The following is a 72,089-nucleotide window of genomic DNA, read 5'->3' as shown; positions in this document are numbered from 1 at the left end:
GGGAGGGTCTGGGTGGGTGTCTGTCCGCGGTGGTGGCTCTGGCGTGGGACGTGGACTCCACTCCACCACAGTCCTTCTCCGCCTCTCTACCGACCTCCGTGGCCTCTTTAACGCGCCGACCCTCGCCGCCGACCTTGGACTGAGGACCCAAGCCACGGGTCCCGAATAGACGGGAGATTCCAGTAGCACCGGACGGACGGGAGATTCCGGCAGCACCGGACGGACAGGAGATTCCGTCAGCACCGGACGAACGGGAGATTCCGGCAGCACCGGACAGGCGGGAGACTCCGGCAGCTCCAGAGTGAAGGGCGATTCTGGCAGCTCCTGGCTGACTGACGGCTCCGGCAGCTCCTGGCTGACTGACGGCTCCGGCAGCTCCTGGCTGACTGACGGCTCCGGCAGCTCCTGGCTGACTGACGGCTCCGGCAGCTCCTGGCTGACTGACGGCTCCGGCAGCTCCTGGCTGACTGACGGGTCTGGCAGCTCCTGGCTGACTGATGGCTCTGGCAGCTCAGGACAGACTGGCAGCTCAGGACAGACTAGCGGCTCTGGCAGCTCCGGACAGACTGGCGGCTCTGACAGCTCCGGACAGACGGGAGACTCTGGCAGCTCCGGACAGACGGGAGACTCTGGCAGCCTTTGACAGACGGGAGACTCACTGGCAGCTCCGGACAGACGGGAGACTCTGGCAGCTCCGGACAGACGGGAGACTCTGGCAGCTCAGGACAGACGGGAGACTCTGGCAGCTCAGGACAGACGGGAGACTCTGGCAGCTCAGGACAGACGGGAGACTCTGGCAGCTCAGGACAGACGGGAGACTCTGGCAGCGCTGGGCAGGAGGAAGGCTCTGGCAGCTCTGGACAGGCGGGAGCACCTGTAGGAAGAAAACGGACAGACAGCCTGGTGGGGGGGGGGGGGCTGCCACCGGAGGGCTGGTGCGTGGAGGCAGCACTGGATAGACCGGACCGTGGAGGCGCACTGGAGGTCTCGAGCACCGAGCCTGCCCAACCCTACCTGGCTGAATGCTCCCCGTAGCCAGGCCAGTGTGGCGAGGTGGAATAGCCCGCACTAGGCTGTGCTGTACTGGGGACACCATGCGTAGGGCTGGTGCCATGTACACCGGCCCGAGGAGATGCACTGGAGAGCAGATGCGCTGAGCCGGCTTCATGGCACCTGGCTCGATGCCCACTCTAGCCCAGCCGATACGAGGCGCTGCAATGTACCACACCGGGCTATGCACACGCACCGGGGACACCAATACATTTTTGGGGCTGCCTCTCGGGCTTCCAACCGCGCTGCCGTGCTGCCTCCTCATACCACCGCCTCTCAGCTTTAGCTGCCTCCAGCTCTGCCTTGGGGCGGCGATATTCCCCAGCCTGTGCCCAGGGTCCCTTGCCATCCAAAATCTCCTCACAAGTCCAGGAGTCTTGCGATTTCGGCCACTGCTGCTGCTGCCCGTTACCACGCTGCTTGCTCCTTTCTTGGTGGTGGGTGGTTCTGTAACGGCTGTCTTGGGAAGAAGGTGAGGACCAAAGCGCAGCGTGGTAAGTGTTCATCTTATTTAATGAAAAACTGAACACTGAATAACAAACAACAAAGCAACAACCGAAACAGTTCTGTCTGTTGCAGACACACAAAGATTCAAAATAACCACCCACAAAACACAATCGAAAACAGGCTCCCTAAATATGGTTCTCAATCAGGGACAACAATTGACAGCTGCCTCTGATTGAGAACCATACCAGGCCAAACACAGAAATAGAAAATCATAGAAACTCACATAGACAACCCACCCAACTCACGCCCTGACCATACTAAAACAAAAGACAAAACAAAGGAACTAAGGTCAGAACGTGACACCCCTGAACGTCATCATGATACTCACCTGGTCCTGATTACCTCCCCTATGTCTGTCACTCCCTTTGGTTCTTTCCTCAGTAAGTATTGTTCCTGTGTTTATGCGTTGATGCTACTGTTATGTTGTCTCCTTTCATGTTTGTTGTTTTATTAAACGTTTCACTTGCAACTGGTTGTTGACTCTCAGCGTCTGGAACATCTCCTGGCTTACCACCTGTTCGTCAAAGCTGAGAAGTGCCAATTTCATCAGAGGGCTGTCTCCTTAGGCTACCAAATCAGCCCGCAGGGAGTGAGGATGGGCAAGAAAAAGGTAGATGCGGTCAGGTCATGGCAAGTCCCAACCACCATAAAGGGGTTACATCAGTTTTGGGGGTTTTCCAACATCTACTGCCATTTCATCAGGAATTTCAGCTCCGCCACCGCTCCTCTCAACTCTCTCCTTAAGGATGGTCCCTGTAGGGTGGTGTGGAGCCCAGCAGCCGACGAGGCCTTCTGTCTACTCAAGGTATGTTTCAAATCTGCCCCATTGCTCAAACACCCAGATCCCACGATATCCTTTGTGGTGGAGGTGGATGCTTCAGAGGTGGGCGTGGGGGCAGTTCTGTCTCAAAGACAGGGTTATCCACAGAAATTGTACCCGTGTGCACATTACTCTAAGAAACTGTCCCTGCAGAGAGGAATTACGACGTCGGTAATCGAGAGCTCCTGGTGGTGAAGTTGGCATTAGAGGAGTGGAGACACTGACTGGAGGGTTCCAAGGAACCATTTCTCATCCTCACCAACCATCGGAACCTGGAGTACATACGGACAGCGAGGAGGCTGAATCTGTGCCAAGCTGATTCTACGATTCGGGAGAGGGTCCTGTCCATAATGCTCCTATAATACCATCCTCCCGAGTTGTAGCTGCTGTGGTCTGGGATGTAGATGTGGACATCCGCCAGGCTCTGGAGAGGGAGCCCGCACCCACTAACTGTCCTCCCGAGGACATCAACGTTCCAACGGGGATAAGGGACCGGCTGCTGACCTGGGCACACACAGCTGTTGTCGCTGGACATCCAGGTATTTCTCGCACTACCCAATCCATCTCTGAGAAATAATGGTGGCCCACCTTGGCTCAGGATGTCACTTGTGACGTCAACTTCTGTTCCGAATGTGCCCAAACCAAATCCCCCCAGAACGCTCCATCAGGGAAAATCTTTCTCCTTCCCGTGCCTCAGCTTCCCTAGTCCGATCTATCCCATTGACTTTGTTACTAATCTATGCTCCTCTGACAGTTTCACCACCATTTTGGTGGTTGTGGATAGATTTTCAAAATCCTGTCGTTTACTCCCTCTGTCTGGTCTTCCTACTGCTCTCCAGGTCGCTGAAGCACTATTCCAGCAGGTCTTCTGGCATTATGGCCTTCCAGGCGACATCGTCTCTGACCATGTCCCCCAATTCACATGACGGGTATCGAGAGCCTTTATGGAGAAGCTCGGGATCACGATCAGCCTCACTTCTGGGTACCGGCCTCAGTCCAATAGGCAGGTGGAGAGGATGAACTTGGAGCTGGGGAGGTTCCTGAAGAGTCACTGTCAGAACCGGCAGGGAGAGTGGGCTCGATTCCTTCCATGGGCAGAGTATGCCCAGAACTAGCTACGTCACTCCTCCACTGGGTTGACCCCCTTCCAGTGTGTTATGGATCCCGGGCCAGACCGAAGCTCCTGTGGTTGATGAGTGGTTCAGGTGCGCAGAAAAAGTGTGGAGCGATGCTCACGTGAGACTCCAATGCGCCATCCACAGTCAAAAGGAGCAGGCAGACTGCCACTGTGGTACGACCCCTGTGTTCCACCCTGGGGATCGTGTCTGGCTCTCTAACAGGAACCTCCCACTCCACTGCCCTGCAATAAACCGAGCCCCCAGTTTGTGGGGCTGTTCAAGGTTCTCCGGAGGGTCAACGAGGTAACATATATGGTGACAACATCCCAGGCACTACCGTATCTCACCTTCTTTTCATGTCTCCCTTCTCAGACCGGTGGTTCTTGGTCCCCTAGCTGATGCTGTACCCCACGAAACCCCTCCATCCCCCCCCCCTGGATATCTAGGGGAGTCCGGCCTATTCCGTCAGATCTCTACTGGAATCCCGATGTCGTGTGTGTCGGCTCCAGTATCTGGTGGACTGGGAGGGGTATGGCCCAGAGGAGTGGTGTTGGGTTCCGGTGGAGGACATTTTGGATCCCAATGTCATCCATGATTTCCACCTTTGCCGCCCGGACTGTCCCGCTCCTTGTCATCATTGTTCCTGTGCTTATGCGTAGACGATACTGTTATGTTGTCTCGTTTCATGTTTGTTATTTTTAGTATATGTTTCATCTGCACCTGATTCTCGACTCTCAGCGTCTCCGTTACAATTTGTTTCTCACCTTTTCATGGTCATGGCTAGAAGGGACCCAGCTTTTGTCAAATTAACACAAAATCCTAAGGTTAGGATAGTTAGGTTAAGGTTATGAAAAGAGTTCGATTTTTGTATTTTAGCTAACCCTAACGTTTTACATTAATTTGATAAAAAACTGGAGCCCTTTTAGCCAGGACCCCTTTTTGGGCTAGATTACATGGTTGCTTTTTAGTAGAGTAGGCCTATCCTACCATCATATTAAAATTCTACTACAATTCTACAACAGTCAGATAAAGTGTAGTAGAATTGCAATAAGTGTTTAGCAAAGGCCACATCTCTGATATAGCCTAAAAACCTATGCCACTACTCGCTTATTAATAGCCTAAATGATCACTATCGAATCTACTCATTACATTAATAATAGTAGGCTTACATTAGTCTGCAAATGTCATGCTAGAGACATGCAATCCTTTGTTATAAAGGGGCATTTTTAAGGTGAAAAAATTGCTTCCCCAAAACTTGAAACTCAAACAACACATGCTAATAGCTAGACTACAAGCTATCGAGCTAACGTAGTGGTGTTGTTAACACCTGGTTAGCATACCAGGAAAACTAAACTTGAAGTCGATCAGACTTGACTTAACCATTGATGAAATGATTTTAGCAAACCATGTATTGACAGCTGTCGGGGTTCAGGTCTTGACAGGCAGAAAGGTTTCTTAGCTTTTGTGACATTTCTTGAGTCATGTCATTCGTGTCAAGAAAGGTGTTTCATGATTGTGGGGAATCTGTCAACAACAAAAAAAAACTTGTCTTTCCTGCATTATTAGAGCAGCCAAATTCACCACAGAAAATGACCATGGTGATGAATCAACTATTTTTAGGCACTGTTGTCATGCAGTTTGGGGTAGCCACTCGGCTGTTGTTGTCAGGAGAATTAATGCGGTGGTCTTCCAACATGGCCACCAGGAGGCTTTTTATATCAACTGCAAGCCCTCTATGGACGCGACCCAGTCGTTCTTTCTAAATGTTCCATTACCAATGATGGCTAGCAATGTTCTTATCCCTTGCTTGCTAGCTAGCCAACAGCGCAGCCAGAATAACAGCAAAGTAGCTGCATTTGTGTTTGTTTATGCAGAAATGTGCTTTCTTGCCAGGCCGCTGATCTGAAGAGAGAGCCAACTACACAGGTAAACTTAATTAAGCTGGAATGACATTTTGTGTTTTTCTATTGACATTTCTTTGTATATATCAAAATATATATCAATAAAAATGATGCGGATTCATGATTTTGACTGGCTGAGAAAGGCTGCCAGCCTGTCTGTCTCATTACCATAGGACAGCTGGAGATCGAATTTCAATATTGAAACAATGTTGCAAATGTCACAGAGACAGACAGCAAGGTTATTACAAATCTCCGCTGTTGAAAACCAAATGCTAGTCTAAAGGAAATGCGGCATAATGTCTAGATTGTTTCTACAGTGTAGATCTAGTATATAAATTGCCCGGCTGAGCTGATGAGAAAGTGGATTGCGCATTCAGATGGGAAAGAGTAAAGAGGCATTTCAACGTCATAGATTTAGCCAGTGGCAATTTGTGGAATAGACACCAGCTGGAATGCAGTTTTAATCCATTTTTTTTATATTTATTTATTTATTTAACCAGGCAAGTCAGTTAAGAACAAATTCTTATTTTCAATGATGGCCTAGGAACAGTGGATTAATAGCCTGTTCAGGGGCAGAATGACAGATTTGTACCTTGTCCGCTCAGGGGTTTGAACTTGCAACCTTCCGGTTACTTGTCCAACGCTCTAACCACTAGGCTACCCTGCAGCCTCAATCAGCATCCAGGATTAGACTCAGCCGTTGTATAAATCTCTTTGTTTAATTTCCCCTTCACAACAAGCTGTTTGACAGCAGTGATCCTCCCAGAGCTGGAGGTTGGAAATGTATTACAGACAAAACAATTCCAGAATCTTTGAAGCTTTGGCTAGAACACTGATGACATCTCTGCACTCATCAATTTGGCAATTGCTCCTTGGTGCTTTACGCACATGAAGCATCATTCTTGATTCACTGATATACAGTTATTATGACTGATGTGTAGCCTATAGACTCATCGCTTATAATTGTCTAATTGTTCACCTTGCTTAATCAACCATTTCACTTCATAATACACAGGTTACAACTGTGCTATAACTGCTATTATATGTTTTATGCGTTGCCTCTTGTTGACTCTTCTAGAACTGCACTGTCTCTTCTTGAACTGCACTGTTGGTTAAGGGCTTGTAAGTAAGCATTTCACGGTAGTCTACACTTGTTGTGTTCGGCGCATGTGACAAAGTTGATTTGATTTGTCATTACTTTATGTGAACAATTAAAGCTATATCACTCTTGGTCAGCCGATTGCGTAATGGAGCCTATGAGAATGACCTGTTTGCCAATAACCTAGACCAGACATGAATGGAACATGACGGAAGACGAGCGTGTGTTGTGTAGCCTACCTCCATAGTCATATTGGCTTAGTTGTGATGGTAAGAAGATTTGAATTTAACATTTGGCATTGATCAATGCCTACTTACAACACAAACCAAAACGACGAATGCAAATGTTGTATCCCAAAGTCGGATGCATACCAAATTTGGTTAGGGTTAAAAACCTCAAATCAAGTATGAAGAACTTTACTTCTCTCTGTGATCAAACAAATAAAAGCAAGTTAGGTTGGTGTGTTTTAGCTGGCTATTGCCATTAGGGAAGTACGGTATTGCTGGGAATACGTGAGTCAGCTGCTAGATCTGGATTGGAAAACTGGGGGAAATCCTGAATCCCCCAAATGACGTGTAGCTAATCTGACACCCACTCCTACACCAAGAGCCCTGTGATATGCACAACTGTCAATCTAAAGTACTTTAAGTAGGCTTTGAAGGACACGCTAAAGTACAAGAATAGCCAGAGGGGAGAGAGGTTTCTGTTGTCTTTACTCATGCACAGATAGGCAAGACTCTGGATGCGTTACCATTATACTGTATGACTGGCTTCTGACGTCCTGATGCGGAATACAGCAAATTTGCATACAGCCTCTAACATACAGGATACACACTGACATTTACACAACATGTAAAAACATTAAAAAAGGATTGAGAAGAAAATAATTATATTGTTCGCTTATTATTTAAAGTTGCGGGTTAATTAAATCCAAGCAAGCATTCGGAAGTATTCCAAAATCTGGATAAATCACAGTGGAATATTTTCTTGTGGGAGAAACTTGTTCAATCAATCAAGGTTATTTATTAACCTTTTTTACATCAACAGATGTCACAAAGTGCTATACAGAAACCCAGCCTAAAACTTGCACATGTAAAAGCATGATGGCTAGGAAAAACTCCCTAGAAAGGCAAGAACATAGGAAGAAATCTAGAGAGGAACCAGGCTCTGAGGGGTGGCCAGTCCTCTTCTGGCTGTGCCAGGTGGAGATTTTAAGAGTACATGGATTGTTCTTCAAGATGTTCAAACGTTCATAGATGACCAGCAGGGTCGTATAATAATCACAGTGATTGTAGAAGGTGCAACTGGTCAGTACCTCAGGTATAAATGTCAGTTGGCTTTTCATAGCCAAGCATTCAGAGGTCGAGACAACAGGTGTGGTAGAGAGAGAGTCTAAAATAGCAGGTCTGAGACAAGGTAGCACGTCAGGTGAACAGGTCAGGATTCCCTAGCCGCAGGCAGAACAGGAGCAGCAGCACGACCAGGTGGACTGGGGACAGCCAGGTGTCATCAAGCCAGGTAGTCCTGAGGCATGATCCTAAAGCTCAGGTCCTCCAGGAAGGGATGGAGAGAATTAGGGAGCATACTTAAATTCACACAGGACACCAGATAAGACAGGAGAATTACACCAGATATAACAGACTGACCCTACCCCCCCGGCACATAGACTATTGCAGCATAGATACTGGAGACCGAGACGGGTGGGTCGGAGGACACTGTGGCCCCGTCCCCCGGACAGGGCCAACGAGGCAGGTTATAACCCTACCCACTTTGCCAAAGCACAGCCCCCACACCACTAGAAGGATATCAACCGACCACCAACTTACTACCCTGAGACAAGGCTGAGTATAGCCCACAAATATTTCCTCCACCGCACAAGCCCGAGGGGGCGCAAAACCGAACAGAAAGATCACATCTGTGACTTAACCCACTCAAGTGACGCACCTCTCCTAGGGCCAGCATGAAAGAGCACTAGTAAGCCAGTGACTCAGCCCCCGTAGTAGGGTCAGAGGCAGAGAATCCCAGTGGAGAGAAGGGAGCCAGCCAGGCAGAGACAGCAAGGGCAGTTCATCGCTCCAGTGACTTGCCGTTCACCTTCGCACCCCTGGGTCAGACGACACTCAATCATAGGACCTACTGAAGAGATGTATTCAGAAAAGACTTAGAGGTCCAGACCGAGTCTGCGTCTCACATGGATAGGCAGACTATTCCATAAAAATGGATCTCTGTTGGAGAACGTTCTTCCTCCAGTTTATAAATTCTAGGGACTATAAGGAGGCCTGTGTCTTGTGACCATAATGTACGTGTACAGTAGGTATGTACGGCAGGACCAAATCGGAGATTTAGGTGGTAGTAAGCCCATGTAATGCTTTGTAGGTTAGCAGTAAAACCTTGAAATCAGCCCTAGCCATAACAGGAAGCCAATGTCGAGAGGCTAGCACTGGAGTAATATGATCACATTTTTTGGTTCTAGTCAGAATTCTAGCAGCTGTGTTTAGCACTAACTGAAGATAATTTAGTGCTTTATCTGGGTAGCAGGAGAGTAGAGCATTGCAGTAGTCTAATCTAGAAGTGACAAAAGCATGGATTAGCTTTTCTGCATAATTTTTTTCAGATTTTTGCAATGTTACTAAAATGGAAAGAATATGTCCTTGAAATATTCTTGATTATGTTCATCAAAAGAAAGATCAGGGTCCAGAGTAATGCTGAGGTCATTCATAGTTTTATTTGAGACGACTGAACAACCATCAAGATGAATTGTCAGATCCAACAGCAGATCTCTTTGTTTCTTGGGACCTAGAACTAGCATCTCTGTTTTGTCCGAGTTTAAAAGTAAAACGTTTGCCACCATCCACTTCCTAATGTCTGAAACACAGGCTTCCAGGGTAGGCAGTACTGAGGCTTCACTGTAAATAACTGCCCAGATTAGTGCAGTGTGTTTATTTTGAGCTCAAAGAGCGGAAACAGGGAATTAGGCAATTCTAAAAACTTAATTGACAAGAGGACATTTCTTTTAAGGCAGGATCATTGCCCCAATGCCTTGCAACTGCGTTGTCACGATGCCTCATACTGATGTGACAACAGATAACCTGTTTCTAACATTTCGTAACATATGATTGTTATCTGTGCAACACTTACCTCTGATTTTGTCCTGCGTCACTGGACTATAATGTGGGTTTGAGTTGAAGATTCATACCTTATTTTCTCTAGCCTGGGGACTGCCACGCAAGTTCATGGTTTCTTTCCACTGCTCATACTCATTGGTCTTTGTATTTTATTACAAGAGGACATTGTTTCATATGGCCATAGCGGTTCTGAGTTTTGTCATAAATATTGTAGTGTGAAAATAATCAGACATAGCAGTCTAGGCTGATCAGATCAAAGCCACACTCCATATAATGTACTTCAATACTTTGTGGTATACTGAATCAGTGTGATGCATGTATGAAATTGAAATGGGTATGCCACAGTGTTTCTTCATTGTTATTCTCTATCTATCTTATTATATGATCAATTCCATTTGTTATGCTTTCATGTACCCTAATATAGATACATTACACGGCCAAAAGTATGTGGACACCTACTCCTTAGACATCTCATTTCAAAATCATGGGCATTAATATGGAGTTGGTCCCCCCTTTGCTGCTACAACTGCCTCCACTCTTCTGGGAAGGCTTTCCACTAGATGTTGGAACATTGCTGTGAGAACTTGCATCCATTCAGCCACAAGACCATTAATGAGGTCGGGCACTGATGTTGGGTGCTTATGCCTGGCTCGCAGTCGGCGATCCAATTCATCCCAAATGTGTTTGATGGGGTTGAGGTCAGGGCTCTGTGCAGGCCAGTCAAGTTCTTTCACACCGATCTCGACAAACCATTTGTGTATGGACTTAGCTTTGTGCCTGGGGGCATTGTCATGCTGAAACAGGATAGGGCCTTCCCCAAACTATTGCCACTAAATTGGAAGCAGAGAATAATCTAGAATGTCAATAATGCTGTAGCGATACGATTTCTCTTCACTGGCACCAAGGGGCCTAGCCCGAAAGTTGAAAAACAGCCCCAGACCATTATTCCTCCTCCACCAAACTTTACAGTTGACACTATGCATCCGAGCAGGTAGCATTCTCCTGGCATCCACTAAACCAAGAATCGTCTGTCGGACTGCCAGATGGTGAAGCGTGATGCATCACTCCAGAGAATGCATTTCCACTGCTCCAGAGTCCAATGGCGGTGAGCTTTACACCACTCCAGCCGACGCTTGGCATTGCGCATGGTGATCTTTGGCTTGTGTGCGGCTGCTCGGCCATGGAAACCCATTTCATGAAGCTCCCGACGAACAGTTGTAGTGCTGACATTGCTTCCAGTGGCATTTTGGAACACGGCAGTTTTTATGCGCTTCAGCGGTCCCGTTCTGTGAGCTTGTGTGGCCTACCACGTTGCGGCTGAGCCGTTGTTGCTCCAAGACGTATCTACTTCACAATAACATCACTTACAGTTGACCGTGGCAGCTCTAACAGGGCAGAAATTTGACTAATTGACTTGTTGGAAAGGTGGCATCAAATGACGTTGCCATGTTGAAAGTCACTGAACTCTTCAGTATGGGCCAATCTACTGCCAATGTTTGTCTATGGAGATTCTATAGCTGTGTGCTCAATTTGATACACCTGTCAGCAACGGGTCTATCTGAAATAGCCAAATCCACTCATTTGAAGGGATGTCCACATGTTGGTTGTATATTTGTTTAAGTTAATTTTTTGGTAAAGTTGTCTTAGGTGTCATCAGCAAAGGGTTCAAATTAACATCTATGCTTCATAATGTTTCCACCATAAGTCCACCATAGTTCTGTATACTTCTGTATACTTCTGGTCCCTTTTTGGACACTGTGTTAGCTAACCTCCAGACGAGGTTCAATGCCATACAACTCTCCTTCCGTGGTCTCCAACTACTCTTAAATGCAAGTAAAACTAAATGCATGCTATTCAACCTATCACTGCCCGCACATGCTCGCCCGTCCAGCATCACTACTCTACACGGCTCTGACTTGGAGTACGTGGACAACTACAAATACCTAGGTGTCTGGTTAGACTGTAAACTCTCCTTCCAGACTCACATCGCATCTCCAATCCAAAATGAAATCTATAATTGGCTTCCTGTATCGCAACAAAGCATCCTTCACTCATGCTGCCAAACATACCCTCGTAAAACTGACCATCCTAACGATGCTCGACTTCGGTGATGTCATCTATAAAATAGCCTCCAACACTCAACAAATTGAGTGCAGTCTATCACGGTGCCATCTGTTTTGTCACCAAAGCCCCATACACTACCCACCATTGCGACCTGTATGCTCTCGTTGGATGGCCCTCGCTTCATACTCATCGCCAAACCCACTGGCTACAGGTTATCTACAAGTTTCTGTTAGGTAAAGCCCTGCCTTATCTCAGCTCACTGGTCACCACAACAGCACCCACTCGTAGCACACGCTCCAGCAGGTATATCTCACTGGTCACCCCCAAAGCCAATTCCTCGTTTGGTCGTCTTTCCTTACAGTTCTTTGCTGCCAATGACTGGAACGAACTACAAAAATCACTGAAGCTGGAGACTCATATCTCCCTCACTAGCTTTAAGCACCAGCTGTCAGAGCAGCTCACAGATCACTGCACCTGTACATAGCCCATCTGTAAACAGCCCATTTACCTACCTCATCCCCATATAGTATTTATTTTTCATGCTTCTTTGCACCCCAGTGTCTCTACTTGCACATTCATCTTCTGCACATCTACCATTCCAGTGTTTAATTGCTATATTGTAATTACTTCGCCACCATGGCCTATTTATTGCCTTAACTCCCTTATCTTACCTCATTTGCACTCACTGTATATAGACTTTTTGTTTTCTTTTTTTTGACTGCATTATTGACTGTATATTTTGTTTATTACATGTGTAACTCTGTGTTGTTGTATGTGTCGAATAGCTATGCTTTATCTTGGCCAGGTCACAGTTGCAAATGAGAACTTGTTCTCAACTAGCCTACCTGGTTAAATAAAGGTGAAATAAAAAATAATAGTAAAAGCCAAAAACAAAGAATCACAAAAACTTGGAATTTATTTGAATATGCAACATATAACAAATATGTTCGGCATATATTCAATACATTCATGTTTTCAGATTATTTAGTCAAGAAAAATATAAAATAATTTAGATACATAAATAGATATTTAAATAGATATATGGCAATAATATTTCCAAGAAAACAAATCTGTAAAATCTCCCAAAAATACAACAACTTCATGTTTGAAACAACTTTGTCATTTGGCTAAATTCATCATTGTTCACGGCTGCTTCTTAAGCGTTTCATCATGGTCGATGGTCTAACAAGGCAGGAAGTAGTTGTTTCCTAGCACGCGGAACTGTCTTCTGGTCGTCATGTTGTATTCAAACACGTAGGGGCCACTATAGAGGTAGGTGAAGCCTAAAAACCATATAGGGTAGAGAGGTTAGCGACATGCCACACTGACAAACTATCAATGCTCAAGAAAATCTAAAATATGACTTAAAAGGACTATTCAGGGGACTTTCTTATATAATATTTTGTATATTTACGTCTCCTTGGCTTGTAATGCACAGTTGTGTGCTTAGATGCTGTATCGCACTCACCTCGGACTTGGAAGGCTGCAGTCACTTTGCTTGTCATGCCTGGGAACTGTTCATCCACACGCTTGGGGAAACCTCTGTCCATGCTTTTCATTTCCTCATCGTAACTACGGTAACAGCAATATTAGTGAGATTGTGATACTCTTGACATAAAAATACAGTATAATGGCAACATACAGTACATAGAAAAAGTGACCAAAAATTACATTGCTTGTATTGATATACTAGACTCCACTAACCTGTAGTAGTTGTCGCCAACAAAGAACAAGGTCTTGCGAGAATGTTCATCGTACAGGGCGGCGTCAACTTTCTTCACGGTCCTGGGCAGACCCAAGCTCTTCAGGTTTCTGGGATAGCCAGGGACGATGTCATAGCCATAGAGAGCCCAGACCTGATGATCTGCAGAGACAGAGTATTACTGAGATATGACTCCAATTAAACAGCTTAATGCATTCACACAGTATTCATTACAGGCAAAGAGTGAGGCTAGCACTGATGTGGCTGTAGCTTCCACCGTTGTTGTCTAGACACCATGTGGAGACTACAGCCATACAAGGGCTAATTTGAGGCAATTGGTGACTGCAATACCTTTAAAGAGGAACACTCTGTCAGATAGCTGGCTCTCATAAGCAGCATTGATGTTGTCGGGGAGTTCAGGCCAGAAAGTCTTGATGAGGTTCTGATGTGGTGTGCTGCTCTGAGGGTAAATACGCCAGAAGAACCTAAAGATGAAGGGAGGTCATCAGAACGTTAGAGCTCTGGATCACAGATTAAAAGGCAACCATTTTGTTTCTCTGGGAAACAGTGTCATTCATTGACTGTGTCTGAGCTGTAGGTTACCATAAGTCACTGAACATCTGATCTAGGCTACATGATGTGCTGTACCTGCCCTTGAAGAACATCTTCTCCCCACGCAGAGTGGTGACAGCATCCAGGACCAGGGTGGGGTCACAGGCATCAGGGGTGGAAACAGGTGTAGGGTCGGGCTTATCTGGGTTGGGGTTAACATCTGGGTTTGGGCCTGGAGGACACAGATACTCATTAGTTCCGGTTCCAATATTGGAAAGTCTCATAAAATTAGTTACTTGGAGATTTTTAGCATGAACCTTTTTGTTAGTCAGTCAAAAGAAGTGGAATACAGCAATATAAATGTAAATCAAACAGGTCCGAAAGAGAAAAGATCATTTAATACTGACCGTATATGTACTGGATACCGGTGACATCATCACGAGGCAGAGAGAAGGTGCTGGGATCTGTGTAGCTGTACACTGGGAACATCAGCGCTCCAGGGTCATTGGAGTGGCTGAGACCCAGGGAATGGCCAAACTCATGGGCAGCCACCAAGAACAGGTTGTACCCTATATGATGAAAATATATCATTCTTCTACTCTGTTGTGGACATTTTCATGACATTTACATTTTAGCAGACGCTTTTAACCAGAGCGACTTACAAAAGCTATTAGGATTAAGTGCCTTGTTCAAGGGCACATTGATATATTTTTCACCTAGTCGACTTGGTTATTCAAATCAGCAACCTTTCTGTTACTGACCCAATGCTCTTAACCGCTAGGCTACCTGACACTTCACCCAGGATTGTCCTACATTTGAAACAGGGTAATATAGTAAATTAAGTTATGTTCCACATGTATTGTTGTGATAGAGGTTCTCACCTCTGGTTGAGCTGAAGGTGAAGTACTCGTCATCATCAAAATGAGCATCTCCTCCAATGTCAGTGCCGGGGGAGAAGGCATGGGCCAGGGTGCCTTCAGGGCCATCGAAGGGGTAGAAATCGCCATGATCTACACAGACAGGAGAAATAATAGTATGAGCCATCAGAGATGAGGACAAATGCATACTGTATAAAAAAAATGAATTATTTATGTTAGTTTCTCAAACCGATGCACTTATAGGGGCCCAATGTAATAAGGCAAAGTGACTCTAATAACACTTTCAACTCGTCAAACTGTAGACAGATTACAGTGAGGGGGACAAGCAGTGATATGATACTGATGTCATGTGTTTTTTTTCACGAGTGGTGGTGATGTTGGTTATGTAAGTGGGATGCACCTCTGTTTCAAAGCTTTTTGTCAGGGAATACTGTCATAATGTCTGAATATACCTGCACTGTGCTCTGACAGGAGGAATGTAAAGAGTGGATCCTCCACAGGTACTGTATCTCTCCCTTTCTAACCCTGCTACTCAAACATCCTGAGAGCTTTAAGTGTCCGTCTTTCATGTTTCAGTTTTGAAGACCCACTTCAGCCTCCCTAGCACCTCAGTTATCACCTGATTTACCTCACAAAAGGTGCATTTTAGTAGATGGTGCAGGGCTCCTAATTACATGGAACAAGTTGGGGGGGGGGCCTTTCCACTATTGCTCCTCTGTTGTTGCCATAAGCAAGGGGGAGGCCAATGATATCAGAGTGCACCCACCAGACCAACTGAATTTAGCAATTGTGTAAAAAAAAACACTATTTTGTTTTTTCACCCTTAAGTGTGTGTACTTTACTCATTGGTGTAAAGTACTTAAGTAAAAATACTACTTAAGTTGTTTTTTGGGGTACCTGTACTCTACTTATATTTTATATCTAAGAAAATTTACTTTTTACTCCATACATTTTCCCTGACACCCAAAAGTACTCATTACATTTTGAATGACTAACAGGACAGGACACTCATCAACAGAACATCCCTGGTCATCCCTATTGCCTCTGATCTGGTGGACTCACTAAACAGAGAACATCCCTGGTCATCCCTATTGCCTCTGATCTGGTGGACTCACTAAACAGAGAACATCCCTGGTCATCCCTATTGCCTCTGATCTGGTGGACTCACTAAACACTGCTTCTTTTGTCCGAGTGTTGGAGTGTGCCCCTGGTTATCAGTGAATAAATGGTGCCATCTAGTTTGTTTAAAATAGAGAATTTGAAATTATTTAAACATTTACTTTCAATACTTAAGTATATTTGAGCAATTACATATACTTTTGATACTTAAGTATATTCAAAACCAAATACTTTTAGACTTTTAAAGTAGTATTTTACTGGATGGCTTTCACTTTTACTTAAGTAATTGTCTCTTAAGGTATCTAAACTTTTAATCAAGTATGACAATTGGGTACTTTTTCAACGACTGACTATACTAATTATACTTGGAATTATGTTTTTCAACAAAGAAATTAAAATATGTATATATAAACTCAGCAAAAAATGAAACATCCCTTTTTCAGGGCCCTGTCTTTCAAAGATAATTTGTAAAAATCCAAATAACTTCACAGATCTTCATTGTAAAGGGGTTAAACACATGCTTGTTCAATGAACCATAAACAATTACTGAACATGCACCTGTGGAACTGTCATTAAGACACTAACAGCTTACAGACAGTAGGCAATTATGGTCACAGTTCTGAAAACTTAAGACACTAAAGAGGCCTACTGACTCTGAAAAACACCAAAAGAAAGATGCCTAGGGTCCCTGCACATCTGCGTGAACATGCCTTAGGCATGCTGCAAGGAGGCATGAGGACTGCAGATGTGGCCAGGGCAATAAATTGCAATGTCCGTACTGTGAGACACCTAAGACAGCGCTACAGGGAGACAGGACGGACAGCTGATCGTCCTCGCAGTGGCAGACCACGTATAACAACACCTGAACAGGATCGGTACATCCGAACATCACACCCGTGGGACAGGTACCGGATGTCAACAACAACTGCCCGAGATACACCAGGAACGCACAATCCCTTCATCAGTGCTCAGACTTTCCGCAATAGGCTGAGAGAGGCTGGACTGAGGGCTTGTAGGCCTGTTGCAAAGCAGGTCCTCACCAGACATAACTGGCAACAATGTTGCCTATGGGCACAAACCCACCGTCGCTGGACCAGACAAAAAAAAGTGCTCTCTGGCAAAAGTGCTCTTCACTGACGAGTCACGGTTTTGTTTCCCCAGGGGTGATGGTCGGCTTCGCGATTATCGTCGAAGGAATGAGCATTACACCGAGGCCTGTACTCTGGAGCGGGATCAATTTGGAGGTGGAGGGTCCGTCATGGTCTGGGGCAGTGTGTCATAGCATCATCGGCCTGAGCTTGTTGTCATTGCAGGCAATCTCAATGCTGTGCGTTACAGGGAAGACATCCTCCTCCCTGTGGTACCCTTCCTGCAGGCTCATCCTGACATGACCCTCCAGCATGACAATGCCACCAGCCATACTGCTCGTTCTGTGTGTGATTTCCTGCAAGACAGGAATGTCAGTGTTCTGCCATGGCCAGCAAAGAGCCTGGATCTCAATCCCACTGAGCACATCTGGGACCTGTTGGATCGGAGGGTGAGTGCTAGGGCCATTCCCCCCAGAAATGTCCGGGAACTTGCAGGTGCCTTGGTGGAAGAGTGGGGTAACATCTCACAGCAAGAACTGGCTAATCTGTCACAGACCATGAGGAGGAGATGCACTGCAGTAGTTAATGCAGCAGGTGGCCACACCAGATACTGACTGTTACTTTTGATTTTGACCCCCACTTTGTTCAGGGACACATGAATAGGAAATATAGTAAAGACTTTGACAAGGTTATAAATAATGATTTTTAATTGAAATAATTATTGTGTCCTTCAAACTTTGCTTTCGTCAAAGAATGTTGAGGTAATCTGAAGATATTTCGCCACATGCTTCCTGAAGCACCTCCCACGTGTTGGATTGGCTTGATGGGCTCTGCTTATGTACCATACGGTCAAGCTGTTCCCACAACACCTCAATGGGGTTGAGATCCGGTGACTGTGCTGGCACCTCCATTATAAACAGAATACCAGCTGACTGCTTATTCCCTAAATAGTTATTTCATATTTTGGAGCTGTGCTTTGAGTCATTGTCCTGTTGTAGGAGGATTTTGGCTCCAATTAAGCACTGTCCACAGGGTATGGCATGGCATTGCAAAATGGAGTGATAACCCTCCTTCTTCAAGATCCCTTTTACCCTGTACAATCTCCCCCTTTAACACCACCAAAGCACCTCCATACCATCACATTGTCTCCATCATGCTTGACAGATAGCGTCAAGCACTCCTCCAGCATCTTTTCATGTTTTATGCCTCTCACTAATGTTCTTCTTTGTGATCCGAACACCTCAAACTTAGATTTGTCTGTCAATAACACTTTTTTTCCAATCTTCCTCTGTCCAGTGTCTGTGTTCTTTTGCCCATCATATTATTTTATTTTTATTGGCCCATCTGAGATATGGCTTTTTCTTTGTAACTCTGCCTAGAAGGCCAGCATCCCGGAGTCGCCTCTTCACTGTTGTCGTTGAGACTGGTGTTTTGTGGGTACTATTTAATGAAGCTGCCAGTTGAGGACTTGTGAGGCGAGGCGTCTGTTTCTCAAACTAGACACTAATGTACTTTCTTGGCAATTTCTCGCATGGAATAGCCTTCATTTCTCAGAACAAGAATAGACTGATGAGTTTCAGAAGAAAGTTATTTGTTTCTGGCCATTTTGAGCCTGTAATCGAACCCAGAAATCCTGATGCTCCAGACACTCAAGTAGTCTAAAGAAGGCCAGTTGTATTGCTTCTTTAATCACCACACCAGTTTTCAGCTGTGCTAACATAATTGCAAAAAGGTTTTCTAAAACTTGGATTAGCTAACACAACGTGCCATTGGAACACAGGAGTGATGGTTGCTGATAATTGGCCTCTGTACGCCTATGTAGATATTCCATATATAATCAGCCGTTTCCAGCTACAGTAGTCATTTACAACATTTACAATGTCTACACTGTATTTCTGATCAATTTGATGTTATTTTAATGGACAAAAAAATGTGCTTTTCTTTAAAAAACAAGTACATTTGTTAGTGACCACAAACCTTTGAAAGGTAGTTTGTATATATGGAGTGGATCTTTAAATGTATACATTCTTAGAGTACATGTACAGCATGACATGTTGGTGCATCAGACCTATGGTATTTTACCAATATTATTGTTATAATAGGTTATTAGTAGCTTTGACAAACATTCAGAATCCCATCCAAGTAATTCCAGGTTACACTTTCTAAATATTGAATGAATTCTGTTTCAGTTGGTCACATTAACATTGTGTTAGGTAAGATAAAAGTTTCTTACTTCTGTTGCCGAAGGAGATCATGATGTCAGCGGTGCCGCGGTAGATACGGGTGAACCTCAGGGGGGAGACCTTGGCCCACACCTGTAGTGCTCTCTCTATGGAGTTGTCCACCTCAGCCACAGACATGTCAGGAGTGTAGTTCTCAATTCTGAAAAAGACAATACACCAACAGTCAACATTAGAAAAATATTTCTCAATGTTGATTTTTTGGGGGGGTTTGTTAAGCAAACCCTGACTTTGGCCTATCACTCACAGTGTCTCTGTGTATAATTTGATGTTTGCAAATACAAAACCTTTATGATTGACACATTTACATTTTGTTTTACATTTGAGTCATTTAGCAGATGCTCTAATCGAGATCGACCTACCGTGGTGAGTGCAACAAACAGTTTGGTGTAGTTTAGTGTTTTTCTCAAAGTTTACAGACAACCTAATTGGTATTGCAACTAACTAAATGTTAACATTACAAACCCTATTTTTGCTTAGTATCAATTCACCATGGTCAACTTGTTTTTCTCACTCCTCTCACCTGTAGGTAAGCTGGTTTGTTGGCCACTTAAGGTTATTGAAGGTGGTGAATCGGCCGAGTTGGACGTCAGGTAACCCGCAGCGTGGCTTCTTCATCATCTTTACAGTCTCAGCGTCCAAGGTTCCTGTCACCTTGAGGCCAAAGAACCTCTGCATCTCGCTGACTTTCCTGCTCCGCTGGCTGGGCCCCCGTCTGAACATTGGACCCGTCTCCTCCGTCAGGTTAAAGAACTTCTTCAGGTACGTCTACAGAAAACACGGCAAGCATGATGTTATAATGATAGTACCATTTACTACAGTGTTATGAATATAATATAACACATTCAACCTGACTGAAGCCATATGAAGTTACATGAACACGTCTGTTCCACCATAATCTTTTCAGTTGTAAAACCCATAAAGACCTTCCTTCCAAAATATTTGACAATAATCATACCTCTGCAAGGGCTTCATCTTCTTCAGTAGGTGGCAATATTGGCAAAGAGTAAACCACTATTGCCAGGTTGACTAGTAGTAAGCACAGATTGAAAGTCTTCATGATGCTTCTTCCTTGAGAGCTTCTTGTTTGTGTGGTGTGTGGCCAGGGGATGTCTTATATACGCTTAAAGCATGGGAAGTTGAGCAATGTCTCAGGTGAGTAATCGCTGTCAAAACCCTCTCTATCAAACAAGAGGAAGGAAATCAAGGTGATGACATCACCAAATACATTTTCCACAACAAAGGAATTATGACAAAGACAAAAACCCTGCCTTCATCTACTATATTTACACATTGTCATATTTGTTATTTGTCATTGATTGTTATGGTAATCATTTTATATCCCAATGAAGTGTGTACTTTTTATCACTACATCTAACTGTTCATTATGTACTATAATTTGGAGGAAAAAATACCCTCAAATTGATTCAGACACAAAAATCAAATCAATAGTCAAATCAGCTAAATTATCAGACCTCAGGATAAGACCAAGATGCAGACAAAGTTCAAAATGACAAATGTTAATTTTCGAAACAGGGGGAAGATAAACAGGTCAAGGACAGGTGGAGGTCAGTAATCCAGGGCAGTCCGTAAGGTACAGAACGGCAGGCAGGCTCAGGGTCAGGGCAGGCCGAATGGTCAAAAACCCGGGAGAACTAGAAAACAGGAACTAACAAGAGAGTACGGGAAAAAACGCTGGTAGGCTTGATGAGACAAAATGAACTGACAACAGACAGATAACACAGGTATAAATGCACCGGGATAATGGGGAAGATGGGTGACACCTGGAGGGGGGTGGAGACAAGCACCAAGACAGGTGAAACAGATCAGGGTGTGACAGTAGCAACCTGGTGTCCTACCTGGGTGCATACCTGATTGACCCGGGTGCCAGCGGTGGAACTCAGCGATGATGCCTGGGTCCAGGATGTCCCTAGCGGGGATCCAGCACCTCTCCTTCAGGCCATAACCCTCCCAGTCAACCAGGTACTGTAATCCCCTGCCCCGCGGTCGAACCTTCAGGAGGCGCCTCACCGTGTACGCTAGTTGGCCGTTGATGAGACGGAGGAGAGGGGTGGAACTGGAAACAGGAGACAAAGTGCTGTGAGATATAGGTTTAATCCTAGACACGTGAAAAGTGGAATGTATACAGAGGGTGTGGGGCAGCAGAAGATGAACAGCAGAGAGGCTAAGAATCTTGGAGATGGGGAAAGGGCCCGAGTGGCAGATCCCTAGTGAAAAGCCAGTGGTGGTCTGCCTGTCATCGATACCTGGAAGTGGTCTTGAGAAGAGCCAACCGAGCTCTCTTCCAGGTCCGGCAACTGCAGCGGACGAACATCTGGGCCAGAGGGTATGCCGACCTCTTCCTCCGGGAAGATCGGGGGCAGATATCCCAGGGAACACTCAAACGGCGACAGAGTGACAGAGCAGGGGAGGGTGTTGCGGGCATACTCAACCTACATGAGTTGCTGGCTTCAGGTGGTGGTTTTGGCAGAGACAAGGCAGCGATGAGTTGTCTCCAGGTCCAGATTGGCTCGCTCCGACTGGCCGTTAGACAGGGGTGGAACTCGGAGGACAGGTTGGCCGACGACCCAATGAGCGTGCAGAACGCCTTCCAGAACCGGGATGAGAACTGAGGACCCCGGTCAGAGACCATGTCCACTGGGAGTCCATGGATCTGGAAGATGTGCTGCACCATGAGCTGTCTCTTTGGCAGAGGGTAGCTTGGGGAGAGGAATGAAACAGGAGGCCTTGGAAAACCAGTCCACTACTGTAAGGATGATGGTGTTGCCATCAGATGGGGGAAGTCCAGCCACAAAGTCCAGGGATATGTGTGACCAAGGACGGTGAGGGACAGGAAGTGGTTGAAGGAGAACAGCCAGAGCTTGCCAAGGAGTTTTATTCTGCACACAGATTGTGCAGGCGTCGACGAACGCGGACACACGTCAGGGACCATGGTAGGCCACCAAAAGCATTGTCGTATATAGACCAGGGTCCGACGGGAGCCCGGGTGGCAGATACCGAGGGGAGGACAGCGTCAGGGACAAACATCTGCCCCCCTCCGGGTCTGGCTGGGAACGCTGCATCTCACGGACCTGATTCTCTATTCCCCTGCTGAGTGCCGCCGCCAGACACTAGGTGGGGAGGATGGTCTCGTGGTCCGAGGGAGTAGCTGTGGGGCTATAGCAGCATGAAAGCGCATCCAGCTTGATATTCTTGGAACCCGGGCGGTAGGAAAGGGAGAAGTTAAACTGGGTGAAAAGCATATAAAATGAGTAAAACAGTATGCAAACATTATAAACGTGGCTAATGTTCTGTTTAAAGTGACCAGTGATTCCATGTCTCTCTACATAGGGCAGCAGCCTCTAAGGTGCAGGGTTGAGCAACTGCGTGGTAGCCTGCTAGTGATGGCTATTTAAAAGTCTGATGGCCTTGAGATAGAAGCTGTTTTTCAGTCTCTCGGTCCCAGCTTTGATGCACCTGTGCTGACCTCGCCTTCTGGATGATAGCAGAGTAAACAGGCCATGGCTCGGGTGGTTCAAATAAAAATAAATCAAGTGTAGACCTTACCATGAAATGCTTACTTATAAGCCCTTAATTCTTCTTGAACTGCACTGTTGGTTAAGAAAATATTTACCAAATAGACTAAAGTAAAAATATAAGAAAAAGTAACAATAAGAATAACAATAACGAGGCTATATACAGGGGTACCGAGTCAGTGTGCAGGTTAGTTGAGATAATTTGTACATGTAGGTAGAGGTGACGTGACTATGCATAGATATGTGACATGCTGGTAGAAATTTGGTAAAACTGATTTAGTTTGCCTGCATTAAAAAGTCCCCGGCCTCTAGAAGTGCCACTTCTGGGTGAGCATTTTCTTCTTTGCTTATGGCCTTATAGAGTTGGTTGAGAGTGGTCTTAGTGCCAATTTCGTTCTGTGGTGGTAAATAGACAGCTACGAATAATATAGATAGAACTCTCTTGGTAGATAGTGTGGTCTACAGCTTATCATAAGGTACTCTACTTCAGGCGAGCAATACCTCAAGATTTTTTGCGCACCGGCTGATGTCCTTTATGATCTGTAGGTGTCCTGGAGGGCAGTGTACCCTTGGTGATGCGTTGGGCAGACCTTACCACCCTTTGCAAAGCCCTGTGGTTGCAGGCGGTGCAGTTGCCGTGCCAGGCAGTGATCCTGGCCGACAGGATGCCCTCAATTGTACATCTGTAAATGTTTATGAGGGCCTTATGGGCCAAGCCAAATTTCTTCAGCCTCCTGATGTTGAAGATGTGCTGTTGGACCTTCTTTACCACACTGTCTGTGTGGGTGGACCATTTCAGATTGTCAGTGATGTGTACGACGAGGAACTTGAAGCTTTTCACTCTCCACTTTAGTCTTGTTGATGTGAATACGGGTGTGTTCTCCTTGTTGTCTCCTGAAGTCCACGATCAGCTTCTTCATTTTGTTGATGTTTTTTTCCTGGCAACACTCCACCAGGGACCTTGTCTGCAAACTTTATGATTGAGTTGCAGGCGTGCGTGGCCACGCAGTCATGGAGGAACAGGGAGTACACGAGGGGGCTGAGCACGCACCCTTGTGGGGCCCCTGTGCTGAGGATCGGCATAGTGGAGGTGTTGTTTCCTGCCTTCACCACCTGGGGGCGGCCCGTTAGGAAGTCCTGGACCCAGTTTCACAGGGCGGGGTTTAGACCCAGGGCCCAAAGCTTAATGTTGAGCTTGGAGGGTACTATGGTGTTAAAGGCTCAGCTATAGTCAATGAACAGCATTCTTATATAAATGAGTATTCCTCCTCTAGATGGGACAGGTCAGTGTGCAGTGCAATGGCGATTGCATCATCTGTGGCTCTGTTGGGGCAGTATGTAAATTGAAGTGGGTCCAGGGTGTCAGGTAAGGAGGGTCCTTGGCAGCGGGCAGCATTGGTGGCACTGTGTTATCTTCAAAGCGGGCGAAGAAGGTGTTTAGCTTGTCCGGGAGCAAGACGTCGGTAGCCGGGATATGGCTGGTTTTCACTTTGCAATCCGTGTTTGTCTGTAGACCCTGCCACATACGTTTTGTGTCATTGATTTGTGGCTCCACTTTGTCTCTGTCCTGACGTTTTACCTGTTTGATTGCCTTACAGAGGGAATCATTGTATTTTACCATACTCCCAGTCACCTAGCCATGGTTAAATGCGGTGGTTCGCATTTTCAGTTTTGCGTGAATGCTGCCATCTATCCACGGTTTTTGGTTTTGATAGGTTTTAATAGTCACAGTGGGAACAACATCCCCTATACACTTCCTGATGAACTCAGTCACCGTGTCAGTGTATACGTCAGTGTTATTATCTGAGGCAACCCAGAACATATCCCAGTCCATGTGATCAAAATAATATTGAAGCATGATTTCTGATTGGTCAGACCAGCGTTGAATAGACCTTAGCACGGGTACTTCCTGTTTGAGTTTCTGCCTATAAGAAGAGAGGAGCAAAATGGAGGGAGAACGTGGGAGTGCCCTGTAGCTATTCCGGAAGGGGGAATAATCATGGTCGATAGTTTTTGTAGCACGAGTACTACAGGCATTGTGTTGATAGAACTCCGGTAGCGTTTTCCTCATTAGATTTTTTAAATCTCCAGCTACAATAAACGTGGTTTCCAGATTGCACAAGTCCAGTGTAGTTCCTTTAAGGCCGTTGTGGTATCGGTTTGAGGGGGAATATACACGGCTGTTAGTATAATTAAAGATAATTGTCTTGGGAGGTAATACGGTCGGCATTCTAGGTCGGGTGAACAAAAGGACAGGAAGTCATCACAATCACACCATGTGTCACGTTCTGACCTTTATTTCCTGTGTTTGTATTTAGTTAGTATGGTCAGGGCGTGAGTTGGGTGGGCAGTCTATGTTTGTTTTTCTAGGTTTTGGGTATTTCTTTGTTTTCGGCCTAGTATGGTTCTCAATCAGAGGCAGGTGTCATTAGTTGTCTCTGATTGAGAATCATACTTAGGTAGCCTGGGTTTCACTGTGTGTTTGTGGGTGATTGTTCCTGTCTCTGTGTTTGCACCAGATAGGACTGTTTTGAGTTTTCACATTTCTTGTTTTTTGTAGTCAGTTGTTCATGTGTACCTTAACGTATTAAAAAGAACCATGGACACTTACCACGACGCATATTGGTCCTCAGATCCGTTTCGCCTCTCCTCTTCGGAGGAGGAGGAGGAAATTCATAACAGAATCACCCACCACAACAGGACCAAGCGGCGTGGTCAACAGCAGCTGCAGCAAAAGCAGCAGCAGGAGAAGGAACAGCAACAGCGAGGTCAGGATTTCGGGACATGGGAGCAGAATCTGGACTACACAACTTGGGAGGAAATAGACAGGTGGGCGGTCGACCCAGGGAGAGTGCCGGAGCCCGCCTGGGATTCGATGGAGCAGTGCGCGGAAGGTTACAGGAGAATGAGGTTGGCGAAGCAAGCACGGCGGCGCGGACGGAAGCCCGAGATTCAGCCCCAAATATTTATTGGGGGGGGCACAGGGGGAGTGTGGCAGAGTCAGGAGTCAGACCTGAGCCAACTCCCCCCGCTTATCGTGAGGAGCCAAGGAGGAGCTCAGAACCAGAGCTGGTGTTGGAGGTGAGCGAAGCAGAGACTGTGAAGGAGTTAATGGGGAGATTGGAGGAGAGAGATATGAGGGAGTTGCTGTGTTGGTGCATGAGACACGGAATTCGCCCGACGGAGCGTGTCGAGGATTTGATGACACCTGGGTCAGCTCTCCATACTCGTCCTGAGGTGCGTGCTAGTCGGCTGGTGAAGATGGTGCCAGCCTCACGCACCAGGCCTCCTGTGCACCTCCCTAGCCTTGCATGTCCTGTGCCAGCTCAGTGCTACAGTGCGCCTAGCAGTGCTAACCGTGGCGGGCGTGGTACTGGTCAGGCACCGTGCTATGCGGTGGAACGCACGGTGTCCGCAGTACGCGTGCTTAACCCAGTACGCTACATCTCAGCTCCTCACATCTGCCGGGCTAGACTGAAGATCCAGCCAGGGCGGTTGTTGCCAGCCCTGCTCTCAAGATCTCCAGTACGCCTTCACAGTCCGGTCTATCCGTCACCACCTCCACACACCAGCCCTCCGGTGGCAGCTCCCCGCACCAGGCTTCCTGTGCGTGTCCTCGGCCTAGTACCACCAGTGCCAGCACCACGCATCAGGCCTACAGAGCCTTCCTGCTCTCCAGCGCTGCCGGAGTCTCCCGCCTGTCCGGCGCTGCTGCCGAAGTCTCCCGCCTGTCCGGCGCTGCTGCCGGAGTCTCCCGCCTGTCTGGCGCTGCTGCCGGAGTCTGAGGCGCCAGAGCCCCTCAGCCCAGAGGCGCCAGAGCCCCTCAGCCCAGAGGCGCCAGAGCCCCTCAGCCCAGAGGCGCCAGAGCTTCCGCCCCTCTGTCCCGAGCAGCTGCACCTCTGTCCCGAGCAGCTGCACCTCTGTCCCGAGCTGCCCCTCTGTCCAGTGGAGTCATTGAGAGGGGTTGCCATGGTTAGAGAGCCAATGTGGCGGACTAAGACAATGGTGAAGTGGGGTCCGCGTTCCGCGCCAGAGCCACCGCGGATAGACGCCCACCCAGACCCTCCCCTATGGGTCAAGGTTTTGCGGCCGGAGTCCGCACCTTTGGGGGTACTGTCACGTTCTGACCTTTATTTCCTGTGTTTGTATTTAGTTAGTATGGTCAGGGCGTGAGTTGGGTGGGCAGTCTATGTTTGTTTTTCTAGGTTTTTGGTATTTCTTTGTTTTCGGCCTAGTATGGTTCTCAATCAGAGGCAGGTGTCATTAGTTGTCTCTGATTGAGAATCATACTTAGGTAGCCTGGGTTTCACTGTGTGTTTGTGGGTGATTGTTCCTGTCTCTGTGTTTGCACCAGATAGGACTGTTTTGAGTTTTCACATTTCTTGTTTTTTGTAGTCAGTTGTTCATGTGTACCTTAACGTATTAAAAAGAACCATGGACACTTACCACGACGCATATTGGTCCTCAGATCCGTTTCGCCTCTCCTCTTCGGAGGAGGAGGAGGAGGAAATTCATAACACCATGAAACATACACCACCGCCTTTCTTCTTCTAGGAGAGTTCTTTATTCATGTGTGCATGATATACTCAGAACCCAGATGGCTGTATGGATGGGGACAGTATATCCGGAGAGAGCCATGATTCTGTGAAACAGAATATGTTACAGTCCCAGATGTCGCTCTAGAAGGAGATCCTCACCCTGAGCTCATCTACTTTATTGTCCAAGGACTGAACATTAGCGGGTAAAATACTCGGAAGCAGTGGACGGTGTGCACGCCTCGGACTAGAAGTCCACTCCGAATACTTCTCCGCCGACTGTGTCTTGGAGCAGCCTCTGGGATGAGTTCAATTGCCCTGGGGGTACAAACAAAGGATCCAATTCAGGAAAGTCGTATTTCTGTGCATAATGCTGGTGAGTTACAGCCTTTCTGATATCCAAAAGTTATTTCCGGCTATACAGTTGAAGTTGGAAGTTTATATACACTTAGGTTGGAGTCATTAGACTTGTTTTTCAACCACTCCACAAATTGACCAGTGGGTCAAAGGTTTACATACACTAAGTTGACTGTGCCTTTAACCTCTCTAGGGTAGGTGAGACACTACCGTCCCACCAGGCCAACATCCGGTGAAACTGCAGAGCGCTAATATTCTAAATACACCATTCATTATATTAAACATTCTTGTAAATACATGCATCTTACATCATTTAAAAGATGAACGTTTTATTAATTCAGCCACTGTGTCAGATTTCCAAAAGGCTTTATTGCGAAAGCAAACCAAGCGATTTTCTGAGGACAGCGCCCCGCACACACAAGTATTACTAGTATTTTCCAACCAAGCATTACCATCACGAAAGTCAGAAATAACAAATCGCTTACATTTGAAGATCTTCCTCTGGTGGCAATGCCAAGTGTCCTAACTACACAGTGAATGTTCGTTTTGTTTGATAACATCCATTTATATAGCCTAACACACTAAACACTAAACAACACTAAACAAAACATTTATCCAGTCATGGTTGGTTTCATTGCAATTCTCTGGTTGTTACTAACACAACCATACTTGATGGTTCTTTTCCCGGGACGTATTGACGGAAACAAACCGATTTGAAGACACCAATCAATGACCTCATTGCGCACCAATGGTAGGACTGGTCTATCGTTGATTGACTATTTTGGCCCAATGACCACTGATCATCTTGAAATCTAGCTTGGAAGATAGCCAATGAGCTGAGGTAAACTGCAATATGTGAAGGTTATACGTTCGAAGATCAGCCCATGTCGTAAACTCTGGCGTAAAAGAGGTTCATTCGCCATTGCAAATTCTACTTGATAGAGCCACGAGTGTTACACATAGCAGTACATAGTCAATAGCATTTTCAGCAAGTTTATATATATATATATGGCGAATAAATCAGGAAAAGCTAAAACAAAGTCTGTATATACAGATTTAACCCAAATTATAGAGGAAATTGATAGAGAAAGCGAGACCGAGTTGCTTTAGGAAGATGAATCTTTCAGTTTTGCTACCGGTAATGGACTGAGTTATGATTCCGTTATGGAGTTATTGGATTTTCAACTGCTGGGGAAGGGCAACAAACTGTTTGTGGACAACTTCAACACAAGCCCTACCCTGTTTACAGAGCTGAGAAAGCAGGATGTGTGGGCTTGTGGCACCATTCGGACCAACAGAGTGGGCTTTCCAAAAACAAAGGTGAATGACATGCCTAAGCGGGCTGAGCGGGGTACCATGTGATGGATTCGTGAAGATGGCCTGCTCTTTGTAAAGTGGATGGATACCGGAGAGGTGGTCATGTGCACAACTATCCACAAGTCCTTCAGTGGCGATCACGTTGTCAGGCATGTGAAGGACAGTAGCGGGGCATGGACCACAAACATTTTTTCCCATTCCAGCTGCTGTGAAGGACTACAACAAGGGCATGGGAGGTGTGGACCTGTCAAGTGCACTGATAAGATACTACAATGTTGTCCACAAGACCATGAAATGGTATAAGAAATATTTCTATAATTTCATTGACATTGCTGTGGTGAATGCCTTCATCCTCCAGAAGGAAATGGCCAAGAGCTGTGGGCAGCCCCCCATCTCACAGCTAGCCTTCAGGGAGCTGCTTATCCAGGAGCTTGCTAGCTACAGCAAGTCTACTGCAGCCACCTTCTGTCCCCTCTACCTCTGTCCCTTCTGCTCCAAACAGTGGTGTTCACCTGCCCAGATTAATCTCTGCAGGCATGAATGTGCCTCCGGGCAAAAAGGGCACAGCAGGGAGACGTCGTTGTGCCCTTTGTCACAGGAAATGCCCCTTCACCTGCACCACCTGTTCAGTAAGCCTCTGCTTTACAGCAGAAAGAGACTGCTATGGGCCATGGCACCAGCAGCACAATATTGTGTAGAAGACTGAGGGTCTTCACAATATTGTAAATAGAAAATGTGTAAGTAGTTACCCTTGTTTTGTTTAATTGTTATTATTTTTTTAATATTTTTGTGGGGTGTGGTAGAATAGCATTTATGTAATTTGTATATAGCTCTTTCCTTCAAAATGTATCACTGTACGAATTTGGCCACTTGGGTACATTTGTGTGGGACACCTGGGTGACTTCATGCTCAATGCCATGTAGCTCGCTCATTTTTGAAGTTATCAGTCTAAAACTTTGCTCAGCTATTGTTGCTATCTTATGTTCTTCATTCAAATCATCCCCAGCATCCTATCTGTATGTTTGGCTGTTCTTGTTCATATGTTTATTTCCTTGTATTTTCTTCTACCAGATCTATTGTGTTATATTCAATTCACATTTCCACAAAATTCAGAGTGTTCCCTTTCAAGTGATACCAAGAATATGCATATCCTTGCTTCTGGGCCTGAGCTACATGCAGTTAGATTAGGGTGTGTCTTTAGGTGGAAATTGAGAAGGGGGGGTACCCCAAAGAAGTTAAACAGCTTGGAAATTTCCAGAAAATGATGTCATGGCTTTAGAAGCTTCTGAGAGGCTAATTGACATCATTTGAGTCAATTGGAGGTGTACCTGTGGATGTTTTTCAAGGTCTACCTTCAAACTCAGTGCCTCCTTTCTTGACATCATGGGAAAATCAGAAGAAATCAGCCTAAGACCTCAGAAAAAAATTGTAGACCTCCACAAATCTGGTTCATCCTTGGGAGCAATTTCCAAATGCCTTAATGTACCACGTTCATCTGTAAAAACAATAGTACGCATGTATAAACACCATGGGACCACGCAGCCGTCAAACCGCTCAGGAAGGAGACGCGTTCTGTCCCCTAGAGATGAACGTACTTTGGTGTGGAAAGTGCAAACCAATCACAGAACAACAGCAAAGGACCTTGCTGGAGTAAACAGGTACAAAAGTATCTATATCCACAATAAAACGAGTCCTATATCGACATAACCTGAAAGGCCGCTCAACAAGGAAGAAGCCACTGCTCCAAAACCGCCATAAAAAAGCCAGACTACGGTTTGCAACTGCACATGGGGAGAAAGATCGTACATTTTGGTGAAATGTCCTCTTGTCTGATGAAACAAAAATAGAACTGTTTGCAAGCCAAAGAACACCATCCCAACCGTGAAGCACGGGGGTAGCAGCATCATGTTGTGGGGGTGCTTTGCTGCAGGAGGGACTGGTGCACTTCACAAAATAGATGACATCAGCTCTGTCAGGAGGAAAGGGCCAAATTTCACCCACCTTATTGTGGGAAGCTTGGGGAAGGCCACCCGAAATGTTTGACCCAAGTTAAACAATTTAAAGGCAATGCTACCAAATACTAATTGAGTGAATGTAAACTTCTGACCCACTGGGAATGTGATGAAAGAAGTATAAGCTGAAATAAATAATTCTCTGCTTTATTCTGACATTTCACATTCTTAAAATAGTGGTGATCCTAACTGACTTAAGACAGGGAATTTTTACTAGGATTAAATGTCAGATCATTTGAAAAACTGAGTTTAAATGTATTTGGCTAAGGTGTATGTAAACCGACTTCAACTATATGCTGCTTTATTCTGTAACCTTTACACTGGGAGTCGGGAAGCAAGTTGATCTCGCCATCACGGTTGACAACTCCATTGTGTCCTCCTCCCAGAGCGCTAAGAACCTTGGCGTGATCCTGGACAACACCCTGTCGTTCTCAAATAACATCAAGGCGGTGGCCCGTTCCTGTAGGTTCATGCTCTACAACATCCGCAGAGTACGACCCTGCCTCACACAGGAAGCGGCGCAGGTCCTAATCCAGGCACTTGTCATCTCCCGTCTGGATTACTGCAACTCGCTGTTGGCTGGGCTCCCTGCCTGTGCCATTAAACCCCTACAACTCATCCAGAACGCCGCAGCCCGTCTGGTGTTCAACCTTCCCAAGTTCTCTCACGTCACCCCGCTCCTCCGCTCTCTCCACTGGCTTCCAGTTGAAGCTCGCATCCGCTACAAGACCATGGTGCTTGCCTACGGAGCTGTGAGGGGAACGGCACCTCAGTACCTCCAGGCTCTGATCAGGCCCTACACCCAAACAAGGGCACTGCGTTCATCCACCTCTGGCCTGCTCGCCTCCCTACCACTGAGGAAGTACAGTTCCCGCTCAGCCCAGTCAAAACTGTTCGCTGCTCTGGCCCCCCAATGGTGGAACAAACTCCCTCACGACGCCAGGACAGCGGAGTCAATCACCACCTTCCGGAGACACCTGAAACCCCACCTCTTTAAGGAATACCTAGGATAGGATAAAGTAATCCTTCTCACCCCCCTTAAAAGATTTAGATGCACTATTGTAAAGTGGCTGTTCCACTGGATGTCATAAGGTGAATGCACCAATCTGTAAGTCGCTCTGGATAAGAGCGTCTGCTAAATGACTTAAATGTAAATGTAAATGTAAGTTCAGGGAGTGTATTTAGTAAATACATTTACATAGAAGAAAACCAGAAACACTGGTAGTGTACAGACATAAACTCTGGAATAGAAACAATAACACCTAGGAAAATAACTTGAGGGAGTGACACATATATGGAAGGTAATCAGGCAGGTGAGGGAGTCCAGGTGAGTCTGATGATGCGCTGGTGTGCTTAACGATGGTGACAGGTGTGTGTAATAATGAGCAGCCTTGGTGACCTCGAGTGCCGGAGAGGGAGTATACGTGACAATCATTAATATGGTAAAAATGCCATCATTATCAATTAGTGTCACATCACATAATCATGCAACATCTTTCATCAGACAGCATCCTGTTAATTCAACCCAGGATTTCAAAACAAGCATTTAATTGCTGACAGCTGTGGAATACTGTAAAAAGACATTGCCCAATCTGTTTTATGAAAACCTGTGAATGGCTTAAGTTTCCTATGATGTAAACCAATTTGTTGTGGTTTTCCACAACAGAATGACACATCTATTTCATGCATATGACTACGTTCCTCTATTGAGTCCTCCCTAATTTGAACAACTGTCTCTGGGGTGATGCCAGGTAGCGTGTAAGGCTTTGAGCAGAAGATAGATCAGCCATCTCCCCTCTTTAGCGTGTTGTCATTAATTTGTCCTGTACAGTCCATTAACTCATTGGTAGGCCCCGTGGCAGTGACATGTTTGCATTTGGGGTCAAATATATATACTCAACATACCCCTTGAAGAAGTAGATGAATTCCTTTGGAAATAAAACAGGTAGTTTAGTATGTGGAGTGTGATGACATTCAAAATCAGTCATAACTCAAGTTCTATGGTATGTATTTATGGTTTGGGGGAGGACTTAGAAATGAATCTGATTTTCACAGATGCAATTTATATACAATAGCTACCTTCATATACAATGGCTGCATCCAGGTCATGTATGTATGCCTGGCCACGGTTGGGCAGTAGGTTTCCTCATCATACCTGAAGATCAATCAGAATCAGAAATGCCACCCACCAGGTTATGATACACAGTACATGTAGCCTAATATCCATTCTGGTTGAAACCAACATGGTTCCCTTTGTTGAACACAATAAACTGATGTTTTCTGTGAGCAAAAGAGTTTCTTAATCCATTGTTCCAGAAGATGCAATAGAATTGTTAGCATATGTTGTGACTATATTGGACATAACCACATTACCCACATTTGTTGAATCATTATATGTGACAGTGTTAGTGGGCAGATAAAGAGGAAGTCTCATGGGAGTAAAGTCAGTCTAAAGGGAGCCCGTCTTAAAGGAGTCAGTCTATGGCAGAGTCTTAGATAGGTCTAAGGAGTACCTCCAGCACTTGTGCCCGGTGAAGAACACTGTGAGGCAGGCAATGTGAAAGTGAAGTGCAGCATCTATAGCCTTCACCCTGGAGGGGAAGCCAAAGTCTGAGATGTTTATGGGGTAGCCCTCGAGGAGATTTTGCTGATTCACTGCCCAGTACTGGGAGCATGAACGATACAAAACAAATGACCATTCACTACGAAAAACAAACATGTCATGTGTTAATTCATCACATTATGCAGTACCTACATTCAACGCTCTTGTCAATTACTGTCACTCTCCTCTTATTGAGTTGCAACAGCAGGATATTTATTGACACATCAAAGCATTTGTTATCAACCAGTTAATTTGATGCAAATTATTCCTGTGCAGTGCTACAGTATCTTTGAAAAACAGAATGTTGTTAATCTCAATGTTTTCATAGGCACCGTCCATGTAATGAGGTACTGTATATCTGACCACAGGCTGGTGATCAGGGTGATGCCTGTCTCGTCAAAGTGAGGATACTTACGCCACATAAATCTGACATGACATCGCTCTGGGGTGTCTGCCAGCACGGCAATATCTATCAGCACCACAGTTAATTTGATCTCTGGGATACCTACATTTCAGCGCAACTGAACAGGACATTTGATTCAAGAAATCTTTTCAATCGCGTGGTGTTGTTGTTACTCAACTGCGTTGAGTTAATTTCCGTTAATTCTCTGAGTGAAAAAGACGTGGTAGGGCGACATTATCATACTTCCCAACAGGTTTTGTAGAATATTTTGTTTTAATATCTCATGCACATTGATTGATTATTTTATCTCATACTATACAAAGATAAATGACTTACACTTTTCTAAACTAATCCAATCTGTAGGGGTTGGATTTATTGCATAGTTTGTTTTAATATCTCATGCACATTGATTGATTATTTTATCTCATACTATACAAAGATAAATGACTTACATTTTTCTAAACTAATACAATCTGTAGGGGTTGGATTTATTGCACCCGTTAGTTACTGAGATGGTTGTTCCTGTTTAGATGTTTTAGGTTGTATTGTCTAATATATTCTACATCATAGTAGTAATTCTGAGTGCAGATATTGATTGATGAAATATTCAAATTCTTGGATATTATCCCTCTGGCTGGATTGGAATTACTAATCACTACACAAACTAGTGTGACTTGCAGATCTGATGTTGCTCATGAGCAAGGCTTTTCAGACAACAATGTTGAGGATAACTAGGCCTTAAGAAATCTTTCATATTTGGTCATAAAGGATTTACTTTTCATTTAAACACAATAATTAGCTCCAGGAACAGAAGTTATTGAATACAACAACCATGTCTCTCTCACATTCACTCGAAAGGCATGCTGGGAAATATTAAAATATGGCTTTACACCCTACAGTGTTAAAACAACACTTCCAGTGATTAGTGTTTAAAAATGAAACACCTTGTGCTGAATACATGTGTTGATGTGTTTAAAAAGTGTTAGTCAATAACATGTTCTGGTGTTTGCAATCTAAATACTTTGACGCATTTTCATTGAAAGTGTTACAGAAAATGATCAGTGTGATCAGATCCTGAAAACGTAGTTTTACAATGTATGTATGCTGCAATTCAGCTTTAAGCTGCAAATGAGTACAATTCAAAATAAACCTTAAATATATATAAACCTTAAATATATTAATAGTTATATCAAAGCCATTAACTACCCTATATATACAAACGTTTGTGGACACCCCTTCAAATTAGTGGATTCAGCTATTTCAGCCACACCCGTTGCTGAGAAATGTATAAAATCAAGCACACAGCCATGCAATCTCCATAGACAAACATTGGCAGTAGAATGACCTTACTGAAGAGCACAGTGACTTTCAACGTGGCACCTTCATAGGATGCCACCTTTTCAACAAGTCAGATTGTCAAATTTCTGCCCTACTACAGCTGCCCCAGTCAACTATAAGTGCCGTCATTGTGAAGTGGAAATGTCTAAGAGCAACAACAGCTCAGACGCTGAGTGGAAGTTCACACAAGCTCACAGAACGGGACCACCGAGTGCAGAAGCACGTAGGGTGTAAAAAGGGTCTGTCCCTGGTTCCAACACTCACAACCGATTTCCAAACTGCCTATGAAAGCACAAGAACTGTTCGTCGGAATCTTCATGAAATGGGTTTCCATAGCCGAGCAGCCGCACTTAAGTCTAAGATCACCATGCACAATGCCAAGCGTTGACTGGAGTGGTGTAATGCTCGCCGCCATTGGACTCTGGAACATTGGAAACACATTCTCTGGAGTAATGAATCACGCTTCACCATCTGGCAGTCCAACGGATCAATCTGAGTTTTGTGGATGCCAGGAGAACGCTACCTGCCCGAATGCATAGTGTCAACTGTAAAGTTTGGTGGAGGAGGAATAATGGTCGGAGGCTGTTGTTCATGGTTCGGGTGAGGCCCCTTAGTTCCAGTGAAGGGAAATCTTAACGCTACAGAATACAATGACATTCTAGACAAATCTGTGCTTCCAACCTTGTGGCAACAGTTTGGGGAAGGCCCTTTCCTGTTTCAGCATGACAATGTCCCCATGCACAAAGCGAGGTCCATACAGAAATGGTTTGTCGAGATCGTGTGGCATAACTTAACTGGCCTGCACAGAGCCCTGACCTCAACCCAGTCAAACACCCTTGGGAGGAATTGGAACACCGACTGCAAGCCAGACCTAATCGCCCAACATCAGTGCACAACTTCACTAACTATCTTGTGGCTGAATGGAAGCAAGACCCCGCAGCAATGTTTCAACATCTAGTGGAAAGCCTTCCCAGAAGAATGGAGGCTGTTATAGCAGCAAAGGAGGGCCAACTCCATATTAATGCCCAAGGTTTTGGAATGAGATGTTCAACAAGCAGGGGTCCACATGCTTTTGGTCATGTAGTGTATTTGAACAATCAATGAATCTTGGTATTCCAGACATGACTCAGTTCCTAACTGGCAAGCGCTCAATAAGTGACTCATACCTATCTCACCCACGCTGCCCTATTTTAATTTTTAGCAGACACTCTTATCCAGAGCAACTTACAGGAGCAATTAGGGTTAAGTGCCTTGCTCAAGGGCACATTGACAGATTTTTTTTACATAGTCAGCTCGGCGATTCAAACCAGCAACCTTTCAGTTACTGGCACAACGCTCTTAACCGCTAGGCTACCTGCCGCCCATTAATTATTGCTTGCTCTATTAGTTACCCTCAACAACTCAGTGAACCTGGAACAGGCTAATACTGTACTAACGTCAACACTTGCAACAGTGGTCCCAAACAGTAAGCCAGGCCTGGAGTGCCACCTCAGTACCCATGCCCCCCTCTCTGGCCAGGCAGAGCCCAGCTACAATGCTATACAAATTATCTAAAATGATATTGGAGGCAGCTTATGGTATATAAATGAACATTCAATTCTCTGGCCATGGAAACCGGGCGAGCCAGCCGAGTTGTCCCCAGTTGCTCCTGTAGCGACACCCGGACCTGACGCGACCCATACTAACAAAAAAAACACTCCCTGGTGCTTCCCTTTGGTGTAGCTTTATTCTGTAACCTTTACACTGGGAGTCGGGAAACAAGTTCAGGCAGTGTATTTAATAAATACATTGACATAGGACAAAACAAGAAACACAGGTAGGGTAAAGACATGAACTCTGGAACAGAAACAACAACACCTAGGAAAATAATCTAAGGGAGTGACTTACAGTGGGGCAAAAAAGTATTTAGTCAGCCACCAATTGTGCAAGTTCTCCCACTTAAAAAGATGAGAGAGGCCTGTAATTTTCATCATAGGTACACTTCAACTATGATAGACAAAATTAGAAAAGAAATCCAGAAAATCACATTGTAGGATTTTTACTGAATTTATTTGCAAATTATGGTGGAAAATAAGTATTTGGTCACCTACAAACAAGCAAGATTTCTGGCTCTCACAGACCTGTAACTTCTTCTTTAAGAGGCTCCTCTGTCCTCCACTTGTTACCTGTATTAATGGCACCTGTTTGAACTTGTTATCAGTATAAAAGACACCTGTCCACCACCTCAAACAGTCACACTCCAAACTCCACTATGCCCAAGACCAAAGAGCTGTCAAAGGACACCAGAAACTAAATTGTAGACCTGCACCAGGCTGGGAAGACTGAATCTACAATAGGTAAGCAGCTTGGTTTGAAGAAATCAACTGTGGGAGCAATTATTAGGAAATGGAAGACATACAAGACCACTGATAATCTCCCTCGATCTGGGGCTCCATGCAAGATCTCACCCCGTGGGGTCAAAATGATCACAAGAACGGTGAACAAAAATCCCAGAACCACACAGTGAATGACCGGCAGAGACCAAAGTAACAAAGCCTACCATCAGTAACACACTACGCCGCCAGGGACTCAAATCCTGCAGTGCCAGACGTGTCCCATTGCTTAAGCCAGTACATGTCCAGGCCCGTCTGGAGTTTACTAGAGATGTGATATGTCATATGGTCAGATGAAACCAAAATATAACTTTTTGGTAAAAACTCAACTCGTCGCGTTTGGAGGACAAAGAATGCTGAGTTGCATCCAAAGAACACCATACCTACTGTGAAGCATGGGGGTGGAAACATCATGCTTTGGGGCTGTTTTTCTGCAAAGGGACCAGGATGACTGTAAAGGAAAGAATGAATGGGGCCATGTATCGTGAGATTTTGAGTGAAAACCTCCTTCCATCAGCAAGTGCATTGAAGATTAAACGTGGCTGGGTCTTTCAGCATGACAATGATCCCAAACACACCGCCCGGGCAATAAAGGAGTGGCTTCGTAAGAAGCATTTCAAGGTCCTGGAGTGGCCTAGCCAGTCTCCAGATCTCAACCCCATAGAAAATCTTTGGAGCCTGTGTTGCCCAGCAACAGCCCCAAAACATCACTGCTCTAGAGGAGATCTGAATGGGCCAAAATACCAGCAACAGTGTGTGAAAACCTTGTGAAGACTTACAGAAAACGTTTGACCTCTGTCACTGCCAACAAAGGGTATAGAACAAAGTATTGAGATAAACTTTTGTTAATGACCAAATACTTATTTTCCACCATAATTTGCATAAATTCATAAAAAATCCTACAATGTGATTTTCTGGATTTTTTTCCTCATTTTGTCTGTCATAGCTGAAGTGTACCTATGATGAAAATTACAGCCCTCTCTCATCTTTTTAAGTGGGAGAACTTGCACAATTGGTGGCTGACTAAATACTTTTTTGCCCCACTGTATATAGGGAAGGTAATCAGGCACGTGATGGAGTCCAGGTGAGTCTGATGAGGCGCTGATGCGCGTAACGATGGTGACAGGTGTGCGTAATAATGAGCAGCCTTGGTGACCTCGAGTGCCGGAGAGGGAGTATACGTGACAATCATTAATATGGTAAAAAAATACCATCATTATCAAGTAGTGTCACATCACATAATCATGCAACATCTTTCATCAGACAGCATCCTGTTAATTCATCCCAGGATTTCAAAACAAGCATTTAATTGCTTACAGCTGTGGGATACTGTAAAAAGACATTGCCCAGTCTATTTAATGAAAACCTGTGAATGGCGTAAGTCTCCTATGATGTAAACCAATTTGTTGTGGTTTTCACCACAACAGAATGACACATCTATTTCATGCATATGACTACATTCCTCTATTGAGTCCTCCCTAATTTGGACAACCGTCTCTGGGGTGAAGCCAGGTAGCGTGTAAGGCTTTGAGCAGAAGATATATCAGCCTCTTTAGCGTGTTGTTGTCGTTCATTTGTTCTGTACAGTCTACAGTCCAGTAACTCATATGCAGGCCCCATGGCAGTGACATGTTTGCATTTGGGGTCATTTTTATACTCAACATACCCCTTGAGGAAGTAGATTCATTATTTTGCAAATAAAACAGATAGTTTAGCATGTGGAGTGTGATGACGTTCAAATCAGTCATAAGTCAAGTTCTATGGTATGTATTTATGGTTTGGGGGAGGACTTAGAAAGGTATCTGATTTTCATGGATGCAATTTATATACAATAGCTACCTTCATATACAATGGCTGCATCCAGGTCATGTATGTATGCCTGGCCATGGTTGGGCAGTAGGTTTCCTCATCATACCTGAAAATCATTCAGAATCAGAACTGCCATGATACACAGTACATTTAGCCTAATATCCATTCTGGTTGAAACCAACATGGTTCCCCTTGTTCAACACAATAAACTGACGTTTTCTTTGAGCAAAACAGTTTCTTGATCCATTGTTCCAGATGATGCAACAGAATTGTTAGCATATTTTGTGACTACATAACCACATTACCCACATTTGTTGAATCATTATATGTGACAGTGTTAGTGGGCAGATAAAGAGGAAGTCTCATGGGAGTAAAGTCAGTCTAAAGGGAGCCCGTCTTAAAGGAGTCAGTCTATGGCAGAGTCTTAGATAGGTCTAAGGAGTACCTCCAGCACTTGTGCCCGGTGAAGAACACTGTGAGGCAGGCAATGTGAAAGAAGTGCAGCATCTATAGCCTTCACCCTGGAGGGGAAGCCAAAGTCTGAGATGTTTATGGGGTAGCCCTCGAGGAAATTTTGCTGATTCACTGCCCAGTACTGGGAGCATGAACGATACAAAACGAATGGCCATTCACTACGAAAAACAAACATGTCATGTGTTAATTCATCACATTATGCAGTACCTACATTCAACGCTCTTGTCAATTACTGTCACTCTCCTATTATTGAGTTGCAACAGCAGGATATTTATTGACACATCAAAGCATTTGTTATCAACCAGTTAATTTGATGCAAATTATTCCTGTGCAGTGCTCCAGTACCTTTGAAAAACAGCATGTTGTTCATCTCAATGTTTTCATAGGCACCGTCCATGTAAGGAGGTACTGTATATCTGACCACAGGCTGGTGATCAGGGTGATGCCTGTCTTGTCAAAGTGAGGATACTTACGCCACATAAATCTGAAATGACATCGCTCTGAGTTGTTATGGGGTGTCTGCCAGCACAACAGTATCTATCAGCACCACAGTTAATTTTATCTCTGGGATGTCAACCAACATGTTATATCAATTTACACAATCTCCTCTGTCTTGCAAGACTCATAAACATCGCTGTTCTTTTCTGAAAACAAGGTTTGGGAATGTACCTTGTACCCAATTTGTGCATGTTTGTGCTTATTTTGTAGCAATCGCTCCGACAAATGAAACTAAATTATACTGCAGAATTTGGAGTTGGTGAAGTAGAACCTTGCTTCAGATCAGTAATTGTAATTTATGAATGGTCTGGCGGGTTGACTGTAAGTCTGTAGTTGTGGTGGTTCTCAGTAAGTTCAGTTACAATAACCGTACACAGCTTCCCATTGTAGCCAAAGAAAAACATACTGAGGCAAAAATAGCCTTGTTTTATGCTCAAATAAAAGTTAAATGGCAACTCCCCTACTTTTCAACCTAATATTCATTATCTCCAGTCTATGTGAAAACAGTTAATTTCTATATTTTGTAGAAAAAAATATAACATTAAAAAGTTATACCTGATGACATCTTCAAAAAAGTTGAAACTTTTTCAAAACAATGATTTTAAAACACTATGATATTTGCGGTGAGCAAGAAAATATCGTCCCTGGTTTTGAAAATCACTGTTTTTCTTCCTTTTAATCTTACCCAGTGATGTCACAGAAAAGCATTTTTTAGGACCTTTCGTCTATCTTTTTAACCACAGATCATAGAAACACGCAGCTTTCACCTATGTACACAGGTTTGGAGTTACCCTTTAAGTAGAAGTCAAGTAGAGCAAGATGTAAAATAAGAAAATTGCAGCCATATGCTCTCTATACAAGACAATACTTGCTTTATTGGTCCATTTGCATAGATATTCTTTATGCTGCCGAGCAGAGCCCCTTGATCACTTAGGTGTAAAGTGCTTTGCTGAAGAGCACAACAGCGTTAGGTAGTTTACAGGATATACAAGCCCTTTCACTCACTCCCTGCAGATGTCCCCACAGGCAGCTTGGGGATTCGAATACCGGCCCACCTCCCTAACCTCGAGGCTACCGCTCCAATTGAGGTAGTATCCAGTGCCTAAGCGCTCAGCGTGACATTCGAAGCCAATATAAAATGGGACATGCAACCATCTTCACATGCAACCCACCCTCTGACAGTCAACATCTGCTTTGTCAGTCCAGCGCTTGATTATGCAGCTCCGAGGTGGCACCCAGGTTTCACAGCCCACAACGATCAAAAGGCATTCAACCAAATTCATCATGGCCTCCACCGACGCCTCCTACGAATCTGCATACAATGACCTGGGCTTGCAGTCCTTGGAGTCCCACCTCTACAGATCCTTGCCCAGAAGATTGCGAAATCCCAGGATTAAAGCAATGGCTGTCTCCTCAGATGAGAGGCCATGTCAGTGGCAGATCCACACGATCCAGTCACAAACCTTCCCCCTACTCAAACTGACAGATATTACAACAGCCGTATCCCTTACTTTGTGAGACTGCTTAATGCTGTTTAACTGTAATATTGAATACCTTATTTCAAATACCAGTAACTTCAACAACAACAAAAAACATATTATATTTACTTGCGTAGGCCTACACTGTAAAACCATGAGATGTTTATTTAACTAGGCAAGTCAGTTAACAACAAATTCTTATTTACAATGGCGGCCTACCCCGGCCAAACCCTACCGACGCCGGGCCAATTGTGCGCCACCCTATGGGACTCCCAATCACAGCCGGTTGTGATACAGCCTGGAATCGAACCAGGATCTGTAGTGACGCCTCTAACACTGAGATGCAGTGCCTTAGACCACTGCCCAACTCGGGAGATGGCATTTATAACCTCAACGTCATCTAAAACACAGGCATTTAGAATGCAAGATTAAACATGATAGTCAGCTTTTTCCAGTCAGTTTCCAACCTGGACAACACCTATATATCCAAAGTGTTCAAATTTTAAACACTAGTCTTTACTTTCCCATCATACTGTTTAGAGTACATTTAGTCATTAGAAATTGATGTGACTTGCCATGCCTTTTATTCAGATCAGTGTTAGATAGTGTCTGTCACCTTACCTACGGCCATCCTACAATCTAAGCTTGATGCCCTAAATCTCACGCAACTTATCAATGAACCCACTACGTACATGTCACGTCCTGACCTTAGTTCCTTTTTTATGTCTCTATTGTAGTTTGGTCAGGGCGTGAGTTGGGGTGGGCATTCTATGTTTTGTTCTAGGTTTTGTATTTCTGGTTTTGGCCTGGTATGGTTCCCAATCAGAGGCAGCTGTCAATCGTAGCCTCTGATTGAGAACTATACTTAGACAGCCTGTTTTACCACTATGGGTTGTGGGTAGTTGTTTTCTGTTTTGTGTTGCTGCACCTTACAGGACTGTTTCGTTTTCGTTTCACTCTCTTTGTTAATTTGTTTAGTGTTTCTGTTCTAATAAATATAACATGAACACTTACCACGCTGCGCATTGGTCCGATCCATCCTATTCCTCATCAGAAGAGGAAGACAAGCGTTACAGAACTACCCACCACCAAAGGACCAAGCAGCGTGGTAACAAGGAGCAGAGGGTTCTGGTCTCCTGGACTTGGAGGAGATATTGGACGGCAAGGGACCCTGGGCACAGGCTGGGGAATATCGCCGCCCCAAGGAAGAACTGGAGGCAGTGAAAGCTGAGCGGCGCAGATATGAGGTAAGGCAGTGCAACAGGCACGAGAGGCAGCACGGGGAGATTGGCGGAGTCAGGCGATAGACCTGAGCGCACGGTGTCGCCAGTACGCGCTCATAGCCCGGTGCGCTATAGGCCAGCCCCCCGCAAGTGCCATGTGAGAGTGGGCATCCAGCCAGGGCGTATTGTGCCGGCTCAGCGTGTTTGGTCTCCGGTACGCCGTTTCGGCCCAGGGAATCGTGCACCGGCTCTGCGTGCTGTGCCTCCAGGGCGCTGGGAGGGTGCAGTGTGTCCTATGTTTGCGCTCCGCCGTGCCGGGCGAATGTGGGCATTGAGCCTAAGGGAGAGGTGCGAGTGGTATGCACCAGATCTCCAGTGCTCACCCACAGCCCGGTTCAATCCGTGCCTGCACTCTGGAGGGTCCGGGCTAAAGTGGTCATCCAGCCTGGAGGAGTGGTACCAAGGCTGCGCACCAGAGCTCCAGTGCTCCCTCACAGCCCGGTCCATCCGGTGCATCCTCCACGCACCAGGCCTCCTGTAGGTCTCCCCAGCCTGGTGGGTCCTGTGGCAGCCCCATGCACCCAGGCTGTCTCTCCGTCTCCTCCCTCCAGGTTCTCCAGCCTGTCCGGCGCTTCCAGAGTCTCCCTCCTGTCCAGAGCTGCCAGAGCTGCCCGTCAGTCAGGAGCTGCCAGAGTCGCCCGTCAGTCAGGAGCTGCCAGAGCCGCCCGTCAGTTAGGAGCTGCCAGAGTCTCCCTTCACTCCGGCGCTGCCAGAGTCTCCCGCCTGTCCGGCGCTGCCAGAGTCTCCCGCCTGTCCGGCGCTGCCAAAGTCTCCCGCCTGTCCGGCACTGCCAGAGTCTCCCACCTATTTGGGGCCCACTGTAAGGGCCTCCAGTCCGGGGTCGGCGGGGAGGGTTGCCGCTCCAAAGGCGAAACTTAAGTGGGCCAAGACTATGGTGGAGTGGGGTCCACGTCCCACGCCACTGTGGACAGATGCCCACCCAGATCCTCCCCTATGGGTTTAGATTTTGCGGCCAGAGTCCGCACCTTTGGGGGTGGGGCTACTGTCACTTCCTGACCTTAGTTCCTTTTTTATGTCTCTATTTTAGTTTGGTCAGGGCGTGAGTTGGGGTGGGCATTCTATGTTTTGTTCTAGGTTTTGTATTTCTAGTTTTGGCCTGGTATGGTTCCCAATCAGAGGCAGCTGTCATTCGTAGTCTCTGATTGAGAACCATACATCGGCAGCCTGTTTTCCCACTATGGGTTGTGGGTAGTTGTTTTCTGTTTTGTGTTGCTGCACCTTACAGGACTTTTTCGTTTTTCTTTCACTCTCTTTGTTATTTTGTTTAGTGTTTCTGTTCTAATAAATATAACATGAACACTTACCAAGCTGCGCATTGGTCCGATCCATCCTATTCCTATATCTGTTCCCATTTTTTTTAAATGAATGGGGCATGCTTATTTAAGATGGTGAGAAAAGCACTTTTAAAGAATAACCAGGCATCCTCAACTGATGGAATGAGGTCAATATCTTTCCAGGATACCCGGGCCAGGTTGATTAGAAAGGCCTGCTTGCTGAAGTGTTTTTGGGAGCGTTTGACTGTGATGAGGGGTGGGCATTTGACTGCGGACCCATTATGGACACAGGCAATGAGGCAGTGATTGCTGAGATCCTGGTTGAAGACAGCAGAGGTGTATTTAGAGGGCAGGTTGGTCAGGATGATATCTATGAGGGTGCCCGAGTTTACGGATTTGGGGTTGTACCTGGTAGGTTCCATGATAATTTGAGTGAGATTGAGGGCATCTTGCTTATATTGTAGAATGGCCGGGGTGTTAAGCATATCCCAGTTTAGGTCACCTAACAGTAAAAACTCTGAAGATAAATGCGGGGCAATTAATTCACATATGGTGTCCAGGGTGCAGCTGGGGGCTGAGGGGGGTCTGTAACAAGCGGCAACAGTGAGAGACTTATTTCTAGAAAGGTGGATTTTTAAAAGTAGAAGCTCAAACTGTTTTGGCACAGACCTGGATAGCATAACAGAACTCTGCAGGCTGTCTCTTCAGTAGATTGCAACTCCACCCCTTTGGCAGTTCTATCTTGGCGGAAAATGTTATAGTTGGGGATGGTATTTTCTGAATTTTTGGTGGTCTCCCAAAGCCAGGATTCAGACACGGCTAGGACATCAGGGTTGGCGGAGTGTGCTAAAGCAGTGGAAAAAACAAACTTAGGGAGGAGGCTTCTGATATTAACATGCATGAAACCAAGGCTTTTACAGTTACTGAAGTCAACAAATAACTGCGCCTGGGGAATAGGAGTGGAACTGGGGGCTACAGGGCCTGGATTAACCTCTACATCACCAGAGGAACAGAGGAGGAGTAGGATAAGGAAACGGCTAAAGGCTATAAGAACTGGTCGTCTAGTGCGCTGGGGACAGAGAATAAAAGGAGTAGATTTCTGGGTGTGGTAGAATAGATTCAAGGCATAATGTACAGACAAGGGCATGGTAGGATGTGAGTGAGTACAGTGGAGGTAAACCTATGGGTTGTGTGATGATAAGAGAGGTTTTGTCTCTGGAGGCATCAATTAACATAGGTGAGGTCTCCTCGTGTGTGGGGTGGAACGAAGGGGCTATCTAAGGCAATTTGAGCGGGACTTAGGGCTCTACAGTGAAATAAAACAATAAAAACTAGCCAAATCAGCAGTAGACAAGGCATATTGACATTAGAGAGAGGCATAAAGCAATCACAGGTGTTGATCAGGAGAGCTAAGACAACAACGGGTAAATGGAGAAGAAATGGCAGAGCGGGTCAGTTAGATACATACAGGACCTGAGTTCGAGGCTGGGGCCGACAGGTAAACAAAATGAAGTACCGGGTTATTGAAACAGTCCAGGGGGCATCAGCTGTGTAGCCAAGTGATCATAGGGTCAAAAGAGTAGCAATAGGTTAGACAGGGTGCTATACGGTATTCACTACTACACTGGGCGAGCAGGGGACACAGCATTCAGAAAAAGCTAATGGGCCGGGGCTAGTGGATGGTTCTGCGGCGATATCGTAACAGAATAGCCTGTTGAGACCACATCAGGCGATCACGTATGCAGTCCAATCATGGTGGATCGGCGGGGCTCCATGTTGACAATAAATGGTCCAGGCCGATTGGCAAAGGAGGTAATTGTAGCCCTAGAATTAGTTGGTATATGGGCCTAGCTCGAGACTAGCTAGTGCTTATTTCAGGACAGAGGCGTTAGCTATCAGTAGCCAGTCGTTTGCAGCTAGCTAGCTAGCAGCTAGCTAGGATTAATGATCCAGTGTATTGATCCAGAGCGGCAGGAATCCGGTGATATGGTAGAGAGAATCAGTCCGATATGCTCTGGGTTGATATCGTGCGGTGCATACTGGCAGGTGATTGTCCGAGCTAAGGCTGGCTGATTCCGGGGGAAAAAGGCGAGGACAGCTAGCCGTGACTAACAAAGACTAGTAGCTAGTTAGCTGGCTAGCTCCTGATGGAAGTTCCAGTTATAAGGAATAAAAATAGCAGATCCGTACCACATTGGGGGAGGTGGGTTGCAGGAAAGTATATTTAGTTCGTAGATAGAAGTGAGATTAAGATATATATGAAAAAGACCGGCTATTTATAAGGGATAAGACGAAGATCGATATAAACGTCCTACTGTGCCACCATCTTGGAAACTATCATTAACTACACTATATATCCAAAAGTATGGGACACCCCTTCAAATGAGTGGATTCAGCTATTTCAGCCACACCCGTTGCTGAGAAGTGTATAAAATCAGGCACACCGCCATGCAATCTCCATAGACAAACATTGGTAGTAGAATGACCTTACTGAAGAGCACAGTGACTTTCAACGTGGCACCTTCATAGGATGCCACATTTTCAACAAGTCAGTTGGTCAAATTTCTGCCCTGCTACAGTCAACTGTAAGTGCTGTTATTGTGAAGTGGAAACGTCTAGGAGCAACAACAGCTCAGACGCGAAGTGGACACAAGCTCACAGAATGGCTCACACATACTTTTGGTAATTTAGTGTATTTGAACAATCTATGAATCTTGGTATTCCAGACATGACTCAGTTCCTAATTGTTAAGCTCTCATTAAGTGACTCATACCTGTCTCACCCACGCTGCCCTATTTATATTTGAGTCATTTAGCAGACACTCTTATCCTGAGCGATTTACGGTTAGATGAATCGTTCAAGGGCACATCGACAGATTTTCCCCCTGGAACAGGCTAAAACTAATGTCAACACTTGCTACAGTGGTCACTAACAGTAAGCCAGGCCTGGAGTTCCACCCTAGTACCCATGCCCCCCTCTCTGGCCAGCAGATTCCAGACATTTTGTCTGTGAAGGGCTGGGTGTGTCTCCCTTGGGGTCTGAAGCCAGGGGGATGTGGAGGGCTGTCATATGATTTACCGGGTACCATCTTCTTCTGCTTGGGCACTGGAGGACGCCGCAAAGGAGCAACTGGGTAGATCACCTGATATGTGTGGAGATTTTAGGGGAAGGTAGGGGGAGGATGGGTTTCCCTGAGGCCACTATTCTCATCTGAGGAGGAACCGCGCTGGTCACCTTCTTCGTCACATCCTCATCATCAAAGAAACTGGCCATCTTGAAAGCATTTTTCTTCTCTCCATATATGCAACACACTTCCCCTGAGCAGGCCAAGGTCCTTGTACTGAACCCCACTCTCCTGGCAGGCTCGCAGCAGCTCTGGATCCTCCCTCTGCAACCTGTTCAGCCGAATACACCTAAAGTCATTTGCTGGGGTTGTCAGGCTACCAATGCACCCTGAATTCTCCTGCAGGGCAACAGTCAACCGCTCCACAAACATGTCCACTTTCTGGGTCTCCAACTTTTCCACCTTCTTGATCAGTCTTTTCAGGAAAAACACCACTGCTGCAATCTCCTTTCCATCATGTTTGACTGATATGCTGTAATGATGGTCCAAATTCGTAATTGCTGCTCATCAACATTTGGACAACTATAAATCAAACTGATGCAACCCAAGCCAAGGGCGTGTGACCACTAAAACAAACTCATAGCTAGTTGTCTGTCTTGTGCAACTCATGCTGAATCATTTTGAAACAGGAAACGCTGGGTCTTATTCTTTGCTAATGGCCTTCATCATGCATGTATTGCTCTCATTAAAATGTTGGCTTGGCCTTTAGTATACGCTAAGCCTGTGCCAGTAACCCCTAAGGATACAAGTGGCTCTGTGGCTGTTCTGCAGGCAGCCTACAGTAGCACCTGTGTACCTACCCAATGCCTGAAATGCTAAAAAGAGAGAAAGCATGGTTTTATGGGGAGGCATCATCTGATGGAACAGTTCCAATGCCTCCCATTGAACATGCCTCCCCTATAGATATGTACCTGCGCAAATGTCATTTTGTTCAGAAAATACTGCACATTTTCTATTACATACAGTGTAATGAATAAATAATAGATAGAAAACATAAGACTTTTTAAAAAACAGACACAACTGAGCGAAGCAGCAGGCTTGAGAGAAATAAGCTTTTTGTGCTTTTGGAACATTTCTGGGAACTTTTATTTAAGATAATGAAACTTGGGACCAACACATGTTGCGTTTATATTTTTGTACAGTTTAAATAAGTTTGTCACTTTCTGACCCTTCACCCTATTTGGGCACAAAATATTTTTATTGTCCCCCACGATGAAGGGGAGGGGACTTTGGATCTGTCTCCGTCCATTAGTACGTTAGTCACTTGATATATCAGACAGTACTGGCCCGATTTTGACTAAACTTGAGTGAATTATGCGTCTTGCCATAGAGATCCGGCATTTACAAAATTACACTGATTGGCCCAAGGTGGGAAATATAGTGATTAACTGAAATCTGTTAGTCACACGATATCTCAATTGGCACAAGGGGTTTGCTGCGTCATTCCTGAGGGACGGCATGTTTACTGTTGCCTTGTTTAACCTTTAATTATCCAGGTTAGTCTGTTTCATTGAAATAACATCTCTGTTACAAGAGAGAACGGGGATGAATGTGAACCTTAGAACAAAAACAATCAATAAGGAGCAGAGACAGAGAATCATAATATGTAATTTAATGTAGTGTATGTCCCAGGTTTCTATGTGAGGAAACTATTCTACCTACACCATGTTGTTCCCAGCTCTTAGATTACATATTAACTGAAACACGACGTGCAAAGGTAGCACACGTCCAGAGCTCTGCCCAGTGATATTACCGTCTCAGAACAGGGAGTGTTTATTACACAGGAAGAATGGCTCAGGTACTTCAGATTGATTACCACTACCGAAAACTTCAGTTTTTTATTTATTTTTTATGTTGACCTAATTTCCACACATTTGTATACCTTCTACAGTACATGCATTGGTACTTGCTCAACTAAATACAGGGACAAAACTGAGATGCACAAGATACATGATCAAATCTCATTTAAATCAATACTTGTATTTTGTGGTTTTGTCTTGAGTTTATTTGCATTTAATTCATAGTTTTCACTATCTAATGTGTTAGATAAATCTTGTATTCTCGCAGCCCAAGAAGAATGTCCTCAGTCATTGAACCCAGAAACTCTTTTAATTGCAAAATAATTCATAGAATTCACAAAACTAAGAGTAATAATAATGTTTCTGATTGAGAATCATAAAGAGTCTCCCTCCTGTCCAGCGCTGCCAGAGCAGCCCGTCAGTCAGGAGCTGCCAGAGCCGCCCATCAGTCAGGAGCTGCCAGAGCCGCCCATCAGTCAGGAGCTGCCCATCAGTCAGGAGCTGCCAGAGCCGCCCGTCAGTCAGGAGCTGCCAGAGTCGCCCTTCACTCCGGCGCTGCCGGAGTCTCCCTTCTATTCAGGGCCCGCTGTAAGGGTCCCCAGTCCGAGGTCGGCGGCGAGGGTCGCCGCTCCAAAGGCACCACTTAAGTGGGCCAAGACTATGATGGAGTGGGGTCCACGTCCCGCGTCAGATGAATCATTCATGGGTGTTTCTTTAGTGATCAGTATTTTTCCACTGTATTCATCACTAAACAAGCATAGCATGCTACTGTAGTAAATATGCTGTCTCTTTATTGGCAGTAAACCAACAGTGACGTAGCTCACTACTACTATCTGACACATCTCAAAGGTGCATGACCCAACACACTATGTCCGACTAGTTACAATTATGCTCCATTATGATAAGATATATAAAAGTGGTGGCAGACATGGTATCAAAACCATGAATCATTCATGGGTGTTTCTTTAGTGATCAGTATTTTTCCACTGTATTCATCACTAAACAAGCATAGCATGCTGCTGTAGAAGCGTTGGGTGTGTTGTAAACCTGAGATGTCTTTCTGTTAACACTACCACCCTGAGCTTGGATTATGAATAACAGGTTTTAGGTTTGAACATTTACCAACTAAACAAACTAAATATATAGACAATTGTGATTCTGTCATCCAGAATCATCAGATTGAGTATTTATGTACAACTACAGTAGCTTCTGGCTATCGATTAGATGACAGATTACATAAAACAAAAGACATATGTATTATGTAGCTATACGGGTAGATTGGAACATCAGACAAGACAGGTTATGAATGATTATTACATGGTCTATCGCATCATCCAAAAAAAGCTATTTTCACTGGCTTTATCACTTTATCACAGTAGACAAGTGTTCCTAAAACACACAGGGGATTTTATTTAAGCAGTTTAGATTGATCGTGAACATCAAGGTCACTTGAAACAAGGCGCCTTTTATCAGTAATAACCGTCCACCTTCCAACTTTTACAAGCAGTGATTTAAGGTCATTAAATACATTGTAATTTCTAAATGACTACTTATCTCTCCTTCATATGGTGCTGCTGAACATATAAACATTATTGTAACCTAATCTAAGGTTTGAGAACAAAAACCATGCGAATGTAACCCTAATCAAAACACTGATATGCATGTATCACAATGTCTGAGCATGTAGCAGTTCAGGTACTCCATAAGGTTAATGGGTTCTTGTATCACACTCTGTATTCACTTCATATCTGCGTTATTCCATTACTTAAGAGACATATATATTACATTTTCACATTTGAAGATCAAAGTCACATGAAGTTTCACATAGCCACAACCCCAAAATGCTGCATTGTGAGCTACAGTATTTCCCCAATATGTTTACATTTGTGACCCGTAAGAGTTAAACCTTTCACAGGACTGGATCCTTTGGCAAATGAACATAACCTGAAACTGAAATATGGCAATCCATGCCATCTAGTGGCCATTCGAAAAGATACGCATGAACTGAGCAGTACAGTAGATACTAACAGGTTCAAAAGTGTCATCCTTCAGGCAAATGTGCGTGGGATAATACGGGACAATGATAATCATTTAAATATTGCAGACATATAGATATCAATTGACAAATCCATCCAAAAACAAACCACTCCAAATTATTTAGTCAGGGTCAGTGGTCAGTCAAAACACTATTTTCTCATCCCTCATTCCTTGTTTTGACAGCAACATCAAAGCTTGTGCAGATAAACACTACCATTCAAAAGTTTGGGGTCACTTAGAAATGTCCTTGTTTTTGAAAGAAAATATATATTTTTTGTAGATTAAAATAACATCAAATTGATCAGAAATACAGTGTAGACATATATGTGTAGTTCCTCTGTCCTCTGTCCAGTGTCTGTGTTCCTTTGCCCATCTTAATCTTTTCTTTTTATTGGCCAGTCTGATATGGCTTTTTCTTTGCAACTCTGCCTAGAAGCCAAGCATCCTGGAGTCGCCTCTTCACTGTTGACGTTGAGATTGTTGTTTTGAGGGTACTATTTAATGAAGCTGCCAGTTGAGCACTTGTGAGGCATCTGTTTCTCAAACTAGACCCTCTAATGTACTTGTCCTCTTGCTCAGTTGTGCAGCGGGGCCTCCCATTCCTCTTTCTATTCTGGTTAGAGCCAGTTTGCATTGTTCTGTGAAGGGAGTAGTACACAGCGTTGTACGAGATCTCAGTTTCTTGGCAATTTCTCACATGGAATAGCCTTCGTTTCTCAGAACAAGAATAGACTAATGAGTTTCAGAAGAAAGTTATTTGTTTCTGGCCATTTTGAGCCTGTAATAGAACCCACAAATGCTGATGCTCCAGATACTCAACTAGTCTAAAGAAGGCCAGTTGTATTGCTTCTTTAATCAGCACAACAGTTTTCAGCTATGCTAACATAATTGCAAAAATGGTTTTCTAATGATCAACCAGCCTTTTTAAAATTATAAACTTGGATTAGCTAACACAATGTGCCATTGGAACACAGGAGCGATGGTTGCTGATAATGGGCCTCTGTACGCCTATGTAGATATTCCATAAAATAAATCTGCTGTTTCCAGCTACAATAGTAATTTACAACATTAACAATGTCTACACTGTATTTCTGATCAATTTGATGTTATTTTAATGGACAAAAGATGTGTTTTTCTTTCAAAAACAAGGACATTTCTAAGTGACCCCAAACTTTTGAATGGTAGTGTATGTATTTTAGGTAAGCCTTTATGATATTTTGCATTGGGAAATACACTTTTTTTGTAATAGTACACATGAAAATAATGACCATGTGGAATTCCCACTATGATATAAATGGTACTGAATTTTGTGCAGTGGAACAATCCTTAGATGAAATTGTATCATATCCCTGTGATTTGTTAATAATATTAAAGTAAATCATCAAAAACACAATCTCAGAGCAACTTCAGATTTTGCAATGCAGATCCACACTTGGCATAAATCAAATATTGAAGTCAGAGTTTTCCTGTGTGACCAATCCCTTGCAGAGGAAAGAAATGGACAAGATAATTGATATCAAACCTTTTCCTGTGTCCCTGTTTCAGTCCCGTCTGTGACCAACACACTGCATCATCTAGACCAGATCCCCTCAGAGGAGGATGGATGAGTAACAAACAGTTCCCAGGTCTAAACACAACCATGACATACAGCCAGCTAATGCCGACTACCTGACGTTATTATGGTTTGTGAATATGCTAAGGTGTTATATTGAATGTTACAATAGATACTAGAGGTCGACCGATTAATCAGAATGGCCGATTAATTGGTGCCGATTTCAAGTTTTCATAACAATCGGAAATCAGTATTTTTGGAAACCGATTTGGCCATTTAAAAAAAAAAGTTTACACCTTTGTTTAACTAGGCAAGTCAGTTAAGAACACATTCTTATTTTCAATGACGGCCTATGAACGGTGGGTTAACTGCCTTGTTCAGGGGCAGAACGATTTTTACCTTGTCAGCTCGGGGATTCAATCTTGCAACCTTACAGTTAACTAGTCCAACACTCTAACCACCTGCCTTACATTGCACTCCACGAGGAGCTTGCCTGTTACGCGAATGCAGTAAGAAGCCAAGGCAAGTTGCTAGCTAGCATTAAACTTCTTATAAAAACAATCAATCAATCATAATCACTCGTTAACTACACATGGTTGATGATATTACTAGCATTACCAGCGTGTCCTGCGTTGCATATAATCAATGTGGTGCGTATTTGTGAAAAAGGACGGTCGTTTCTCCAATGTGTACCTAACCATAAACATCAATGCCTTTCTTAAAATCAATACACAAGTATATATTTTTAAACCTGCATATTTAGTTAATATTACCAACTAACATGACTCGTTAGGAACTGTGTGACCTGGCTCGTTGCGAACTCTGTGAAGACTATTTCTTCCTAACAAAGACAGCCAACTTCGCCAAACAGGGGGATGATTTAACAAAAGCGCATTAGCGAAAAAAGCACAATCGTTACACGACTGTACTTAACCATAAACATCAATGCCTTTCTTGAAATCAATACACAGAAGTATATATTTTTAAACCTGCATATTTAGCTAAAGGAAATCCAGGTTAGCAGGCAATATTAACCAGGTGAAATTGTGTCACTTCTCTTACGTTCATTGCACGCAGAGTCAGTGTATATGCAACAGTTTGGGCCGTCTAATTTGCCAGAATGTTCCGTAATTATGACATAACATTGAAGGTTGTGCAATGTAACAGGAATATTTAGACTTACCCGTTAGATAAAATACGGAACGGTTCAGTATTTCACTGAAAGAATAAACGTCTTTCGAGATGATAGTTTCCGAATTCGACCATTTTAATGACCTAAGGCTCGTATTTCTGTGTGTTATTATGTTATAACTAAGTCTATGATATGATAGAGCAGTCTGACTGAGCGGTGGTAGACACCAGCAGGCTCGTAAGCATTCATTCAAACTGCACTTTTGTGCGTTTTGCCAGCAGCTCTTCGCAACGCTTCAAGCATTGAGCTGTTTATGACTTTAAGCTGATCAACTCCCGAGATTAGGCTGGTGTAACCGATGTGAAATGGCTAGCTAGTTAGCAGGGTGCGAGCTAATATCGTTTCAAACGTCACTCGCTCTGAGACTTGGAGTGGTTGTTCCCCTTGCTCTGCATGGGTAACGCTGCTTCGAGGGTGGCTGTTGTCGATGTGTTCCTCGTTCGGGCCCAGGTAGGAGCGAGGAGAGGGATGGAAGCTATACTGTTACACTGGCAATACTAAAGTGCCTATAAGAACATCCAATAGTCAAAGGTATATGAAATACAAATCGTATAGAGAAATTGTCCTATAATTCCTATAATAACTACAACATAAAACTTCTTACCTGGGAATATTGAAGACTCATGTTAAAAGGAACCACCAGCTTTCATATGTTCTCGTGTTCTGAGCAAGGAACTTAAACGTTAGCTTTTTTACATGGCACATATTGCACTTTTACTTTCTTCTCCAACACTTTTTTTTGCATTATTTAAACCAAATTGAACATGTTTCATTTTATTTGAGGCTAAATTGATTTTATTGATGTATTATATTAAGTTAAAATAAGTGTTCATTCAGTAATGTTGTAATTGTCATTGTTACAAATAAATACAAATTAGCCGGCCGATTAATCGGCATCGGCTTTATTTGGGTCCTCCAATAATCGGTATCGGCGTTGAAAAATCATAATCGGTCGACCTCTAATAGATACACTAGTATGATTTATATATTTTTTTAAATGCGGTATCCATATTCCAGGAAATATGTTAGAGTAAATTTAAACAAAATGTCACTACAACATCACCACCAAAATCTAATAATCTACTATATGTTGATAGATGAAAGTGAAAAATATGATAATTCCATAAAGACTCTCAATGCTATACTGTACTTGGCAAATCGTCACAGTGCAGAACCAAAGGGTCCCCGGAGTGGTAGGTTGGGGTGTAGCCTGGCTGCCCTCTGGTAGTGGGGTGCATATGTCCCATAGACAGCAGAGGGGGGTTGGCAGACTGGCAGGTCAGGTCTCTGTACTGATGCCTGTTTAATGGCAGTCACCATCCTTCATGGTCCCCAGTCACTCAGCTAGTCTTTTGTGCCTCAATGTGCAACATTGGCCACACTCCACATAGGAACTGATTGAACACATTGTAGACCAGTGTTAGGTTAGTGTTGGTATTGTGGTGCCATATACACAAGCATAGGACTGGGATGTGTTGAAGAACTGGGAGGAAAGAACGCTTACCTTTACTTTTGGTCTGTGTTTGAGAAAGGTTGACCTTATCTGGAGGCTACGTGACAACAGAACATTTTAGATTTTTTTTGTGATACATTGTTGTAGGAATCATCTAATCAGTCATTACACTTAAATCATAAAATACGCAAGATACCAGTCAATTTTTTTCATTAAACAATGACGATGTTCTTGAAGCAGCATAAATGAATTTAAGTGGGAACAAATACAAAGAGCAGACCCTATTTAAATCCTATAGATCTATTCATGGCTTACCTGAAGAGTATGTGTAGGTAGGAGCCCAGGCCTGTGAGGATGTGCCACCAGGCATGGAACTGTGTCACCGCCCCAACAACAGAGGGCAGTTTCTGTCTGGTGGATCTAAAAGGAGAGTGGCGAGCAAAGAGAGAGAGTTTTACATTTTGATTCTGTCTACAAATGGATGTCCATATTCTGTTGGCAGCGTTTGTCATTTGATTGTACATTTACCTGAGTGAGTCACAGGCCAGATTATCAATGTTCCACAACATGAACCCCAGCAGAAAGACACTCAGGGAGATGTAACACAGAGGTTTGAGCCAGGGGTACACCCTGCAATGGAAACACATGGAGTCCGATGAGATGTATAAACACTGTTATAACATAGCCCTACTTTGTACTGTAGTTTCTGAAAATGTCATACAGAATCACAAATATCAGGATACCAGCAGCATCCAGTGAGTGAGTGGCTATTAAACAATTGATGTACATTGTAAGGATAATAAATGTACTCTTGACCTCTCAGTTAATTTCCCAAACTACCGGGACACATTTCTGCTGCCACACTGCCACTTACCATGTAACTATGAAGATAGAGCGCATCACCAAGCATGCTACAAGTGCACCATACATGACCTGAGGGGTGAGGACACACAAAGAACACGCTTTGAAAAGCAACCAAATCTAGACCTGTCATATTTTACAGTAGCCTAAACCTGGTGTTTTCAGAACAGAGGTGAAATGAAGTGTATAATGCACATGTTTTCAACCAGTCTGCTCAACACTAAGGACCTTGATAGACAACACTACTGTACAGCATGTACATGTTCCAACCACCAGGTTGTGCTAAATCCATGCTCAAATAAAGACTGCTGTTTTGTGTCGGTTAATGGAACGTATAAATGGTCACCGTTGTAGTATTGTATCTAAATGGGTACACTGTAGCAAATCAAATACTTGCATCAGCTTGGTAAGAATCCATTTAAATAATATGCTGACATATGCTGATATAGAGCTCATGACCACCTGCCATCTAACTGTCTCCAAGGACCACAATGGAAATAAGCCTTTGGGCTTTAATGTGTTTTTATCCTCGATCATTTTTAATGTATGTAATGTTGTCTACGGCTGGAGCAGCCTACTTCTTGTAATTATCTAATAAATCAATTCCATGTCCGCTAAAACTGACTGTTGTGGGCATGTTTATGGCTAAATGTGTGCCACCATGGAGCGGTGGGGTTTAGTAAGCAGAGAGGGCTCTGAAGTGTAAACAAAGGTTGCTTTGTCACGTTGTTTCTGTTGTTGTGGAGCAACACAGACGCTTCTCTAGACTCTCAATATCCACAGCCTCACAGACTATTGTGAGGTATGCTAGAGAGGAGTTTATAATACAACTGTAACCTGGAGTTGTTAGATCAGACTGAGCCATAGTCAAAAGGTGTTGAGCGACATTGTCAATAGCCCAAAGTGACAATGCTGCAAAATATTAGATTCCTGAACAGAGACATTTGAACGGACATGCCACAATAGCAATCTAACTGGATCTAACAGGACCTCATGTCCGGCTGTTTCCAGTTAGCCAGGGGCAATATGTACTAATGAAACAGTAAACTCTAAAAGCAAACAAAGAGCATGCTCACTGAAGAGCGAAAATGTACTCTCTTTCTTACCTGGTGAAAGACTGGTTCTTTCCATTGTAAATACACCTGGGGAAAAGAGATTTGAGATAGTGACATTAATCATTGACATATAGTCATGGAATGAAAAGGGACAAAACAGTTATGTGGGAAATATAAGACACTCACCACACTGACTGAGACACTGAAGATGAATAACAACATGATAGGGAATACACCCAGAGTGTTTTTTTGCTTGAAGCATTCATATCTGCAACAGAAAAAATGAATGAATTTCTCATTCCTCTAATGAAACACATATTTGTAATTATAGACAGACATAGAGTATACAGTAAGGCTTTTGAGAGGGATGGAGAGCAAGATGATGAACGATGACCCAGTTAAAATGAGGGGAAGTGCAAGTGGCACTGAATCAATAGACATCAACTCTGTACCATGTCATCTATAGCCATGAAAAGGTGTGTTTTTTTGGGATAAATCAATTGTAGGATTGGATTAACTTTTCATTGATCACATGTATACTTCCCTCAAATTACTTTCAGTGGGCTTTGGGCCTGGGCTGCTCAATGGCAATGGCACTGTGAAAGTTGGAGTGTAAATTCATTATGTTGGGTACTTACAGACAGTAGACAAAGACACAGGTGCTGTAGATCATTGGCAGCTCGTCCAGCAACTGTGGGGGACAGACAGCAGAGACACAGATAGTCATGTATAATGGGATGGTCGGCGCAAACCTTACTTAAAGGAGAGTTGAAAAACAGTTTGAGCATTCTGCAGGAAACGATGAGGTGTCATTTTTTATGTCCTTAACAGCTGAAAAAGTCCATGCAATTATGAGAACACAGTGATCTATGGTGGATGCATACAGTATGCTGACAAATCATGATTTATTTTTAGATACTAAAAGTCAGCTCACCTGCATCTCATATTGCAGCGTCATATGGAAGCACCAGGAGCCAATGCCAACAGCTGGAACAAAAGAAGAGATCAGATCAAACAACCAGCAAGAAGCATAGACATTAAAACCCATCTTTCAAATAAAGGAAAGCATCTTGATAATGCAATTTCAGTCTAAAAAAACTCTCACTTTAAAAGACATTAGGGACAAGACTAACTTTGCCAAATCCTTGTGACTGTAAGGTTATACTATAGGTTATAAGGGTCAAAGACGAGACGTGTAAATTTGGTGTCCAAAGGCCATTCATTTAACATAAAAAGATAAATATGTATGAATATTATATTAAATCACTCAACTCTTACCCTTCTTTTCACTCAAAAATATTTGTTTTGCAAGCTTTAAAGTGTCAAAATGTCCTGCAGTGTAACTGTCCGGGTTAAAATTCTAATGACAAAAGTGTTTATAAAATGTAGAAATTCATCCTAAAAATATAAATGAACACCCATGGCATAATTGTGTTAGTGTTTGCAACAATATATAAACTCAGCAAAAAAAGATCTTCATTGTAAAGGGTTTAAACATTGTTTCCCATGCTTGTTTAATGAACCATAAACAATTAATGAACATGCACCTGTGGAACGGTCATTAAGACACTAACAGCTTACAGACAGTAGGCAATTAAGGTAACAGTTCTGAAAACTTAGGACACTAAAGAGGCCTTACTACTGACTCTGAAAAACACCAAAAGAAAGATGCCCAGGGTCCCTGCTCATTTGCGTGAACGTGCCTTATAGGCTGACCACACTATGTTATTCAATTATTGCACCCACACTGCTCTCGCGTGCCAACGAGCGTCTGCGTTGCCAAGTGCTAAAATAGAAATCAGTTCTATTTCTGATGCAGATCGCGCTGCAAGTTCTGCATCTCCCATCTCCTCATTGGTTTGTAGAAACAGGTACCCACCTGCCATCTCCTCATTGGTTATACCCACGTTGGTGACTGAAGACGAACGAGGTCAGTGGCGGTGATGCACCTAATTTATGAAAGTTGCCAATCGCAATATAACGTCAAGAAGAAAAGAAAAAGCCTGGAAGGAAGAGAGATGACTAGAAACGATTCGGTTGACAGTTTTATGTGTGGAATAATTGTCGGAGAAGAGGACCTTGGGCATTTCGGGTAAAATAACAACTCAAATGTTTATATCCCAGGACAAATTAGCTAGCAACAGCAAGCTAGCTAAATAGGACAATTTAGCTAGCAAGAGCAAGCCATAAATGTTTAATACTTTTCGACCTGTCCCCAAATTAATGTAATTGGTTCAGAGTTTGTTTTGATATTTTAACCTGCGTGTCGTGATTGCGTTTGGTGTGGGGAAAAAAATACATTTATGCACGATGGCGCACGATGGCGCATGCGCGCAGCAGGTTTGGGTTCCGTGTTAGGCATGCTGCAAGGAGGCATGGGGACTGCAGATGTGGCCAGGGCAATAAATTGCAATGTCCGTACTGTGAGACGCCTAAGACAGGGAGACAGGGAGACAGGACGGACAGCTGATCGTCCTCGCAGTGGCAGACCACGTGTAACAACACCTGCACAGGAACGGTACATCCGAACATCACACCTGCGAGACAGATACAGGATGGCAACAACAACTGCCCGAGTTACACCAGGAACGCACAATCCCTCCATCAGTGCTCAGACTGTCCGCAATAGGCTGAGAGAGGCTCTACTGAGGACTTGTAGGCCTGTTGTAAGGCAGGTCCTCACCAGACATCACTGGCAGCAACGTCACCTATGGGCACAAACCCACCGTCGCTGGACCAGACAGGACTGGCAAAAAGTGCTCTTCACTGAGCGTTAAACCGAGGCCTGCACTCTGGAGCGGGATCGATTTGGAGGTGGAGGGTCTGTCATGGTCTGGGGCGGTGTGTCACAGCATCATCGGACTGAGCTTGTTGTCATTGCAGGCAATCTCAAAGCTGTGCATTACAGGGAAGACATCCTCCTCCCTCATGTGGTACCCTTCCTGCAAGCTCATCCTGACATGACCCTCCAGCATGACAATGCCACCAGTCATACTGCTCATTCTGTGCGTGATTTCCTGCAAGACAGGAATGCCAGTGTTCTGCCATGGCCAGCGAAGAGCCCGGATCTCAATCCCATTGAGCACGTCTGGGACCTGTTTGATCGGAGGGTGAGGACAAGGGCCATTCCCCCAGAAATGTCCGGGAACTTGCAGGTACCTTGGTGGAAGAGTGGGGTAACAATCTCACAGCAAGAACTGGCAAATCTGGTGCAGTCTATGAGGAGGAGATGCACCTCAGTACTTAATGCAGCTGGTGGCCACACCAGATACTGACTGTTACTTTTAATTTGGACCCCCCTTGTTCAGGGACACATTTTTCAATTTCTGTTAGTCACATGACTGTGGAACTTGTTCAGTTTATGTATCAGTTCTTGAATCTTGTTATGTTCATACAAATATTTACACATGTTAAGTTTTCTGAAAATAAACGCAGTTGACAGTGAGAGGACGTTTCTTTTTTTCTGAATTTAGAATAATGGGTGACATACTGTATCTAAAAAAATATTTTATAACTTGAATAACTTTTGTCTGGACTTTGGCGCTTCATCAATGTCATTCAGTATAATAAAAATACATTTTAAAGCATATCACATGATGGTAATCATGTGACAGTGTGTGACATCACAAAGAAGACATATTGAAGACCCTTTATCAATGTGATTTGGTGAGTAAATCTCTGAAATATTTGATGATTTCACCTCTTCACCCTCTAGTAACCTTTGTAAACAAAAACACATATCCTTCAGTACAACACAGAAAAAAAGCTATATATTAAATATGAAAAGTAAGGATAATCTTTATTGGTCAAGGTCATTACTTTATATAGATAGCCAAGGAACTGCCTGTTAAATATGCTTATGTATGAAATACGTCCTTCAGTATCATGCTTTTGTCCTTCAGCACAACAAAAGTTTAATGTTATACCACAATGTCACCCGTTATGCTGAATGACAGTTGCTATGTTATCCCATGTTTTCACTAGTTTACAACATTTAATCATGCAATTCATATTTACTTGTTGTATGAATAATGAATATTTTCATTTTAAACTATTTCATGGCATTTGATGGTATTTCAAGGCACATTATCTTTATAATGTAGATGCCACCGTATAATAAGGAGAGGGCTGCATGGCATAGACAAAATATTCACGCAGATCCAGTTGCTAGGGAGGAAAGACTAGCAAGGTATTGTTTTCATGGTTTCATGCTACTGTCAGCAACAGAATAGGATAATAGGATGTAAAGCTGGGTGGATAACGCTTAACATTAAGTTGCACTATTACACTGTAGTTAATGTTTAATTGCACTGCAATTAAGGTATAACTGATGGATTATATCAGTTAATAACAATGCATAATTACAACATTAACTATCTTGTAATAATTGTGTAATAATGCAACTTTACGCAACGTAAAATGTTGCCGCAGGCTCAAATTATAGTAAAGTGATTATTATTAACATTAGCAATCAAATAGTAACAAAACATGTTTGAGAGAGAAAGGGAGAGGGAGTTGATTTAACTTTTTTTTAACTACAATTAATAGACTACTAATAACATTTAATGAATGCGAATTCTATTCTGTGCCAGTGTCATTACTATTACATTTTTGTTTTTTAGCTATCAGAAAGAAAGAAGGATGTCAATCCTGATCATCCACCGATCCATGCAATGACACAATCTGATGCTGAAAAAGGGGGGAAAATGGAGATTAAATCAGAGGAGGCACCGTGAAGAAAATCAAACAAATGAATGTGGTGATGAACTTAACTCCAGTATCCACTGAATTAAACTCTTTTGAGCAGCCCCCTGAACCATTTGTACTAGTACAACATTAATCCTACGTGAATTAAATTGTACCTCATGTGTCAGTTGAACTATGTTGCATAGTAAAACCCATGTTCTTTATGTGTGTGGCGTATGGGATATTTCTCTCTCTCTCTCTATAATGGAAGCGATCAAAGTTCAGCTAGCCTGCACATTTTAAACATCTTATCCTGTTTTTTACACAGTTTTATAACTTAAAAATTGTTACAAGAAAATACTATTGCTGCTACTCATAATAGTTCATATGATCATTATTGTTATTGCTGAAGGAATCCCTTTTAATCAATATTCGTGGGCCGTAGCGATATGTGTCATTCAGGGTAAGAAAATATTGTCATACAGTATAACAGCATTATTTTCTATTAAAATACAATAACTTTGTTTTGTTGACTCAGAGTGAAAAAACAAATCTCAAAGGATGAAGTGAACGATATTTTCATAGATTTTAGCATTTTCTTCAGTGTAAGGCAGGAAGTTTTTGTAAAAACCTTCAACAAATTTTGAGTTGTACCCGTGACACATCAAATATGTGTGTATTCAACATAAAAGAATGTCATTTTTTCTGGGTAGTTATATTTCTGCCAGTCTAAGCATGGACATATAACCTTGTGATTATGAAAAATGGGCATAATTATTTTTATTTTTTTAAACACTTGTGTTATACTGAATTACATTTTACTAAGGTACATTCATATGAATCACAAAAAAAAGTATTGGCTTTATTTTATATCTAATATAAGGGCATAGGTGACACTCCAATGAACATAATAAAGCATTTTAGGGAATTGTAATTGCTGTTTTCTTTTTTTACTACTTTGAAAACCTTATACGTCTTTGACTCATATATGTATTATCAGATATGAGTCAATCATGCTAATAATTCCAGATCCCTATGGAACACTTAAATCTGGAGGCAAAAGAAACCTGTTTAGGCAAGAGCCTGGCTAGCGGAGTAGAACACTTGAAAAAGAAAAGGAGAGCCGTACACTAGGAGCTCAGATGAAATCATTTAACAACCAACGTCTCGACAGACAAGCTGTCTTCATCAGGGTACAATGACAAACACTAAGGGTCACTAGTTCATATAGTTTCAAAGGACACACAGGTGTCTGTAATCATGGCCGGGTGTGGCCTGATTTCATTGGTTAATTTACAGATATAAATAGAACATATAAAAAGCATGAATGGATAACATACGTTCATAGATACAAATAGGTTACATAGGCCTACAAATTGTAAATGTTTGTAGGCCTATGTAGCGAAATTTGATCTACAAGTGTATGTTATACATTCATGCTTTTTATATGTTCGATTTATATCTGTAAATTAACCAATGAAATCAAGCCACACCCGGCCATTACATACAGACACCTGTAATTATACCCTGATGAAACATTGGTTATTAAATTATTGCAACTGAGATCCTAGCGTGTGTGCGACTTTCCTTGTCTATGGAACACTTACCTGCCAGTCCAAGGAAGGAGTAGACGTAGCGGTACTCTAGGCCGTCTTTATACGTCTGGATGGCACCGCAGATAGGAGGCAGGATCATAATCAGGTTACTGACAGTGTTCCCTGTACAACAAGATAACAGACAGAGCAACTGTCAGCGGAAGACAATACAACATGTACTGTATGACAGCAAACAACAAACACAGTCATTTGGTGTATATGACTAGTGTCTCTTAGCAGACAGAAAACAAGGTTTTAGAAAAATAATTGTGTTTACATTCTGTAAGCAAGATTTAGACTGGTAAATTTAGTTTGATTTAGTCATTCATTTAAAGATTTCACCACACCCAGTGATGGTTAGTGATCAAGTTAGGAACAATCAAACCATTTAACATATAGACTGATGGGAAATGGACATGCTAATGATTAGAATGGTGCTTAATGGGACTTATACAGCATGCAAGAGGTAAAACACTAAAAGAGCTCCCTGGCTAACTCAGTTCTTTGTTCCTCCTGCATCCAGAGCTTGAAGCCTAGTCTTGGAAATCTCAGACGTGGCGCATTGTTTACATTGTGGGAGGCAACCCGTCTGCCAACACTCTTAGAAAAAAAAGAGTTCCAAAAGAGTTCTTCGGCTGTCCCCATAGGATAATACTTTTTTGGTTTCAGGAAGAACTCTTGGGTTCCATGTAGAACACTCTGGGAAAGGGTTCTACATGGAACCCAATAAGGTTCTACCTGGAACCAAACAGGATCATCAAAGGGTTCTCCTATGGGGACAGCAAAATAACCCTTTTAGGTTCTGGATAGCACCTTTAAGGGAGCTTTGCTGCTATGTGTTGCTTGCGCTGCTGGATACAAATGAAAATGATTCTTAAAATAATATTCTTACAAATCTAGGTACAAGAATCAGTAATGTACCGTTGAAGTCGGAAGTTTTCATACACTTATGTTGGAGTCATTAAAACTCATTTTTCAACCACTCCACAAATTTCTTGTTAACTAACTATAGTTTTGGCAAGTCGGTTAGGACATCTACTTTGTGCATGACACAAGTCATTTTTACAACTATTGTTTCAGACAGATTATTTCACTTATAATTCACAGTATTACAATTCCAGTGGGTCAGAAGTTTACATACACTAAGTTGACTGTCCCTTTAAACAGCTTGTAAAATTCCAGAAAATTATGTCATGGCTTTAGAAGCTTCTGATAGGTTAATTGACATCATTTGAGACAATTGGAGGTGTACCTGTGGATGTATTTCAAGGCCTACCTTCAAACTCAGTACCCTTTTTGCTTGACATCATGGGAAAATCAAAAGAAATCAGCCAAGACCTCAGAAAAACAATTGTAGACCTCCACAAGTCTGGTTCATCCTTGGGAGCAATTTCCAAACACCTGAAGGTACCACGTTCATCTGTACAAACAATAGTACCCAAGTATAAACACCATACCATGCAGCCGTCATACCGCTCAGGAAGGAGACGCGTTCTGTCTCTTAGAGATGAACGTACTTTGGTGCGAAAAGTGCAAATCAATCCAAGAACAACAGCAAATGACCTTGTGGAGATGCTGGAGGAAACAGGTACAAAAGTATCTATATCCACAGTAAAATGAGTCGTATATAAACATAACCTGAAAGGCCGCTCAGCAAGGCTCCAAAACTGCCATAAAAAAAGCCAGACTACGGTTTGCAACTGCACATGGGGACAAAGGTCGTATTTCTTGGACAAATGTCCTCTGATCTGATGAAACAAAAATAGAACTGTTTGGGCATTATGACCAAAGGAGGAGGAAAAAGGGGGAGGCTTGCAAGCCAAAGAACACCATCCCAACCGTGAAGCACGGGGGTGGCAGAATCATGGCAGAATCATGTTGTGGGGGTGCTTTGCTGCAGGAGGGACTGGTGCACTTCACAAAATATATGGCATCATGAGGCGGGAAAATTATGTAGATATAATGAAGCAACATCTCAAGATATCAGTCAGGAAGTTATAGCTTGGTCACAAGCATACTTCCAAAGTTGTGTCAAAGGGGCTTAAGGACAACAAAGTCAAGGTATTGGAGTGGCCATCACAAAGCCCTGACCTCAATCCTATAGAATATGTGTGGGCAGAACTTAAAAAGTGTGTGCGAGCAAGGAGGCCTACAAACCTGACTCAATTACACCAGCTCTGTCAGGAGGAATGGGACAATCATCCAACTTATTGTGGGAAGCTTGTGGAAGGCTACCCGAAACGTTCGACCCAAGTTAAACAATTTAAAGGCAGTGCTACCAAATACTAATTGAGTGTATGTAAACATCTGACCCACTGGGAATGTGATCAAAGAAATAAAAGCTGAAATAAATAATTTTCTACTATTATTCTGACAAATTTCAGTTGGACCTTGTGTGTAATTGACCAATAAAGTGATTGTAATCTTAATCTTGTGTTGTACATTAGGCTGACTGACTTCAGATCAAATAACAGCAGGCATGCCCCAAGGTGCTGTATTCAGTCAAATGCCAGGAACATTCCTGTTTAACGTTTCCGTACGTTGAATTTAGCAAACATGAGGAGAATCTCCTGTTTAACGTACTCTGACCTACCCTGTTTAACGTACTCTGACCTACTATTGCTCTCCTCTGCTGAGGTTTTGAAATCTGAACTCTAGCACACACACAATAGCACAAACATTGTGGTGGCCTCTTTCTTTGTCGGTCTTCCACATAAAATTTACAGGACATTGCACATTCTAGGCCTTTTATTCTACAATTTAGGACCCATTTAAAAGCCAAACCAACCATTGACTCTCATCACAGACAACTTTAGCATTCTAGCTAATTATAAACTTTTCAAACGCTTACAATTTTTTCTACTTTGCAACTACTTAGAATGTTAGCTAACCCTTCCCCTAACCCAAACCTTAACCATTTGAGATAACCCTTCCCCTAACCCCTAGCCAACGTTAGCCAGCTAGCTAACGTTAGCCACCTAGCTAAAATTCATAACATTGTTTGTTTTGAAAATGTGTAACATATCATCCGAAATGGGTGCTTGACATCCAAAATAATACATACCATAATAATACATACCTGCTCTTTAATAACTTGTTACTTTTATTTCTTATTCTTATATGTATTTTTTTAAATTGCATTGGTGGTTAGGGGCTCATAAGTAAGCATATCACTGTAAGGTAATTCGGCGCATGTGACTAATTTGACTATTGTGACTAATACAATTTGATTTGATTTGAAACGTAACGTCATACTAAATGGAGTATCTCGGATTTACGTACAGAATAATAAAAAGTGCTCTGAGACCAGGTTGCAGTAACACTTGACATTTTTTTTTTTTTAATTTCACCATTATTTAACCAGGTAGGCCAGTTGAGAACAAGTTCTCATTTACAACTGCGACCTGGCGAGGAAAAAGCAAAGCAGTGCGACAAAAACAACAACAGAGTTACACATAAACAAACGTACAGTCAATAACACAATAGAAAAATCTATGTACAGTGTGTGGAAATGTAGAAGAGTAGAGAGGTAAGGCAATAAATAGGCCATAGAGGCGAAATCATTTAAATTTAGCATTAACACTGGAGTGATAGATGTGCAGATGGTGATGTGCAAGTAGAGATACTGGGGTGCAAAAGAGCAAGAGGATAAATAACAATATGGGGATGAGATAGTTGGGTGTGCTATTTACAGATTGGCTGTGTACAGGTACAGTGGTCGGTAAAATACTCTGACAGCTGACGCTTAAAATTAGAGAGAGAGAGATATAAGACTCCAGCTTCAGTGATTTTTGCAATTCGTTCCAGTCATTGGCAGCAGATAACTGGAAGGAAAGGCGGCCAAAGTAAGTGTTGTCTTTGGGGATGACCAGTGAAATATGCCTGCTGGAGCGAGTGCTACGGGTGGATGTTGCTATGGTAACCAGTGAGCTGAGATAAGGCGGGGCCTTACCTAGCAAAGACTTATAGATGACCTGGAGCCAGTTGGTTTGGCGACGAATATGTAGTGAGGGCCAGTCAACGAGAACATACAGGTCGCAGTGGTGGGTAGTATATTGGGCTTTGGTGACAAAACAGATGGCACTGTGATAGACTACATCCAGTTTGATGAGTAGAGTGTTGGAGGCTATTTTGTAAATTACATCGCTGAAGTCAGGGATCAGTAGGATAGTCAGTTTTACGAGGGTTTGTTTGGCAGCATGAGTGAAGGAGGCTTTGTTGCGAAATAGGAAGCCGATTCTAGATTTAATTTTGGATTGGAGATGCGTAATGTGAGTCTGGAAGGAGAGTTTACAGTCTAACCAGACACCTAGCTATTTGTAGTTGTCCACATTTTCTAAGTCAGAACCGTTGAGAGTAGTGACGCTAGTCAGGCGGGCGGGTGCGGGCAACAATTGGTTGAAGAGCATGCATTTAGTTTTACTAGCATTTAAGAGCAGTTGGAGGCCGCGGAAGAAGTGTTGTATGGCATTGAAGCTCGTTTGGAGGTTTGTTTAACAGAGTGTCCAAAGAAGGGCCAGATGTATACAGAATGGTGTCGTCTGCGTAGAGGTGGATCAGAGAATCACCAGCAGCAAGAGCGGAATCGTAGATGTATACAGAAAAAAGAGTCGGCCCGAGGATGGAACCCTGTGACACCCCGATAGAGACTGCCAGAGGTCCGGACAACAGGCCCTCCGATTTGACACACTGAACTCTATCGGAGAAGTAGTTGGTGAACCAGGCGAGGCAGTCATTTGAGAAACCGAGACTATTGAGTCTGCCGATAAGAATGCAGTGATTGACCGAGTCGAAAGCCAGGTCGTTGAAGACGGCTGCACAGTACTGTCTTTTATCGTTGGCGGTTATGATATCGACCTTGACCGTAGCTGAGGTGCACCCATGACCAGCTCGGAAACCATAGCGGAGAAGGTACGGTGGGATTCGAAATGGTCTGTGATCTGTTTGTTTAGTTGGCTTTCGAAGATTTTAGAAAGGCAGGCTAGGATGGATATAGGTCTATAACAGTTTGGGTCTAGAGTATCACCCCCTTTGAAGAGGGGGATGAACGCGACAGCTTTCCAATCTTCGTGGATCTCAGGCGATACGAAAGAGAGGTTGAACAGGCTAGGAATAGGGGTTGCAAAAATTTCGGCAGATAATTTTAGAAAGAGAGGGTCCAGATTGTCTAGCCCAGCTGATTTGTAGGAAACCAGATTTTGCAGCTCTTTCAGAACATCAGCTGTCTGGATTTGGGTGAAGGAGAAGTGGGGGAGGGGGGCTTTGGCAGGTTGCTGCAGGGGGAGCTGAGCTGTTGGCCGGGGTAGGGGTACCCAGGTTGAAAGCATGGCCAGCTGTAGAAAAAATGCTTATTGAAATTATCGATTATCGTAGATTTATCGGTGGTGACAGCGTTTCCTTGCCTCAGTGCAGTGGGCAGCTGGGAGGAGGTGCTCTTATTCTCCATGGACTTTACAGTGTCCCAAAACTTTTTGGAATTAGTGCTACAGGATGCAAATTTCTGTTTGAAAAAGCTAGCCGTGGCTCATTTACATGGTCACTTTAGTAATACTGTGTTACTACACATTTATAAGAACAATGTAAGTGTTCTGTTATCAGTTCCCAGTTCGATGCCTTTTTTCTTCATATGATGCATCATGCATATAAATAGTAATTCAACCCAGTGTTTTCACCTTCCTGTGGTCATGAAGGAGAAAAGACGAGGGGTGTTGGGTCAATCAGTGTAATCTGAGTCGCGTGTAAATCAGAGAGAGAGAAAGGTAAAAGAGCAGTAGTCCAACACAATTAACTATGACCCACTTGACATAGTTCCACTTTAAGTACAATGTTGCATCATGAGGTGCCATTTGTAGCCAGATCAGACCTTCGTGCATTTTGGCAAAATTCCATTAACAGGTCAATGGGCGTTGTATCCTCAGAAAGCCTCGTGCTGCCTGCTGCACTCATATTTTTTTATCGCTCTCATGTATCATTCAGAAAGGTTTGCAAAAGAAAATCACGAAAGCCGAGTAGCCAGTTTTTATCTTGGAATGGAACTCTTAGTCTTCAGGTTAATTATCATTAATATAAAACACGTTGCGGGTGTCTATGTGGGAGGCTGTGCTGTCCCAGTATGAAGCTGAAGCTGTCTTGTAGCGACTTTAATGTGCGGTAAATTTTACGCACCAGTGAATCAATGTATAGCTAGCTCATTGATATAACGTTAACTAGATAACCTATTACAGTAATCGCAACGGCACTTGAAAGGGCGGTGCTGCAGCTGCAAGTGAAGTTCTGAGTCATCAGCAGGTCTGCGTCGTGGCATCGCACACGCAACTTACTTACCGGTATAAAATATCACCGATCAAATGTATCAGTTATAGTTATAGGTCTATTAAGATAAAATATAAGAGCACCTTGATCTACTGACGCGAGCATAAGGGAATGTCGTTTTCACCACCAGGCTCGTTGTCATGATGTTTACCTATTCCGAGACGGCCTTCTGCAAGGATCCACATCCGTGTTTATTGCATTCGTTTTCGTGTCCTAAAACTCCAGTTTAGCCATACGCATGGTGTCAGATGTACTTACAGAATTCTGCGATGTAGAAAGAGACGACATAATTCTCCTCACACCAATCCAGCGTTGAGGTTGGTCGCCCCCAATATCCCAGTCTGTCTGTTGAGGGAGCCATGATGGAAAAAACGAACGGTAGAGCTGTGTGTGTGAGGGAGGAGTGCAGAATCTTTAGTAGCCTACTAATGGATTAATGACTGAGAGGCTCCCTCCATTCCCTCAATTACAGTTAACCTGAGCACAGTTGAGGTTTGGTTTGGCAGGTTACTGCAGAAACATGCCTACAGGCACCACAGTATTTCCTTACTGCATATTTAGTTGGAAAATAAATGTATCAAAGGAATAGCCCACTTTCTGGTACTCATACTAAATGTATTAATATGTTATTACTGTGTAATTATAATTTTACCATGTATATTTTTTTTAATCTGGTGATTTATATACTATAATACAATTTTCTTGAAGAATATAACTTAAAATTCCTCAAGGGCTTCGGTCAACTGTCATCCTCATCAGAACCCAAAATATGCTTGTTTTACTTTGTTAGTAAACAATGCAGGCCTTACTTACTGTAAACACACACTGTATAGCCTCAAAACATGGTTAAAACTATCATTTTTATATTATTGACGGTCCGTCCTTGCATCCATAGCTGTCTATGAATTTGAAAGTGGTTACATTTTATTTATTTATTGGGAAATATACCCTGCTTTGTTCCTGACAAAGGTTTAGAGGACCCGTACAAATAGAGGGTGCTGTGACATACTAGCCCGTATGGGGCGGCAGGGTAGCCTAGTGGTTAGAGCCTTGGACTAGTAACCGGAAGGTTGCAAGCTCAAACCCCCGAGCTGACAAGGTACAAATCTGTTGTTCTGCCCCTGAACAGGCAGTGTTCCTAGGCCGTCATTGAAAATAAGAATTTGTTCTTAACTGACTTGCCTAGTAAAATAAAATAAAATAAAGATAGTTTATTACATTGAGATGACAAGGGTAGCCACATTGTTTTGTGTGGTAAGGCATCTACCTATTCTGTAAACAGAAAGCCATTACCAGTTATACAAATAATAGCCTAAGCAGTCATCTGGAAACAAAATTCTTAAATTCTCTAAGATCATTATAACACACTTTGCCAGTGCTCATAGTGTCACTGAGGATATTGTTTTGCTTATGCAAATGTGTTCACATGATGCATAATCTAATGTTTAGTTTAACTGTTATGTTTAGACAAACATTTTCAATAATTATTATTTATTCTGCTTTCAATGTTACACCAGGATGTGACAAAATCCCTCTGAACAGAACACTGGTTTATATATCTTCAGAAGGAATGGGTAATTGGAGACAGCTGCGTCTTGACGAGGGGGAGGGGTCAGCTCCAATCATCAATGGGGCTGACCAATCAGCTGCTTGGGGAGAATTCAGGAAGCCATCTCCTGAAATAAATACATGCAAATACACAAACTACAACACAGAAACTGGGGAACGTAACACACCTACCACAAAAAATGCAAACATACAGTTTGCAATAATAAAAACCAACGCATCCCCAGTTAGTAAACCCGTGATAGAGCGTCGGCAACCACATTCGCCGAGCCCTTCACATAAGCT

The 72,089-nt window shown here is 43.6% G+C and overlaps 2 protein-coding genes and 1 pseudogene across 2 annotated transcripts; all 3 read right to left on the bottom strand.

Annotated features, from left to right (window-relative positions):
• Positions 1-12,582: 12,582 nt before the first annotated feature.
• LOC115104679 (collagenase 3-like) lies at positions 12,583-20,339 on the bottom strand. The gene is made up of 10 exons (XM_029626034.2): positions 20,222-20,339; positions 19,787-20,031; positions 19,257-19,405; positions 14,820-14,948; positions 14,346-14,507; positions 14,035-14,170; positions 13,738-13,871; positions 13,389-13,548; positions 13,153-13,256; positions 12,583-12,967 (listed from the first exon to the last, which is right to left on the bottom strand). The coding sequence occupies exons 1-10, from the start codon at positions 20,321-20,323 to the stop codon at positions 12,867-12,869; spliced, it is 1,422 nt and encodes a 473-aa protein (XP_029481894.2). The 5' UTR covers positions 20,324-20,339; the 3' UTR covers positions 12,583-12,866.
• Positions 20,340-45,544: 25,205 nt separating this feature from the next.
• On the bottom strand, positions 45,545-48,945 carry LOC115104777 (protein BTG3-like; annotated as a pseudogene).
• A 1,934-nt stretch (positions 48,946-50,879) lies between these two features.
• On the bottom strand, positions 50,880-70,623 carry LOC115104678 (alkaline ceramidase 3-like). The gene is made up of 11 exons (XM_029626033.2): positions 70,497-70,623; positions 63,939-64,049; positions 58,580-58,632; positions 58,284-58,336; positions 57,832-57,913; positions 57,697-57,732; positions 56,604-56,662; positions 56,258-56,359; positions 56,045-56,149; positions 55,781-55,826; positions 50,880-55,670 (listed from the first exon to the last, which is right to left on the bottom strand). The coding sequence occupies exons 1-11, from the start codon at positions 70,597-70,599 to the stop codon at positions 55,617-55,619; spliced, it is 804 nt and encodes a 267-aa protein (XP_029481893.1). The 5' UTR covers positions 70,600-70,623; the 3' UTR covers positions 50,880-55,616.
• Positions 70,624-72,089: the final 1,466 nt, after the last annotated feature.

The sequence above is a fragment of the Oncorhynchus nerka genome, linkage group LG22 (assembly GCF_034236695.1).
Source record: "Oncorhynchus nerka isolate Pitt River linkage group LG22, Oner_Uvic_2.0, whole genome shotgun sequence".
NCBI classification, from domain to species: domain Eukaryota; kingdom Metazoa; phylum Chordata; class Actinopteri; order Salmoniformes; family Salmonidae; genus Oncorhynchus; species Oncorhynchus nerka.
The sequence above is the reverse complement of the archived record's forward strand: the minus strand, read 5'-3'. Positions and strand labels throughout refer to the sequence as shown.

Coding starts and splice junctions, on each gene's coding strand:
- LOC115104679 (XM_029626034.2), bottom strand. CDS start 20,323: ATGAAGACTTTCAATCTGTGCTTACTACTAGTCAACCTGGCAATAGTG. Junction 13,549..13,737: donor CAGAGTGTTCCTCTTTAAAG/GTATTGCAGTCA, acceptor CTGTCTCTGCAG/ATCATCAGGTCTGGGCTCTC. Junction 12,968..13,152: donor TGCAGCCTTCCAAGTCCGAG/GTGAGTGCGATA, acceptor TATGGTTTTTAG/GCTTCACCTACCTCTATAGT.
- LOC115104678 (XM_029626033.2), bottom strand. CDS start 70,599: ATGGCTCCCTCAACAGACAGACTGGGATATTGGGGGCGACCAACCTCA. Junction 56,360..56,603: donor TCTATCTTCATAGTTACATG/GTAAGTGGCAGT, acceptor TTTCCATTGCAG/GGTGTACCCCTGGCTCAAAC. Junction 55,671..55,780: donor AACACAGACCAAAAGTAAAG/GTAAGCGTTCTT, acceptor GTGTTCAATCAG/TTCCTATGTGGAGTGTGGCC.